The 72,089-nt window shown below is 37.3% G+C and overlaps 1 protein-coding gene across 1 annotated transcript; it reads left to right on the top strand.

Moving 5' to 3' along the window:
- The first annotated feature begins 16,810 nt into the window (after window positions 1–16,810).
- On the top strand, window positions 16,811–60,641 carry LOC118491535 (NAC domain-containing protein 82-like). The gene is made up of 2 exons (XM_035989387.1): window positions 16,811–17,012; window positions 59,995–60,641. Exons 1-2 carry the CDS (start codon window positions 16,811–16,813, stop codon window positions 60,639–60,641), a joined length of 849 nt encoding a protein of 282 aa, XP_035845280.1.
- Window positions 60,642–72,089: the final 11,448 nt, after the last annotated feature.

The following is a 72,089-nucleotide window of genomic DNA, read 5'->3' as shown; positions in this document are numbered from 1 at the left end:
AAAAATCCAAAAAAATCTAAAAACTAAAAAAAATCATAAAAATAAAAAAATTCTAAAAATCATAAAAATTCTAAAAAATCAAAAAAGTTTCTAAAAAATTCTAAAAACTCAAAAAATCATAAAAATTCTAAAAAATCAAAAAAAAATATAAAAAATCAAAAAAAATTCTAAAAAAAACAAAAAAAATTATAAAAAATCAAAAAAATTCTAAAAAATAAAAAAACTCTTAAAAATAAAAAAAAATTCTATAAAATCAAAAAAATTCTAAAAAATAAAAAAAATATAAAAACTCAAACAAACATATTTTAAAGTTTCAAATTCAAAAAATGACGATATATTCCTCGTCCAAACGAATATATTTTCAAGTTTTATCTATTTTGTTGAGTGAATGAGTGGTCATGATGAGATAGAACCATTTATCCATTTAAAAAAACAAATCTCATTTTAAGTTGACAACTTTCACAAACATTCGTATATCTCCACATTAATTATCACCCTTTTAGCCTTTTTATATATGTTTTCATAGCAAAACTATCTATTACAATAATATTTTCATCTTTAGTTTAGTATCAATTAATATAATTTACTAAATATAAATATCATGAAATATAAATTTTATAAACTAAAACATAACATGTATGTTTGTTAGTTAGTGGTTCTTTCTCATTATGACCACTCATTCACTGAATAAAATAGATAAAACTTGAAAATATATTCGTCTGGACGACGAATATATCGTCATTTTTTGAATTTGAAACTTTAAAATATGTTTGTTTGAGTTTTTAGTTTTTTTGATTTTTTTAGAATTTTTTTGATTTTTTAGAATTTTTTGGATTTTTTAGATTTTTTTGATTTTTTTTGAATTTTTAGAATTTTTTTTTGTTTTTTTAGATTTTTTTTGATTTTTTTAGAATTTTTATGATTTTTTAGAATTTTTTGATTTTTTAGAGATTTTTTTATTTTTATGATTTTTTAGAATTATTATGATTTTTAGATTTTTTTATTTTTATGATTTTTTTTATTTTTTAGATTTTTTTTTTGACTTTTTAGATTTTTTTGGATTTTTTATAATTTTTTGGAATCTTTTGGATTTTTTTTTTATTTTTTAGAGTTGGTTCAAAATGGGAATCCAAAAGATTTAAAATGAAAATCCCTAAAAGGCCCCTGGTTAAAAATGAAGATTTTGGATGGAGTTAGGATCTGTGATCAAAATGGCAACAAAAGGGAAAAGTCAGGGATCCAGAGGCGAAAAAAAAACTATTTGGACTAAAATGGTAAATTTGGACAAAACTCAGGGACTAAAATGGCAATTTACGTAAAATTAAGATTTTGCTCCCAGGATAAAATTATAGTCATGCGATCTTTTTAGTTTTTTTTTTTTTAAATAACTATGACAGTGTTTTGTTTTAATTGTTAACTCTGTGTAAGTTTTATTCGTGTCAGGCGATTGCCTAGCACACGCGTATTTGTTCCGAACAATTACAAATTTGCCCCCAATATAAAATTATAGTTTTTCCATCATTTTAGTTTTTTTTAGCAAAAGTATTGTAGTGCTTTGATTTAGAGTAAATTGCTATTTTTGTCCCTGAGTTTTGTCCAAATTTGTCATTTTAGTCCAAATAGTTTTTTTTTCCCTCTGGGTCCCTGACGTTTTCCTTTTGTTGCCATTTTGATCACATACACTAACTCCATCCAAAAACTCCATCTTTAACCAGGGGTATTTTGGAGATTTTCTTTTTAAATGTTTTCAATTGCCATTTTGATCCAATTCCAAAAAATCAAAAAAAAATCCAAAAAATAAAAATAATCCAAAAAATCAAAAAAATTCCAAAAAAATTCTAAAAATACAAAAAATCCGTTTCGTTGCGAACCGTTTCGAACCCGAACCGTTTCAACGCGAACCTTTTCGACCCGTACCGTTTCGACCCGAACCGTTTCAAGCTGAGCCGTTTCGACGCGAACCGTTTCGACTCGTACCGTTTCAACCCGTACCGTTTCGACCCGAACCGTTTCGAGCTGAACCATTTCGAGCCGAACCGTTTCGAGCTGAACCGTTTCGAACCGAACCGTTTCTAGCTGAACCGTTTCGAGCTGAACCGTTTCGACGCGAACCGTTTCGACCCGTACCGTTTCGAACCGAACCGTTTCGAGCTGAACCGTTTCGACCCGTACCGTTTCAAGCTGAACCGTTTCGAGGCACGGTTCGCGTCCAAACGATTCAGCTCGAAACGGTACGGGTCGAAACGGATTGCGTCGAAACGGTTCGGCTCGAAATGGTTCGACTCGAAACGGCTCGGCTCGAAACGGTACGGGTCGAAACGGTTCGGGTCGAAACGGTTCGGGTCGAAACGGTACAGGTCGAAACGGTTCGCGTCGAAACGATTCAGCTCGAAACGGTACGGGTCGAAACGGTTCGGGTCGAAACGGTACGGGTCGAAACGGTTCGGGTCGAAACGGTACGGGTCGAAACGGTTCGCGTCGAAACGGCTCAGCTCGAAACGGTTTGGGTCGAAACGGTACGGGTCGAAACGGTTCGCGTCGAAACGGTTCGGGTTCGAAACGGTTCGGGCTCGAAACGGATTTTTTGGAATTTTTAGAATTTTTATGATTTTTTAGAATTTTTTGTAATTTTTTTTATTTTTTGGAATTGGATCAAAATGGCAATTGAAAACATTTAAAATGAAAATCCCCAAAATACCCCTGGTTAAAGATGGAGTTTTTGGATGGAGTTAGTGTATGTGATCAAAATGGCAACAAAAGGGAAAAGTCAGGGACCCAGAGGCAAAAAAAAAGCTATTTGGACTAAAATGGCAAATTTGGACAAAACTCAGGGACTAAAATGGCAATTTACTCTTTGATTTAATTGGTTGACTCGATGTAATTTTTTTAGATCGTGTTATGAGTAGTATGTACAAGTAACCCAAACACAAACCTATATAAGAGAGAAATATTTGACTTAGTGCCCCGCAACACGGGCGTGAGAAAAGCTAGGAGTAAATTGCCACTATATAAGAGAGAAATATTTGACTTAGTGCCCCGTAACACGGGCGTGAGAAAAGCTAGGAGTAAATTGACATTTTAGTCCCTGAGTTTTGTCCAAATTTTCCATTTTAGTCCAAATAGTTTTTTTCGCCTTCGGGTCCCTGACTTTTCCCTTTTGTTGCCATTTTGATCAGAGACCCTAACTCTATCCAAAATCTTCATTTTTTACCAGGGGCATTTTGAGAATTTTCATTTTAAATCTTTTCAATTGCCATTTTGAACAAATTCTAAAAAATCAAAAAATCTAAAAAATCCAAAACAATATAAAAAATAAAAAAAATCAAAAAAATAAAAAAATCATAAAAATAAAAAATATAAAAATCATAAAAATTCAAAAAAATCAAAAAAATCAAAAAATTCTAAAAAATAAAAAAATCATAAAAATTCTAAAAAATTATAAAAAATTCTAAAAAATCAAAAAAAATCTAAAAATTCAAAAAAAATCTAAAAATTCTAAAAAATCAAAAAAATTCTAAAAAATCAAAAAAATTCTAAAAAACTAAACAAAACTAAAAACTCAAACAAACATATTTTAAAGTTTCAAATTCAAAAAATGACGATATATTTCTCGTCCAGATGAATATATTTTCAAGTTTTATCTATTTTGTTGAGTGAATGAGTGGTCATAATGACATAGATCCACTAACTAATGAACATACATATTATGTTTTAGTTTTTAAAATTTATATTTCATGATATTTATATTTAGTAAATTATATTAATTGATACTAAACTAAAGATGAAAATATTATTGTAATAAATAGTTTTGCTATGAAAACATATATAAAAAGGCTAAAAGGGTGATAATTAATGTGGAAATATAAGAATGTTTGTGAAAGTTGTCAACTTAAAATGAGATTTGTTTTTTTAAATGGATAAATGGTTCTATCTCATCATAACCACTCATTCACTCAACAAAATAGATAAAACTTGAAAATATATTCGTTTGGCCGAGGAATATATCGTCATTTTTTGAATTTGAAACTTTAAAATATGTTTGTTTGAGTTTTTATATTTTTTTTTTATTTTTTAGAATTTTTTTGATTTTTTAAATTTTTTTATTTTTAAGAATTTTTTTAATTTTTTAGATTTTTTTTTATTTTTATTATTTGTTTTGATTTTTTTAGAGTTTTTTTTTGATTTTTTAGATTTTTTTGATTTTTTAGAATTTTTTTTATTTTTTAGAATTTTTATGATTTTTTGAGTTTTTAGAATTTTTTAGAAACTTTTTTGATTTTTTATAATTTTTATGATTTTTAGAATTTTTTTTATTTTTATGATTTTTTTTTAGTTTTTAGAATTTTTTAGTTTTTAGATTTTTTGGATTTTTTAGAATTTTTTAGAATTTTTATATTTTTTAGAATTGGATCAAAATAACAATTGAAAAGATTTAAAATGAAAATCCACAAAATGCCCCTAGTTAAAAATGAGGTTTTTGGATGGAGTTAGGGTCTGTGATCAAAATGGCAACAAAAAGGAAAAGTCAGGGACCCAGAGGCGAAAAAAATCTATTTAGACTAAAATGGCAAATTTAGACAAAACTCAGGGACTAAAATGACAATTTACTCGAAAAGCTAGTTTCAAACCATTAATCAATACTATATAGCTAATCTTCATATAAAGTGTTGTGTTTTTATCAATTCAAACATGGAATCCAATGTAAAACTATATTCAACTCAATTTTTTTTGTGAGGTTTTCAAGAAAATAAATCTCTATAAAACAACTCAATTTTTTTATTAAAATTGCTTTTGTTTTTTTTTTCCCCTAAAATATCCAGTAAGTATAGCATTTTTTGTAATTTTAGTTAAGGTTTTAGTGAGCTTTTAATATATCTAAATTTGTATTATTTGTACTTTTATTGTTAATATATAATAGAATAGAATATAGAAGAACTCATGTCTTGTTTTTTATGTATATGTTAAAATTTCCATATTAAGAATCACTTGATTCTTAGAATCTTAGCATCAATCAAATGTGGTAACAGAATACTCTTAGTATATATTCCTGACTGTGTTAAAAAAATCCTCATTATTGTAAGATATTATCTTGGTTCGGCTACAAAGTTCATTTTTCCTACAAAGTGTACAAAGTCATAAAACACTACAATTGCAGCCATAAAACGCACTCAAAACATACAAATAACAGAGTGAAGATCAATAAAACACAATATCCAAACCCTAACAGTCCATAAAGCCTTCAAACACACCATCGTAGAACTATGAATATAAAACACAACATGATAATCAACATAAAACAAATTAATGTTAGTCATTCGATAATCAAAGCCTTATCATCCAAAACATAACACAAAACCCACAAATATGACACTTTAGTAATCTTTACTTTATTATTTGTAGGTTTTGAGTGTGTTAAATGCATAAAAAAACACAAATGCTCATTGTGAACTGGTTATTTTTATAATGACCCATAAATTATTTTTAAATAATAGCATGATATTATATATAACATGCTTGGTTGTGGTTGAGACATTTGTGGTTTCTATAACGTGGTTCCAATACTTCAGCCCTTAAAATACTTATTTTATTATGTGTATTTTATTTGGTTGATGTCACATGTATGTGTGGTTGAAAGTAAATAAATTATATTATATTATTTCATTAACAAACAATGACAAACACTAGAATTTTTGTTATTAAAGTTGAAAGCATGTAAGGTTGAAATGAACGAATAAAAATAATTTCTGCTTAAAAATCTAATGTTAGAAATGAGGTTTTGACAAACTAATAAAAATCTATATTATAAATTATATAATAATAAACTTTTTACACTAATATTATAAATTTGGTGTGTCTCCTTACAACCTCAAGAACGATATAGTTCCACCATATAACCAACTGCCCTAAAGATTATATTCTCATTATAACTTTCATAAAAATATGATTATTCATATTATTTGTCAGATGTTCTATTTTTTCTTCGGTTTAGAATAGTAGAGCTACATTTCAATAAGGTAAATGGGAAAACGCCTTTTGATTAAGAAAAAAAAAAAGCAGAGTTAATTTGAGTAACATAAGAAAATATTATTACTAGCTGGATCATACTTCTTTTTGAATGGCGGCAGGAAAAATTGTTAATAACAAACGACCATGAGTAACAATAGACTAGTTGGATCATGCTTATCACGCGTCTCTCATCTCCAAGTTGTTTAAAATGATAGACGGCTAATGACACGATGCATTATGGCATGTATCATTGTTTGGAGTATGTTGATACATTGCGTAAGAGTCTTTACATCAACACAATGGGTCGCCTAACCCATCCACGTTTACGTATAAATACAACCTTGTGTAATGTGTTTGACATTATATGTATACCTATAAATATACAAAAATACACGCATGATGGTCTTGAATACGCTAATGAACAAACTATGGGTAAAATTTATTAAAAGTTATTAATCCATATGGATTTAATATTACTATAATGTATATAATATTCTCCACCTAAAATAAGACAATTTAAGATTATTAAAAGTTATTAGTCCATATGGATTTAATATTAATATAATGTATATAATATTCTCAACCTAAAATAAGACAATTTAAGAAAAAGATTTGGTATCATTTGACGATTTGTATGTGTGCACGTGTTAGAATTTATGTTGAGCACGACATTGGCAGACATTTGGGAAAAAAGAAGATTTCTTAATATATAAAATGATATAAAAATAGGAAATAATATAAGCCAAGAGTGAGTCGGTCGTTGACTAATTCCAAAACTACCTACGTGTCAAATATATGGTAATTTATAATCTGATATCAATTTTAAATTATATTTAATGTAATCTGGACTATATGACTCATGTTAAAAGATCAGAGAAATAATATAATATTTTAACAAGATATTGAACACTGAAAAAAAAATTACCTTGGAGCTTGAAATACTTTGAGTTTATGATTTTATATTAACCCTAATCTACATGCTGCTTATCAAGTGTCTTTAGTTTCTAGAAGGGTGTTTATAACTAATTAAATTGTAACTAAAAGTACTTTTATGGGTGAATTTAGAGATCCAGAAACAATAAATATTCAAGTGACAAACAGCATTGATTCACAAGACATTCAAAGAGTTTAAGGTGTTTGGTTTTTTTATTTTGAAACATAGAGCCATATTATTAGGTTTGGATCGGTTAATATAGTGTAAAATTCAATTTCGGGAGGCATAAGGTAATGGCTGATTTTGTACTTGACCGTTCCTAGCTTCTTGTTGGACATGTTTTTAATTAAAGGAAGTTTCCGTTGTTAAAAGAAACTAGAAATACTTTTGATGTACTAACAAATATTTGGATCATTTCACTATCTCAGGCTATAGGGTGTGGTCATGACCCTTATAACTATCATAACCCTTCATATAAGTGTCATAACACTCACCTCTAATCTACAATCCAAAATCACTACCCTAAGGGTATGGTCATGACTCAAACCACTATCCCCTTATTTATTTTAATTTACTTTTATTAAAAAAGAAAATGATTACTTGAAAAATGGAAATGAGGATCATGGTTGTCATAGTTTAATCCATGCAAACCATGGTGGATTATGGAAGGGGGTGGTATAGCCTTCCATTTATGTTCGTACGTGACGAATCATGTCCCAACTATGACCCCCACATCCTTTAGACTTAGGCTATAGGGTGTGGTCAAGACCACCAAGACCCTCCACGTTATTGTTCATGTCACTCATATCTAATCCACAATCCAAAACCATTACCCTAAGGGTGTGGTTATGGCTCAAACCACAATCCCCTTACTTATTTTAATTTATCTTTAGAAAGAAAAAGGAAATGATTATTTCAAAAATAGAAAGGAGAACCATAGTTGTCATGGTTTAATCCATGCAAACCATGATGGATTAGGGAAGGAGGTGGTATAACTTTCCTTTCATGTTCATATGTGACGAATCATGTCGTAACCATAACTCCCACACCCTTTAGCCTCATAGGTGAATTGTTTTACTTCATAACTAAACACTAATTAAACAACCATATGCATGAAAAACATGTGATGGTTGTGTTCGACTTGCGATGTACGATGAGAATAAAAGTTATAGTAGCTTTATTAAAAACAACGGAGGGTAAGGGTATGTTACTATATTTGCCACCGCCACACATTCTAAATTGCAGTTCTTTTTTTTACCAACGGTAATCACTTTATAACATAAATATAAAGAACCCAACAAGAATTAGAAAAACAAAAAAAGACAACCAAAAAACAAACTACAAAAGTTTAACGACATCCAAATCTATCCATTTATCTCATGCAGGGGTAGGGATATTTGGCCTGTGACTCAACCAAACATAGACATCTTTTATCAAATCCGTCGTTCTTGAAACCGGACTAAATTGTCCCTAGAAGGCTTTAATATTGCGTGCATGCCATATTCTCCAAGTCGTTGCCATAGCTACCGAATAAACAATCTTCCTCCAACGTTATAACCTAGGTACGTCGAGCAAAGTTCCGATTATATCTTGCAGACATTCAACATTGTGTGGAAACGACACTCCAAATTGCAGTTCGTTAGTGTATATTGAGTCTCCTGTGGATTTCGGTTCCTAAGAGAGAAGACGGCAAGGGCTTCAAGTGAGAGAGTAACAACCAATATGTTAACCCAATGGCGTGCTTACTTTTAGAAAAAATAGTGTCTTGTTCACCAAGATAAATTTCGAAAATAATTGAATGGGTCAAGATCGTTGAGTGTAAAAGTAGATCCAAGAAGTGACATAAGCATGTGAATTATTCCCCTTTACAATAATACCCCTTTACAATAATACCATCTACATCAACATTAGTTATCATAGATTAGACCACAAGACTATCAATATTGTGTTATAATACATAAAGAAGGAAGAATATTTTAAGATACCAAATAAATAAGAACTTTTTCCCTTTTAATTTATAAATACACTTTTAAAATAAGGATAAATTAGTCATTTAAACAATAATTATATTTTAGTCCCCATCTTATTACACTTAAATTCTTGAGTTTTAACATAATTATTGTTAATTAGTTACATGTTCCCCCTTAACAACAAGCTTATAATTTTTTTACGTATTCTTGTGGTATCTTATAAGCTATAAGGTTTTAAAAAAAATCCAAAAGTATCGTGACGACCTACTCATTTTTGTCGACGTTTCAATAGTTGTCTTGGTCAATATTGACGTGTGGATTAAAAGGTACAAGTAGATGATGTCTTAGTGTACAAGTGATTAAAGCCCAACGTACTTAGTCATTATCCTAAAATGTTTAAAAACTATAGAATGTCAAGTGATTAAATACCGTCAATTTAATCCCCTCATCTATATTACACTTTTATCTCTCATTTTAACAAAATAATATATAATTAGTTAGTAATCACACTTTACCCTCTTATAAAAAAACTAACTCATCCCACATTTTTAAACAGTCATAACTTTTTAGTACGTTAATATATTATTTTTAAAAATAACACGATATAAACAAGTAATATTATTCTCTTTACTTTGAGTATAGTATTGGTATAGTTTTTAATTAAAATTATTGATATGTTACGTGATTAATAGTGTTTAAGGGTGAGTAATAATTGATTCGTTAACTGGAACGAATAAACCAAAAACTGATTAATCGAAACCCAATTAACCAAAAACGATTATCGATTTGTTAGAACCCTCATTTAACCAAAATTAACTGAACCAAACTATTCATATTTCATATATTTCTAGCTTTTATACCTTTAGTTCATGTATTTCATATCTATACCTCCGTTTCATGAACCTATACATCTATTCCATGTATTTCTAAACAAAAGTTTTATCCCAAGTTTGGTTTTGGCTATTAACTGAAATCAAATGAATCAAAACAAAAACCGTCAATCTAATTGAATAAACCAATCCGATTAACTGAAAACGGATTGGTTAATAAAATAGACTAATCAATGACCTCGATTTCGGTAGAGGATAATAATCTAACCAATCGAAGAATGCACATTGTGGCATTGTCTGCGTTTCTCGCCGCATGGCGCACACACCTATCGGTTATTTATCAAAACAGGTTGTCGGTGAGCAACAACTAAATCGTTAACTTAAACCAAATAAAAAACAGACGAAACCGAAATCAACCAAAAATTGAATTGACTGAAAACTGAATTAGGCAAAAACCGTTTATCAATTTTTTGTACTCTCGTTTAACAAAAATTAGCTGAACCAAACCATTCATATTTTCATATATTTCTTGCTTTTATACATGCATTTCATATATTCCGTATTTTATATCTACATTTCATATATTTATACTTTCATTTCATATATTTATACCTCAATTTCATATATTTCTAAACAAAAGTTTTAGCCCGTGATTGGTTTTTACTATTAACTGAAATTAAATGAACCAAAACAAAAACCGTCGATCTAACCGAAGTGATTAACCGAAAACGAATTGGCTAGTAAAATAGACTAACTAACTTACTTATGACTTTGGTTTCTAACTCAGTTAAGGATAATAATCGAACCGATCGAACCATGCACAATACAATGAAATGGATTACCCGATTACTTCATTTTTATGTATATCTATCACAATGATGCTACAATAAAAATCACATGAACAAGAAAACTACAAAAAAAACAAGTATCGCAATGTGATGTGTTGTTTCCGCCGCATCGCGCGTGCATCCTGCTAGTATAAGTAATGAAATAGGATCATATTATTTGTACGTCTAAAATTCTTATTTTCACACCTTGAATACGAGTCGTATAGCTCTATAAAATTCGTATAGAGTAATTCCAATTTCTAAAGTCAAAGAAAGCCTACCACATTTGTCACATGTTAACCACATACGAGTCGTCTAGAGCTTTACGACTCGTATTAAGTACGACGTCTTTCAGCAACGACCGAAAGTTGATGGGTGTGATGAATACGTCAGCCCTACACGACTTATATAGAGCTATACGAGTCGTATAGAGATATGGAAAATGATTGCCTTCAAAATGCATTCTGCCTATATAAACGGCGAAGAAAGGAAGCTTGTATCATCCTTTCATTCTTTCGACAAACAATTAGCGATGTCTTGGTTCGACCTCAACTATGTTTTTTGGTGAATCATCATACAATACGAGCAAGTTTGTTCCGGAACGCAGTCGGATATACTATTTCTTAACTTAGTTGGCTTGTTTTGTTTATGAAATACATACAACACTGTTGTTTTAGGAGGGGTCTGTGATCCCTGATTCTTATGAGGGAAAAGTGAATTATGAGTTATTGTCAGACCTGACGAGGTAAGCATTTATTTAGTTATTTGAATTAAGAGTTAGATTTAGCGTCACCTTTTACCCATTGACGTTTTTCAATATGTTGTGCCTGACGGTGAATACGATTATGGGTATCCGGGTTATGAACACGGGTATGAAGCCTCATATGGACAACAAAACTATGGCAACAAAGAAGATGGTGGTGAACCTTCTTACACCTAGGAGTCATTGTTTGACGAGTAACCCGCTTACCCGCATGTTTTGTGTCACACCCTGGCTTTGCGGAAACGTGGTTTAATTTGGTGTGACTTCTTAATACCATAGCTTAATCACAACAAAGCTATATGAAAGTAAAACCATGCAGAATCATCCATTAATTAAAGTCTTAAAAACAGAATACCACAACATTGTTTGAAATGCTGACACATGCATCGAGTTTACAACATTACCAACTAAAAACAATGTTCTTAAGACGCAACCACAAACATAAAATAAACACCGTTTTAGACTTGCGACTCGTCCAGGTAAAAGTCGCAATCCCTAAACGTGGATGATCCCATAACTCTAACGCAGCGTGAAAACGTAGCATACCGTGCCAGATCCTTAGTTCCCTGAAATACATGTAAGTTGGAAAAATCAACAAAAATGTTGAGCGAGTTCATGTGTAGTGAGTATGTAAAACCTTTGTAGTATAAAAATCCTGGTATGTAGCAAATAAGGAAATAAAGATATCACCAATGGTTTGCAAGGCCATTGATATGTGTGAAGTGCAGTAGGAAGACTCAAACCTAGCAGATTTTTGCGTCGAGCTCAAAGTCACCCCAAGGTCCGTTCTGTTGGACCTAGGGCTGGGCTTGCTACACCCAGATAGATCTACCGCTATTGTCCCTCGGTCCTACACTAAGGATTAATGGCCTTCAGTTCCCGCCTACTCACTCACATGATCTAAGTAGTAACCCTCCTTACGCTAACCATACCATGTAAAAGTATTCGTAATCATAGTAACATGTATTTCACCCCCGCAGTTTAAAAACTGAAAACAGTTAAGAGAAAAGGGGGACATGAACTCACCGAAGTGCGTCTCTACAAAGTATCTCCCAGTCACCTGCTGTGCGACAACCTACACGTACTAACTTCTATTAGACGGACGGCCGTGCCTCAGCTTAAGGTTTAATGTCTTTGGGAAATAGTTAGGCAACTATCTCGTAATTACACTTCGTAATTATTTGGTAAATATATTCCTTCCCAAGGATGGGGGTTTTTAATACATGTGCGTTCGTATAACTTCGAAATATATTATTAAGTCTCACTTAATAAAATATATTTTATTTCATTTGTCTAAAATACTCTACTTCCAAAATATAAATATTTTTCCCAAAAATATTATATTTTATTACATAACATTTTCCAAAATAATGTCAAAATACGCATTTAAGAGTACTTTTCCAAAAATACGTAAGTTACATTGTAAAGTTCGGGTGGTAATAATAATACCGGTGTAACTTAAATATTTATTGTGAAGGCGTTAGTATTTCTTTGGAGCTGTTAATATTCAGTGTATTCTAGTAGTATTATTTTTACCCTAAAAATAATATTCATGTGGTTCACAAAATAATCATAAAATTTCACAAGTGTTGTTATGAAAAATATATATTCTAAATATATATTTAGCAAGTTTAATTTGTGAAAATCCCACCTCCGACACTTGGAAGTTTTGTAATAAAAATCGTGGCGAAATTTATTTGGGAAAACAAGTTAAAAATATATACTCATAACACTTGTCGTAAAAATATTTCCAAGTGTTATATTCCTGGAAAAATTTCGCCAGAGTTTCCTCTGTAACTGGAGGTGGCCACGCTTTCTAGCGTATCATTTTCTTTTAAAAGTCCAATCAACAATTTTCTCAACATCAACAAACAATATTTCAACATCAACTAGTCAAAAATATACATAGATTGCAAACACATGAACTTGTAGTTCGTGTAAAATATGTAGTAACTTTCCCAATATTTTTAGTAGATCTTTCTACCTTTATAAATAAAGTCGGTTCCTTGAAAACTTTATTTTTAAAGAAAATACAAGTTTACAACTTCTAGGTCAAAATTTACAAAAATATTCCTTTGTTAAATCCTTTCGTTACACGAGTGTCTACACACTTGTTTTGTGACAACTCTAACTTTCAAGGTCAGTATCTATATGGCACGTTATCTTATTCCTCGTATTTCTCTTTTATATGTTCCCATGCCCTCGTGTTCGTGTTATAGCAACTATTTTAATTGGGCCGCACCCAAAACCCTCGTGGTCCAATAGGAGCATATTGGGCTGAAATCGGCCCATCATATGGCAACCAAGTGAATTAAATAATGGCAACCAAGTGAATGGGTTTGTAAACATTGGGCTTGAGCCCATTATCGGCCGGCCAAGTAGGGAATCGGCCCATAAAATATTACTCGGTCATCCTGTTCATTTAGTTAGAATTAGACTAATTAGATTAATGTGTTTAGTAAGGTGGGCTTAGGCCCAGGTCGGTTGTAACAAACAAACCGTATCATCCTGTTCAATCCGTATATGAATCTCATTAGGATGGTTTCATCATAAAAAGCAAACTCTATCTCTCAAATCTACACACGCCAACACCTAGAGTTTCATCGCAAAAGTCTTTCTCCTTCTTGATCGTTCGACGGCAGTAGATACTTGTGCACTTACTATTCCGGTCAGTATGATCTTTGTATTATATGTTGTGTCTTTTCATGCCAATCGTTTAGTATATTAAAGTTCATGATGAATGTGGAATAACGATAGATGATTAGCATGAACTGAAATTGATCGTATGATTCTGATTAATTGCATGATTCTGATTAATTGCATGATTCTGATTAATTGCATGGGTTACGCATGCTGACACGATTCATGGAATTCACAGAATATATATATATATTTGTTGACTTGAATTAAACATAGAAATTGGTGTGGTTGTTTGTGAGTTGACTTGCATGCATTCTGAAAGCCCCTGGTATGTCGGCCGCCCTTCACAAATTAATTTCTAAACCAAGCTCCATGTCCACCACTTGTGTTGGCGGTCCAATCAAGTCCCACTTGTGTGCAATTCATAAATGATAAGTTAACTTGCACGTGATGTGTATCAGTTTGCATCAAGATTAAACAAAAGTAATTGATAAAGGATATGGGGCATGTGTTGCTTGTTTAGTGGGCCGAGCAAAGGTCCTATAAGGGGGGAGCCATGTGTAGTCTTGTTTAAATAAAACTTTGAGGTGGTGATTTGATAATTTAGGATGAATTATATGCAATGTTGTCGGCTAATAAGGAAGAATATAAAACATTGATGTGATAGTGGGTTGGGTCGCATAAAAGGGTAGTGGTACACGGATGTGGTTTGGGCCGCATGTATTACTTCGCTATATATGGAAATTGAAACAACTGATTGGAGGATGATAGTTGCTTTAAGTTAATTTAAGATGTTTATGTGTTGAATTAAGTGAGCATATAGCTAAAGTATTAGACTATTACAAATATGTACGTTAGACAGTTAATGATTTGATGAATTATTTGATGTAATACAAGTTGGTTGTGAGCCTATTGTCTCGAGCATCAAGTGAGAATAAATAACTGTGTGTTGTGTGCTACTGTTTGTCAAAAAGTATTACATTAGACATCGGATTGTTTGGACATTAAGGTGTTGTAAAACCCTACTCGTGTACTCATTACTATGATATTATACCTTAGGTCGCGAGTAACGGACCTAGCATTTATTTAACGTTAGAAGTACATTATCAAACCGAGCAAACCAAAGGTGAGTTCACTGCACTTTTCTCAAGCATGCGTCCCGGTGGTTTGGGACAACTGGTAAACATTCGGGAGGGAAACATTGGGTAAACAACTTAATCGGTTTTGGTTATTGCCTGGAGGGCAATGGGGGTGATTAGTTGATAGCGCTATTAGGTGGGAAACCTCACACCGGGCCGTAAGGACGGGCGTGAACTAATTATCTGGGTATGGCTATGGTTGTTAGAGGCACACTCCTCGGATACATATGGGCACTCTCCCTAGGGTATCTAACGAAGGCAACATAGCAAACGGTCGTTAAGGGGTATCCACTCCCCGGATACACATGGGCACACTCCCTAGGGTATCTAACCTGAGCAACATCAAAACATCGAACATCAAACATCTTAACAACAAACAACATATTGTTTTGTAAACTATTTTACTCACATGACTGGTAACGCAACTTGGTAAACAAACATAAACCTTGAACTCACCAGCGTAGTCTGACACACTTGTTTACATGCTTGTAGGTGATTACTGAAGGAACTTGGGAGCTTGCTGTCTGATGCTGCTGGAGTGGTTGTGGTCATAATAAACCGTTATCTTAATTTGCTTTTGATACATCACCCATTGATACTTTATGCTTCCGCTCAGTACTTTGGTTTTGGTTTAACTTTCAAACAATACATTTCTATTGATTTGGTATTTATTCATAACTTGTGTTTGATATGATTGGTGGCTCTTTGTTGGATCGTTACACCTCCATTAGGGACACGCCCTAGGTGGTAATTTGGGGGTGTGACAGTTTGGTATCAGAGCCACTGGTTATAGAGAACTCGGTTTTAAAAATGTTTTCATAAAACCAGACTATAACCGAATTGATCCAAACGATGACCATGACACTCAGCTTCAGACTGCAAGGTTCATTCCTCCTTAGCTTATGCTTTATATGCCTAGTAAACGTAACTACATATATAGCATGCACGAAACGACATGGTAGGTATCATGACACATTGTTAGTGCAACATAACCCTTGTATCTAGTAAATTTTAATCTTGTTGGTAGTACTTATATTGCATTGATTGGAGTGGGAGAAACTTCAAACATAAGTTAAGAAGCATCGAGAGGAGCATGCAAACCGCCTTATTATCATGGGTGCACACATAATAATAACGCGTGGTGCATGCAAATCCCAATGAGGCTTAACGAGTGTGAGAGGGGTTCTTCCCTGTTTGTGTATGAATATGATAAGTAATTGTTCTTAACGTGATAAACCTGAACACTTTCCCTCGTTTTCGACCCTTAAATTAGTTCAGTTCCATGTATAGAAACATGAGTGGATGAGGAAACGGACGTAGCAACCATTGATTGAAACCTTGAGTGCTTACTCTTTCTGTCATATTTTCCTTTCTGCGTTAATACCCTCTTTTGGAACGTTGTGAGTGTGCATTCTTTCGTTTAACTTGCGTTACGTCATCAACTCGACAGGTATGTCTACATCGTCCGCATCTTCCGACCAATCCCGGGCGCCAGGGAAGGCACCCGCTGATACTCACTCACCCCCGCGTCAGATGGAGACGCGTGCTGCTTATAGGAAGAGACTCGCACAGGGCGGGGAGTCGTCCTCCCGACCTACGCATGCCCTACCAGTTAATTCCCTCAGCGCTCAGGCCGAGGCGGCTGTGAGTAAGGCTCTCCGAGATTATAACCAGATTCTAATAGAACAAAACCAAGTCTTAATGGAGCAGAATCAGAAATTACAAAGAAAGGTTGATACCCAAGGAGGGCGATTGGAAGCTCAAGAGAAGCAGATACAGGAACTTATTAGGAGGACGGATGACTTGAAGGCAGAAGCCCTAAGAGGGCGTGAGGTGCAGGGTCTGATACTGAGAGACGCTCGATTGGATCATGAAAGGCTTAACTCGCAGGCCCATCTGATAGGTATGATAGATTGGAGGGTCCATCACTTGGAGGAAGCTCGCTTCGTACCTGAACCCGAGCCAGCCCCAGTCCCGGCACCTCCCGAACCAGAGGCGGAAGGGTCTGATGAAGAACCCGAAGAGGAGGAAGAAGATCCGGAAGAGGAGGAAGAAGAGCCAGAGGAGGTCTCGGATAGTGACGGAGACGATGATGATGGTAGTGACCTCGGGGATGGTGACGTGGATGACTGACTCGCCTTTCAATCGTTTATCTAGTTATTTTTCTTTCTTTTCTTTCAGTTGTTTTCGTAAAAACAATCGTGGTGATTAAAAACTTTTACAAATGTTCAATGTAGTGACTTATATGGTTTGGTTTGAATGGATTTCTTATTTTATCGTTTAAGGGATATTTCTTGTGCTAAGTCGTCACCTTACCTCTTTTTACCCTCGCACCACAATAGTCACACCTTTAACTCTAAAACAGTTACCTTAATTATGGTAAATCTCTCGCTGGCCTTTGAACTATCCGGTGTCTATTGGTTGATGCAATGCCTCTATCGGTTGATGCGACACTCTTGTAATCCTTATCGGTTTAAGATCATCGTAATAATACACTCGCGCAACCGCAATGTAATGAACCTCCCTGTCGTGCCATGCCGCCATGCATCACTACCGGGAATTACTTCTTGACAACAAATTTGCTGACCAAATCCTTCGGATGTTTGATGGACTCCTGTTTCGCTCGATCCTTTGTACGAACCTCATTAATCCCCTGTTTCTTTGATCGGCAACTGATATAACAAAACGCTAACCACCATACCATGATTTCCACTGATCACAAGATTAGCCCCCAGGTGTTGTAAAGTATCTATAGATCGAGTTCGTCGGAGCTCACTTCAAGCCATTGTTTTAGATCAATTTTCGGGACGAAAATTCTTTCAAGTTGGGGATGATGTGACACCCCGCGAAAACGCTTAACAAAACTAGCTTCCTTAGTGACCGTTTTCAAATTTCGGGACGAAATTTCTTTCAAGTTGGGGATGATGTGACAACTCTAACTTTCAAGGTCAGTATCTATATGGCACGTTATCTTATTCCTCGTATTTCTCTTTTATATGTTCCCATGCCCTCGTGTTCGTGTTATAGCAACTATTTTAATTGGGCCGCACCCAAAACCCTCGTGGTCCAATAGGAGCATATTGGGCTGAAATCGGCCCATCATATGGCAACCAAGTGAATTAAATAATGGCAACCAAGTGAATGGGTTTGTAAACATTGGGCTTGAGCCCATTATCGGCCGGCCAAGTAGGGAATCGGCCCATAAAATATTACTCGGTCATCCTGTTCATTTAGTTAGAATTAGACTAATTAGATTAATGTGTTTAGTAAGGTGGGCTTAGGCCCAGGTCGGTTGTAACAAACAAACCGTATCATCCTGTTCAATCCGTATATGAATCTCATTAGGATGGTTTCATCATAAAAAGCAAACTCTATCTCTCAAATCTACACACGCCAACACCTAGAGTTTCATCGCAAAAGTCTTTCTCCTTCTTGATCGTTCGACGGCAGTAGATACTTGTGCACTTACTATTCCGGTCAGTATGATCTTTGTATTATATGTTGTGTCTTTTCATGCCAATCGTTTAGTATATTAAAGTTCATGATGAATGTGGAATAACGATAGATGATTAGCATGAACTGAAATTGATCGTATGATTCTGATTAATTGCATGATTCTGATTAATTGCATGATTCTGATTAATTGCATGGGTTACGCATGCTGACACGATTCATGGAATTCACAGAATATATATATATTTGTTGACTTGAATTAAACATAGAAATTGGTGTGGTTGTTTGTGAGTTGACTTGCATGCATTCTGAAAGCCCCTGGTATGTCGGCCGCCCTTCACAAATTAATTTCTAAACCAAGCTCCATGTCCACCACTTGTGTTGGCGGTCCAATCAAGTCCCACTTGTGTGCAATTCATAAATGATAAGTTAACTTGCACGTGATGTGTATCAGTTTGCATCAAGATTAAACAAAAGTAATTGATAAAGGATATGGGGCATGTGTTGCTTGTTTAGTGGGCCGAGCAAAGGTCCTATAAGGGGGGAGCCATGTGTAGTCTTGTTTAAATAAAACTTTGAGGTGGTGATTTGATAATTTAGGATGAATTATATGCAATGTTGTCGGCTAATAAGGAAGAATATAAAACATTGATGTGATAGTGGGTTGGGTCGCATAAAAGGGTAGTGGTACACGGATGTGGTTTGGGCCGCATGTATTACTTCGCTATATATGGAAATTGAAACAACTGATTGGAGGATGATAGTTGCTTTAAGTTAATTTAAGATGTTTATGTGTTGAATTAAGTGAGCATATAGCTAAAGTATTAGACTATTACAAATATGTACGTTAGACAGTTAATGATTTGATGAATTATTTGATGTAATACAAGTTGGTTGTGAGCCTATTGTCTCGAGCATCAAGTGAGAATAAATAACTGTGTGTTGTGTGCTACTGTTTGTCAAAAAGTATTACATTAGACATCGGATTGTTTGGACATTAAGGTGTTGTAAAACCCTACTCGTGTACTCATTACTATGATATTATACCTTAGGTCGCGAGTAACGGACCTAGCATTTATTTAACGTTAGAAGTACATTATCAAACCGAGCAAACCAAAGGTGAGTTCACTGCACTTTTCTCAAGCATGCGTCCCGGTGGTTTGGGACAACTGGTAAACATTCGGGAGGGAAACATTGGGTAAACAACTTAATCGGTTTTGGTTATTGCCTGGAGGGCAATGGGGGTGATTAGTTGATAGCGCTATTAGGTGGGAAACCTCACACCGGGCCGTAAGGACGGGCGTGAACTAATTATCTGGGTATGGCTATGGTTGTTAGAGGCACACTCCTCGGATACATATGGGCACTCTCCCTAGGGTATCTAACGAAGGCAACATAGCAAACGGTCGTTAAGGGGTATCCACTCCCCGGATACACATGGGCACACTCCCTAGGGTATCTAACCTGAGCAACATCAAAACATCGAACATCAAACATCTTAACAACAAACAACATATTGTTTTGTAAACTATTTTACTCACATGACTGGTAACGCAACTTGGTAAACAAACATAAACCTTGAACTCACCAGCGTAGTCTGACACACTTGTTTACATGCTTGTAGGTGATTACTGAAGGAACTTGGGAGCTTGCTGTCTGATGCTGCTGGAGTGGTTGTGGTCATAATAAACCGTTATCTTAATTTGCTTTTGATACATCACCCATTGATACTTTATGCTTCCGCTCAGTACTTTGGTTTTGGTTTAACTTTCAAACAATACATTTCTATTGATTTGGTATTTATTCATAACTTGTGTTTGATATGATTGGTGGCTCTTTGTTGGATCGTTACACCTCCATTAGGGACACGCCCTAGGTGGTAATTTGGGGGTGTGACATGTTTGTTCACAAAAACACCTTTGTTTCAAGAAAGATCCGGCTTCTAAACATGATTTCATTTTACACTTGGTTCTTTGAAAATACCACTTGTAGATCTTTAGATCTACTAGTTTAGAACTTCATTTTATAAGAAAAATCACTTTTACACAAGTTCATGTTCATAGGTAGTAGTGTTCATCATCTAATCACTTTCATACTTTAACATACACTAGTTCATGTTCCATGAACATGACCTAGCCGGGTTAGATGACGATCTGAACTACTACTAGCATCAAACAACATAAAAGAATCATAATAAAATAAGATCCAAGAGTTTTACACTAATATTTACTCATTAACCACCATGTTCATCCTTTTTAGTAGACTTTAAACTTTGATCTTATATGTTCATGATTTTTATCCGACAAATCTCTTATTAACCACTTTAGACAAGATCAATAGGGCGTTTAGAGTCACTTACTACTAGCTTGAGGCTAGGGAAGAAACTAGACGAAAAACAGGTGGTTAATAGCGTTGTGGTGAGGTCCTTGGCAATCCGTAAGCACCGAGCCTCTTTGTATGAACTCTAGCACCTTGGTATGTATATGGTATGATTGATTAAGACTTGAAAATGGATTGTGTAGTGGGGATGGGGTTCGGCCGAAAGTAGCCAAGAGAGGAAAAAGAAATACAATTTTTTTTGTTAAGTGTTGGTGAATGTGAAGGTCTTATCCTTTAAGCCTTTCTTATAACCATCATTTACTAAAACCTATTGGATATTATGTATGGAAGATATTAGACCACTTGGAATAAAATATTCAAATGGGTGGATGGTGTCCCCTAGTGGAAACCGAATCGGTTGTAAGGGGTGGGGTAATTGGTTTGGTTTGAACTAATGGTTAAGTGTAAGTGAGTTTAGTTAGGAAGTTTAAATAAGGTATTAGGTGTGTTGTAATTTATAACGGGTGTTAGGGTATTCGGGGAGCCTAACTAGCTCAGAAAAAAAAAAAAAACAATGTCATGTCAATATTTTTATGTTCCGGGTAAAGTCCGGTTGTTCGGTTGGATATTGATCCGTTAAAGTGCTTAATAAGCATTTAAAGTGTCGTTAATATTTGTTTTAGTGACACCATTTATTCCCGACACTTTGGAAAGTGTCTAGTATTATTTTCCCATATTTTTGCACTTTACTAGTTAGCTAAAATGCTGAATTTTATATTAAAGTGCAGAATTTTGTGTTTAAAACTTATTTTAGGCACACCCGGTCACTATAACTATCACCTAGTGACGCAGTTCTACAATCCTCACCTCCCTACACTTCCTACTAGTGTAGTAAACTATTCCCGGCTCGTACAGGCCTTAGAGGCAGTGTCTGCCTGGTGCTGGCTATGTCAGCACGTTTACTGGGTTATCCATTCATTGTGCTACTGTGCTTTTGTGCATCAAGTTTGTCACTAAAGTTCCGTATGTAAATAATGGAGTGACAGTTAATAAAGTATGATGCAAGTATGTGTATGTATCAGTATTCAAGTAGCAGTTTATCACAATTGCAAGCAAGCACAGTAATTAAGCAGTAATTAAATATTAATTAAGTCGTACGGATACCTGATTTGGTGAGGGTTGTCACATTTTGTGACAACTGGCAAAAATAATGGTAATTTCGTATAACTTAAACACTTGATTTACGTTTAATTACGTTCATTACGATTTAATAATTGCATGATTAGGTCATATAAAGTCTAGCAATCGTAGGACATGGTTATATATGTTAAACAACATTAATACAATCGCCACGCCGCGAGAAAACTGCAGACTATGTCTTAATATGTTGGCAAAATGCTGAAAACATTATTCACCTAAACACACTATTCATGCCAGCAAGTTCCAAAAACTGTCGGAACGAGCGACGAAGGGCATGAACGCACTTGGTAGATGAAACACGAATAAAAATCCCCAACTAGGGACCCTAATCACAAAAACACCTTCACTTTCCGGTAAACGCCGATAAATGCACTTTGTTCGTCTTGCGCCAAAATATAACCTAAACAAAATGTCTGCGACACTAGAATCTATCATTTTAGTGTCTGTAAGACTTATAACTAATGTATACACCTTAAATAGCTTAGGGATACCAACAGAATATTCAAATCACAAGTTTCCGGTACTACATCGTAACGATCACAACTTCGGCAATTTTGCGTCAACGAACTAGTTAGCGATATTTTCGCCACCTAAACACCTAAACTAACATCTTAGTGAACTAGTTAATCACATTTTGGGCGTCAAAAATATTGCTGGAACATTTATGGTACAAAAACTTGTCTAATTCCCTAAATCCCTAAACCGTTACATAAATTACAACTTTTATTATATAACTTTTATAAAAAAAAAAATATAAAAATCTAGAATCCCCCCCCCCATTTCGTCCATGGTGGACCCCACCATACAAACCTACATGTTGGAAAATTTATTAGAAGTATGGAAGTGAAGATGTGTTGAAAGATTTGGAAGTCTTTTGCAAGATTATGATTTAGAACCTACCATACTTCTATCACTTCTTATCATCACTTTCCATCATTCATTTTATACAAATTTTTGCAACTAAAACTTCCCTCTATCCCTCTCTAAATCTCAAAGAGATTGTGGCACGACATTGAGTGCCCATTTCTATTATATCAGACCGAGATGGTCAGTTCATGTCAAGGATATGGCAATCATTTCAAAAGGCCTTTGGATCCCCACCGAATCTTAGTACGACCTTTCACCCACAAACGGACGGCCAAAGTGAACGAACGATACAAACTTTGGAGGACATGTTACGTGTTTGTGTTATGTATTTGGGAGGAAATTGGGATACTCACTTGCCCTTAGTGGAGTTCTCATACAGTAAACAATCATAACTTTTTAGTACGTTAATATATTTTTTTAAATTACACCATATAAACAAGTATTTTATTCTCTTTACTTTGAGTATAGTATTGGTATCGTTTTTAATTAAAATTATTGATATGTTACGTGATTAATGGTGTCTAAGGGTAAATAGTAATTGAATCGTTATACCTTTAGTTCATGTATTTCATATTTATACCTCCATTTCATGAACCTATAAATCTATTTCATGTATTTCTAAACAAAAGTTTTATCCCAAGTTTGGTTTTGGCTATTAACTGAAATTAAATTAATCAAACCAAAAATCGTCAATCTAATTGAATAAACTAAACCGATAAACCAAAAATCGTCAATCTAATTGAATAAACCAAACCGATTAACTGAAAACGGATTGGTTAATAAAAAGGACTAATCAATGACCTCGATTTCGGTTGAGGATAATGTCACGGCCCCCGACCCGGTTTGACCCGTTTGAGGAGCCGCGAGACAGAAACCTGCGGTATTTAATCTAGGCGACAGCGAAAGTCTTTTTAAAACATGATCTTTAGTATTAAAACTGCTCGTTTACATAATTTAGGGATAAATCCCATAATTTACAATAAGGCGATTTAACTGGGAAATCTTTATTTCTCAAAACATGTTTCGTTATTTATTTACATTGAGCCACTTTTCTAAGCTTGTAGTGCTTCACGGCACTTTTCTTTGCTCACAACAGATCACCTGAAACATGTTTGAAAAAGGTTTTGTCAGCGGAAATACTGAGTGAGTTCATTCAGGTTTTATAAAATGACCCTTAGTTATAAATTACAGCATAAGAGCGATTACAATGGTTCATATCTTATTTTTATCTGGCGCTATGTCACAATGGTGACATGTCACAATGGTGACGATGGTCAGACCACTATTAGGTCAATGAACCCAAATAGTGATGATTATCCCTAGTAGGTCAATGAACCTAACTGGGAGAAGATTAGTAATGTGCACTATACCCCACTAGCCAGTGATTCAAGATATCCACGACTTAGTCCCTTTAATTATAACTTTTGAAAAATAATTTGGAGTATTGTAAAACAGTTGATAAAAAATGAATGACTCACATTGCAGATTTTACGAGCAGAGTATAAGCCTACTGAATAGCCCTGATTAACCTAATTTAAATAACAATGTACACACAAACGGGTTAGTAACCAATACAGCAGTTACGACAATTCACGAGATTAAACCCTCACAACGATTTACAAGTGCAATACTTAACAATTCAGCGGATTCACAACGAATGACAGAGTATAGTCCGAATTCGAACATCACTCAAACATTCAAGTCCAAATCACGATGAATAACAAAGTATAAACTCAATTTGAGCGGCACTCGAATAATCGTTGGATAGTTACAATCGATCGGACGTTGAATCGTAATTGCGATCGAGTTAATACCCTGATTGCGGCAGCATTTCGTGAATTGTGTGTGTTATTGAACTGATTGTGCTATAACTCTTCGTACACAATGAATTTCTTCGTCGAAACAAGAACAGAATGCAAGTCCCGATGTCTGCTATTTATACTAATTTTTGGGCCTTGCTTACGGACCGTATGCTATTTCCCTTACGGTCCGTAAGGGAAGCAGTCTAAATATAGGCTGCCTAGGTTCGGGACTAGGCTTGCTGACTTATAAATTTTGTCCAATTAAAATTTAACAACGAGTTTATGTTGATAATTTTCAACTAGGGTTTACCCCCTTGAGTTTTTAGGGGCCCTGATCCTGATTCCGATTGTTCTGGAAATTTTAGGGTTTATGCAGAATTTACTTGGGTGTCTTAATTAGGGTTTCCTTTTTGGACTAATTATCATCCCAAGTATTAATTTTAGTGAGAGGTGTTACATCCTCCCCACCTTAAGAAAAATCTCGTCCTCGAGATTTACTGAAATAGATAAGGGTATTTTCGCTTCATTTCGGATTCTAATTCCCAAGTGTATTCTGGTCCTCTCTTGGATTCCCATTTAACCTTCACCAGTACTAGTCGCTTGTGTTTGAGAAACTTGACTTTCCGGTCTTCAATTTGTAGGGGTTTCTCTACAAATTTCAGCTTTTCATTTACCTCTACATCTTGAAGAGGTATTACTAGGGATTCGTCGGATAAACATTTCTTGAGATTGGATACATGAAACACATCATGTACTCCGGTTAATTCTTCTGGTAGTTGTAGACGGTAGGCTACTGGTCCTATTCGTTGGATCACTGGAATGGTTCTACGTACCTTTGGACTTAACTTTCCTTTCTTACCGAATCTAACAATTCCTTTCCAAGGAGATACTTTTAATAGCATTTTGTCTCCAACTTGAAACTTCCAACGGCTTTCGTTTATTATCTGTATAACTCTTCTGGCGACCCCTAGCCGTCTTCAGCCTTTCCTTCGTGATACTGAATATCACAGTGGTAATCACTTAGGATCTCCTTTTCCTCATGTTTAATTCTTTTTGCTCAAATATATATCTTAAATTCTTATGACCCGTATAGACAGTAAACTTACTTCTATACAGATAATGTCTCTAAATCTTAAGGGCAAACTTAGGCTTCTAATTCGAAGTTATGAGTGGTATAGCTTTCTTCGAGCTTGTTCAATTGCCTTGATGCATACGCAATTACCTTTTGACGTTGCATTAACACATATCTAAATCCTAGTTTTGAAGCATCACCATATATTTTTTAAAATCCTCTATTCCTTCTGGTAAGGCTAGGATTGGAACCTTTGTTAATTTATGCTGTAAGTTCCTAAAGGCTTCTTCTGGTTTAGGTCCTCATTCAAACTTAACTGTTTTATAGGTTAGCTTAGTTAATGATATGGTTTTTTGGAAAAATCCTTAATAAATCGTCTATAGTATCCGGCTAAACTTACAAAACTCCTAATTTCCATTGCGGATTTCGGAACCTTCTATTTGGTAATTGCCTTTATCTTATCAGGATCTACGTGAATACCTTCATGATTCACCATATGACCTTTAAATTGTACTTCTGGCAGCCAAAATTCACACTTCGAAAATTTGGCGAAAAGTTTCTTCTTTAACAAAGTTAAGAGTGCCTGCAAGTGCTGATAATGTTTTTCCTGACTTTTGGCATAAATAAGTATATCGTCAATGAAAACGATCACAAATTTATCCAAATATGGTTTACAGATTCGATTCATCATGTCCATAAATGCTGCTGGGGCATTTGTTAGTCCAAAGGGCATGACTGTAAACTCATAATGACCATACCTAGTTCTGAAAGCAGTTTTAGGTATGTCTTCTTCTTGTACCTTTAATTGATGATATCCGGAGCGTAAGTCGATCTTAGAAAAATACCTAGCGCCTTGCAATTGATTAAAAAGATCATCAATCCTAGGTGATGGGTATCGATTCTTAATTGTAACCTTATTCCATTCTCTATAATTAATACACATTCTCATCGAACCACCCTTTTTCTTAGCAAACACACTGATATTCTCCAAGGGAATGAACTAGTTTGTATAAATCCTTTGCTTAGTAATTCATCTAACTGCTTTTCCAATTTGAGCATTCAGGTGGGTGCTAATCGATAAGGTGTCGTGGCTATCGGTATAGTTCCTGGAGTTAGATGAATCCTAAATTCTACCTCCCTATCTTGTGGTAACCTGGTCATTCTTCTGAGAATACATCTGGGTATTCTGAAACTACAGGAATTTCCTTAAGTTCTTTTACTTTTAGTACTTATGATTACTGAAATCATATATACTATTCCTTGCTTTTGTTCATAACTAGCAACTTTTATTACTGATATGAACTTCGTAACCTTACGTGGTTTATTTCCTGTAATCATAAATACTTCTCCGGCGGGTGCCTGAATTCTTATAAAGTTCTAATATCAGAGAATTCGAGCATGGTTGGCTACTAACCAATTCATTCCTAACACATCATCAAATTCAGCTAATTTCATAGGAATTAGGTTTGCAAAGAATTTATGACCGGAGAGTTCTATATTTTCCTTTTGCCGTTTCGACTGTAAAGATCTGCCTAAGTTTGGTTAATGATAAGGTAAGAGCTTTGACAGAATGAAGTATTTATAAAACTTTGGGTTGCATCAGAGTCCAATAATACTTTTGTGTAAATGTTGTAAACTAAGAACGTACCAACTATCACATCTGGAATGAGCTCTGCTTCCTGAGCTGTTAGTTGGAAGGCTCTTACATTCCTTTTTGCTTCTTCTGCAGGTTTGGCTTTATCGTTAGATAGTTTGTTCAGTTTTGGACAATCTGGCCTAAGATGTCCAGCTTCTCCACCGTTGTAGCAGACTGGAAATCTCTTCCTCCTGCAGTCTTCTTCTTGATGCCCCGGAATTTTGCAAAAATTGCAATATCCCTTGCATCTTTCAAAATGCTTTCTTTTGCAAGAATTACAAAATGGACTAGTGGAAGATTGCCCATTCCCTCCTTTCTTGAAATTGTTATGGTTACCCGGACGGAATACTTGGGTAATCTTTTGGGCTACTTCCTTCCTTCTATTTTCTTCTCTGTCCGTACTAGTTCGTCAGTCAGAGTATTGGCTAGATCCACCGCATCATCAATCATGCGAGGTTTCGCAGCCTTGACGATATTACGGATTTCAGCAATCAATCCCCAAATATAACGGGAAATAAGCACCGGCTCTGGCGAAGCCAGGGTTGGTACTACTCAGCATACTCGAAGAATGTCGAAGTATACTTTCGGCAATCTACATCTATCATCCGGTGGGTTAAAAACTTATTTGTCATTTGTTCCTTTTCATATTCGGGACAGAATTTTCTTTCTACCAAGCTCTTAAATTCTTCCCAGTTCATAGCATACGCCATCCTTCTTCCTTTTGCTTGTAACACCGTATTCCACCATTCTAGCGCCCCTTCTTTGAAAAGGTTTGACGCGTACATGACCTGATCATCCTGAGCACATTTACTTATGGCAGTTACTGCCTTAGTTTTCTCTAACCAACGTAGTGCAGTAGTCGCTCCTTCATTGCCTGCAAACTCGGTGGGTTTTACAAGCAAGAAATTCTTTGTAAGTGCAACCAGGCGTTGCAGCTTTCATTTTCTTAGGGAGCGGAGCTTGTCGTGGTTCATTATCATGGTTAACATGATTATTGCCTCCGTTTACGCTATTACTGAAGTTATCTTCAGAAATACGTTTGCTAGGAACGATTTGTTGTGGTTCTATTGGATGTTTAACTGCAGCAACGATTGCTGGAATAGCGTTGGCTATCCCTTGAGCAATCATTGTTGGAATAGTGTTGGCTATCCCTTGAGCAACGATATTTTCTATATCCTGCCTAGTCATATATTGATCCCCCGGTTGTTGCTTAGAATCATTAACGGGTTCGTTATTCGCGTTTTCCATCTGATAATTAATATATATATATATATATATATATATATATATATATATATATATAAATATATAATTTATTAGTATCAACAATTATACCTAAAATCATCATACAAATTTCACAATGTACATATAACCAAACTATCGATTTCTCGATTCCCATTTTTATATTTTATAGTAGACATCAATACATACTTTTACCTTGTAATTATTTTACAGACTGATTTTTTTTACTATTACTATTACATAAGCACAGTTCCATAATTCCCCTATCCTTTGTCAGATGATATTCTAGTAATGGGGTTCCCTCTCATCGTATATTCCAGGAGATCTGTTCCCCACTCTCTTGGATCCTATTCCCAGTATCCATTAGTTCTTCACCAAGGCGAAGTTCAGCCGTATTCTCGTTACTTATTGGTGGATTTGGTAAAGGTTCTGAATTGAACTGAGGAAAAAGCTTATAGGGATGGTTTTGTAACTGTATTTCATTAATCAACCATTCGTCTATTTGCGAGTGGATTGAAGAATTCGGAATAGTTGGTTCTAAGTTCATTGGTAGTTGTGTTTCAAGAGAGTGAATAAAAACATTTTCATTAACAGGCTTAATAGTATTATAGCTTGCCAATATAAAATCTAGCTCTTCCTGAGATGGTAACTTTTCAATTTGCCTAGAACTTTCCCCAATTTCCATTTTCTTAGGCTTGGGTTTCTCGAGAGGTAAAGCGTTGAATTCAATAGGTTCTTCTATGTCTGGTATATACCTATTGAAATCTCTGGAAACCTCTATTCTTACTGGATAGGAATTTAAATTCTGAAGGGCGTCAGACAAGTCACTCATGCTGTTTAGCAACATACACACCATTACTAAGTTAAAATTTATAGCAAAATTTTATAGAAAAACTTTATTTCATACTGGGTAACTACAAAAACAACTAGAATTTAAAACACATTAGGTTTTATTTGTAAATTTATTTATTTACTGAATAAGGTTTCTAGATAACAAAGGTACTAAAACTTAGGTCAAATTATTTAATAATTTGCATTAATTGCTACATTGACTAGCATATACAGATCTGTCCATACTGTACACGATTAGTCAGATAGTAAGCAGATAATCACAGAGTAGCAATTGGAAATTACTAAGTATTTCTCAATTACTTTAATAGGCTAAAATCAATAATAAGCTTAAATCAGTGGCTTGAGAAGTGGCTCTGATACCACCTTTTTCTGTCACGGCCCCCGACCCGGTTTGACCCGTTTCAGGAGCCGCGGGACAGAAACATGCGGTATTTAATTTAGGCGACAACGGAAGTCTTTTTAAAACATGATCTTTAGTATTAAAACTGCTCGTTTACATAATTTAGGGATAAATCCCATAATTTACAATAAGGCGATTTCACTGGGAAATCTTTATTTCTCAAAACATGTTTCGTTATTTATTTACATTGAGCCACTTTTCTAAGCTTGTAGTGCTTCACGGCACTTTTCTTTGCTCACAACAGATCACCTGAAACATGTTTGAAAAAGGTTTTGTCAGCGGGAAATACTGAGTGAGTTCATTCAGGTTTTATAAAATGATCCTTAGTTATAAATTACAGCATAAGAGCGATTACAATGGTTCATATCTTATTTTTATCTGGCGCTATGTCACAATGGTGACATGTCACAAGGTGACGATGGTCAGACCACTATTAGGTCAATGAACCCAAATAGTGATGATTATCCCTAGTAGGTCAATGAACCTAACTGGGAGAAGATTAGTAATGTGCACAATACCCCACTAGCCAGTGATTCAAGATATCCACGACTTAGTCCCTGTAATTATAACTTTTGAAAAATAATTTGGAGTATTGTAAAACAGTTGATAAAAAGAGAATGACTCACATTGCAGATTATACGAGCAGAGTATAAGCCTACTGAATAGCCCTGATTAACCTAATTTAAATAACAATGTACACACAAACAGGTTAGTAACCAATACAGCAGTTACGACAATTCACGAGATTAAACCCTCACAACGATTTACAAGTGCAATACCTAACAATTCAGCGGATTCACAACGAATGACAGAGTATAGTCCGAATTCGAACAGCACTCAAACATTCAAGTCGAAATCACGATGAATAACAAAGTATAAACTCAATTTGAGCGGCACTCAAACAATCGTTGGATAGTTACAATCGATCGGACGTTGAATCGTAATAGCGATCGAGTTAATACCCTGATTGCGGCAGCATTTCGTGAATTGTGTGTGTTATTGAACTGATTGTGCTATAACTCTTCGTACACAACGAATTTCTTCGTCGAAACAAGAACAGAATGCAAGTCCCGATGTCTGCTATTTATACTAATTTTTGGGCCTTGCTTACGGACCGTATGCCATTTCCCTTACGGTTCGTAAGGGAAGCAGTCTAAATATAGGCTGCCTAGGTTCGGGACTAGGCTTGCTGATTTATAAATTTTGTCCAATTAAAATTTAACAACGAGTTTATGTTGATAATTATCAACTAGGGTTTACCCCCCTTGAGTTTTTAGGGGCCCTGATCCTGATTCCGATTGTTCTGGAAATTTAGGGTTTATGCAGAATTTACTTGGGTGTCTTAATTAGGGTTTCCTTTTTGGACTAATTATCATCCCAAGTATTAATTTTAGTGAGAGTTGTTACAGATAATAATCGAACCAATCGAAGAATGAATATTGTGGCAATGTCTGTGTTTCTCGCTGCATCGCGCACACACCTATTGGTTATTAACCAAAACAGGTTGTCGGTGAGCAACAACTAAATCGTTAACTTAAACCAAATAAAAAACAGATGAAACTGAAATCAATAAAAAATTGAATTGACTAAAAACTGAATTAGCCAAAAACCGATTGTCGGTTTTTTTATACTCTCGTTTAACCAAAATTAGTTGAACCAAACCATTCATATTTTCATATATTTCTAGTTTTTATACATGCATTTCATATATTTCGTATTTTATATCTACATTATATATATGTATACTTTCATTTCATGTATTTATACCTCAATTTCATATATTTCTAAGCAAAAGTTTTAGCCCGTGATTGGTTTTTACTATTAACTGAAATTAAATGAACCAAATCAAAAACCATCAACCTAACCGAAGTGATTAACCAAAAACGGGTTGGTTAATAAAATTGACTAATTAAACGATGACTTTCGTTTCTAACTCAGTTAAGGATAATAATCAAACCGACCGAACTATGCACAATACAACAAAATGGAATACCCGATTACTTCGTTTTTATGTATATCTATCACAATGATGCTACAATAAAAATCACATGAACAAGAAAACTACAAAAAAAAGTATCGCAATGTGATGTGTTATTCCCGCCGCATCGCGCGGGCATCCTGCTAGTATACGTAATGAAATAGAATCATATTATTTGTATGTCTAAAATTTTTATTTTCACACCTTGAATACGAGTCGTATAGCTCTATACAATTCGTATAGAGTAATTCCAATTTCCAAAGTCAAACAAAGCCTACCACATTTGTCACATCTTAACCACATACGAGTCGTCTAGAGCTATACGCCTCGTATTAAGTACGACGTCTTTCAGCAATGACCGAAAGTTGATGGGTGTGATGAATACGTCAACCCTACACGAATCATATTGAGCTACACGAGTCGTATAGAGGTATGGAAAATGATTGCCTTCAAAATGCATTTTGCCTATATAAACGACGAAGAAAGGAAGCTTGTATCATCCTTTCATTCTTTCGACAAACAATTAGCAATGTCTTGGTTCGACCTCAACTATGTTTTTTGGTGAATCATCATGCAATATGAGCAAGTTTGTTCTAGAACATAGTCGGATATACTATTTCTTAACCTAGTTGGTTTGTTTTGTTTATGAAATACTTACAACACTGTTGTTTTAGGAGGGGTCTGTGATTCCTGATTCTTATGAGGGAGAAGTGAATTATGAGTTATTGTAAGACCTAATGAGGTAAGCATTTATTTAATTATTTGAATTAAGAGTTAGATTTAGCGTCACCTTTTACCCATTGACATTTTCAATATGTTGTGCCTGACGGTGAATACGATTATGGGTATCCGGGTTATGAACACGGGTATGAAGCCTCGTACGAACAACAAAACTACGGCAACAAAGAAGACGGTGGAGAAACTTCTTACGCCTGGGAGTCATTGTTTGACGAGCAACCCGCTTACCCGCATGTTTTGTGAGAACTGGCAAAAATAATGGCAATTCCGTACCACTTAAACACTTGATTTAACGTTTAATTACGTTCATTACAATTTAGTTATTGGATGATTAGGTCGTATAAAGTCTAGCAATCATAAGACATGGTTATATATGTCAAACAACATTAATATAATCGCCATATCGCGAGAAAACTACAAACTATGTCTTAATATGTTGGCAAAAGGCTGAAAACACTATTTACCTGAACACACTATTCATGCCAGCAAGTTTCGAAAACTGTCGGAATGAGCGACGAAGGGCATGAATGCACTTGGTAGATGAAACATGAATAAAAATCCCCAACTAGGGACCCTAATCCCTTAAACACCTTCACTTTTGGTAAACGCCTATAAATGCACTTTGTCCGTCCTGCGCCAAAATATAACCAAAACAAAATGTCTGCGACACTAGAATATATCATTTTAGTGTCCGTAAGACTTATAACTAATGTATACACCTTAAATATGCTTAGGGATACCAATGGAATTTTCAAATCACAAGTCTCCGGTACTACATCGTAACAATCACAACTTCGTCAATTTTGCGTCAACAGACTAGTTAGCGATATTTTCGCCACCCAAACAACTAAATAACATCTTAGTGAACTAGTTAACGACATTTTGGGCGTCAAAAATATTGCCGGAACATTTATGGTATGAAAACTTGTCTAATTCCCTAAATCCCTAAACCTTTACATAAATTACAACTTTTATTATATAACTTTTATAAAAAAAACATATATAAATCTAGAACACCCCCTCTAATTTCGTCCATGGTAGACCCCACCATACTAACCTACATGTTGGAAAATTTTTTAGAAGTATGGAAGTGAAGATGTGTTGAAAGATTTGGAAGACTTTTGCAAGATTATGATTAGAACCTACCATACTTCTACCACTTCTTATCATCACTTTCCATCATTCATTTTATACAAATTTTTGCAACCAAAACTTCCCTCTGTCCCTCTCTAAATCTCGGCCAAGAAAACCAAGGAAACACCACCCTTTTTACTTCAAATTCACTATATTTTCACCATTATCACACCTTTTTATACACCATCTAAGCATCACTAGCACATGGAGCATACTTAGGGCTTTGTGGGGAGCATAATCACTTCTTTATCATCATCTTAAAGCACTTGCAAAGTTGTAAGCCACTTTCTTACCATTTTTAAGCTTGTTATTATGTGTAGATCATGAAAGTACTAGTTGATCATCTTGAAAATCAAGAAAGTTCTAACTTAAAACCCTAAACATAACTTAACAACTTACTAATCATGAAGTATTATGTGATTATTATGTGTTTTAGGGTTGCACAAGTTGTATGATCTTGTTGATTTTGGTTAAAATAGGCTGTTTAATTTAGGATTTAAGTTGATCATGCTGTATGTTTGGTGTAGTAAACTTGATTAGTGATGATCTTGTTAGATTAGTCTTAAAAATGTGATTTAAACACTTAGAGGTTTAAATTTAGAAAGATCATCACCCTTAAATCAATGAGCTTTATATATATAAGTTTTTAAACTTGAAAGATTAAGGATTTAATGGACTAAACTTGATGATTAGAGACTAATAAGTGTGATTTTTTTTAATAAAACAAGTGATTTACTAAGGGGCTGTTTGTTTACCTCTTAATGAGGCTCTTAATGGTTCAGACCTCTTACTGGTTCAGCACTTAATAGTTCAGACTGTTTGTTTAACGAGCAGATATCTGAATGGTTAAGACATTTACCTCTAAATGATTAAGATTTATACAGAGTCTGAATGGTTAAGACCTCTAATCTGAATTGGTCAGACATTTGTCTCTGAACGGTTAGCTTTATATAGGCTCTTAATGGTTTAGATCTCTTACTGGTTCAGCACTTAATGATTCAGACCTCTTACTAGTTTAGCACTTAACCATTCGGATGTTGCCAAATGGCCCCTAAATGGTTATGAAAATTACACTTAACAAGTCTTGAATTTCAAAACATAAAATTCTTGAAATGTTTAAGAAATTTAATATATGTAAGAGCTCATGAATTAAGGAAATAAGTGATAGAATTTGTTTACTTGAAAGTGGTGTTTTAATGAGATTAGTAGGTTGATGATCTTGGTAAATTGAAAATGGTTTTAAATGCGTTTTGAAAACGTGGGAAAACGCCATAGTTTAGGGGAAGCTATGGCGAAATTTTCTAAAAACCTAATCGCGACTAAAAAGAGATTAACGGGGTGATTAGCTTGGTTAATCGCGATTAGTGACCTTAATTATGATTAACAACCTTAATCGTGATTAGACCAAACCCTAATGACAAGGGTTAAGTCTTAACCATCCAAGAGTTTATTTAAACACGAAAAGTTGTGTTTATTAAATAAGAGTAAACTGTTATTTTGGTCCCTGAGGTTTGGTCACTTTTGCCATTTTAGTCCAAAATTCAAACCTTTTAAATCTGGGTCCCTGTGGTTTCACTTTTATTTCCATTTTTGTCCAAAAATCAAATCACCTATTATTTGGCTAATAAAATCTGATTATTTTGTCTTTTTCTTTAGCGGCAAAATGGTCCATCTGAATTTATTATAACATATTATTAATTTAGTTAATTATATTAAATCGATTTACCCTCATAAATGGTCAGATATAAAAGTTCATCTTCCCCAAATTATCTCCTCCCCACACCAAACCCTAATCCCTAATTCATCTTCTTCATCCTCCCTTGAAACTGTCTGAATGACAATGGTGGTTTCACCTTTTCCGCTATTCTTTTTTTACAATTCTTTTGTCGCTTCTTATTCATCTCTGCAACATCTCCGACAATAACTCCGGCAACCTTCACCGGAACACTCCTCTTAAAACTTCATCCTCACACACCTCTTCAAACAACTGATCCGTTAAATCCACCATTACATTCTTTCGATTCAACAACTGATGGTAATAATGAATTACTAATCATCTCGTTCAGTTTCAGGTACTAAACTATATCTAATTTCATTTTCTCTGTCACCGTTACTGAATGCTTATATCGTTGTTCGAATTACTACTCTTTTCAGGTGTTTTTGTTACTCGTTTCACGGTTAATTTTCATACATAGCTTGTTGTTAATTGATTACTCTTATTCTGTTTCCGTTTGCTCTGTTTTCGTTATCGATATTGTTGTTGTGATTATCATGTAATTCTGATTTTTTGTTTCTACGGTTAATTTTCATACTTAATTTGTTGTTAATTGATATTTTGTTTGACTTTTTGGAGATTATTATTAGTGAAATTTGTACCGTTCAGATGGTTGTTGCAGGGGAGAACATGAAGAAGGTGAATTAGGAATTAGGGTTTGATGTGGAGAGAAGGTAATTTATGAGGGTAAAGAGATTTAATACAATTAATTTAATTAATAATATGTTATAATAAATTTAGATGACCATTTTGCCCTTGAAGAAAAAGATAAAATAACTAGATTTTATTAGTCAAATAACATGTGATTTGATTTTTGGACCAAAATGGCAATAAAAGTGAAACCACAGGGACCCAGATTTAAAAGGTTTGAGTTTTGGACTAAAATGGCAAAAGTAACCAAACCTCAGGGACCAAAATGGCAGTTTACTCATTAAATAATATACTTCAAATACCCTACTTAGTGTATAATATGTGTATAACTATTTATATGTAGTAGTACTAGGAATATGTACTAAAATAATACATACAATACCTACAAAAATATACACTTACACTACGACCGAAACCTCACAAATATTTGCCAATATAACGACGGTCGCGAACCTTCGCACATGTTCAAAATGCACACTTGTGTGATTCCATAACTCGAGGCGCGAACATCGGATGATAGACATCGGACGACAACTTTTGCTTCATCGACGAAACGGACGTGTCGACACCTCGAAAGTGTTGGTGCATACGTCTGTCGACTTCGTCTTTTATCGAGTCTTGGATTAGAGTTGAAAGATCAAGGCACGAAGTTCGAGAAAACATGTGTAAATGTCATTTCGCACGAAATGAGGAATAGTCATTTCGTACGAAATACACATTGGTCATTTCGTACGAAATGACACATACTCATTTCGTACGAAATCAGGAGTCTATAAATAGGTGCTTGGTCATTTCGTTTGTATGTTTTCTTGTTTCTGACGCCGAAGTGCTGTTGAAGTGTCTCTGGCCTGTAAACGTTGTGAAATCAATAAACAAGATAGATTAATGATAATCTAGTGCAATACAAGCTGAACGAAGACTGAATCAATGAATTCCGCCTCTGATTCAGACTAAAAACTCTTCTGATCGACTCATGAAGGTTGCACGACGATCCTAAATGTGGTATCAGAGCTCAGGAGGAAGAGTTCTTACCATTTAGCTTGTTTTCGCTGGAAAATTCTGATTTCTACACCTTCTTTTCAAAATCAATCAAGTTTTCACGGTTAAAATGGACTGATTTTCACATATAACGTGCAAAACACTGTTTTGACAAATCCTTGAAAGAATCAGACCTAAAATCGACCTATAACTTGATCAATTTTGTCAAAAACCGATCGAACGGGTGACATCAGTAGTATTTCGTACGAAATCAAGTATTTCGTACGAAATCAACCATTTCGTATGAATCAGATCCTTTATTTCGCACGAATTGAAAGGATTGTACTCTATTTCGCACGAAATCATTCTGTTTAGGTTCATTTCGTACGGAATAGTTCTGATTTGGTTTTATTCCACACGAAATCACTCATTTAGTACGAAATCACCTTATTTCGCACGAAATCAGACGTAAAATTAGCACAGATCCGTGTCTTCAGTGATGTACCCGAACACAACTTAACATCATTCTCCATTAGCACAGATCCGTGTGTTCAGTGATGTACCATACCGCCAGCTAGCTACCAATGTAGGTGGCGGTGGGTATAGTTCCCGTACAACATCTTCATCATCTTCTCCATTTTCATCATCCTCTCCATTCTTCTTCGGTAACATCTCCATTCGTCTTCGGGTACACAAATGTCGTTTGACACCTCATGCGCACACGAGTGGCTAATTTTCCAAGCACACTTGATGAACCGGGGAAAATTGGGGAGCTCTGGGTGGATATTTTTTCGCCATTGGACCATATATTGATTAGGAAATTCGTTTTGTTCGTTAGCTATTAGTTATTTACACAAGATTATTATCGGTTTTAATAAAATATCGATTGTTGGGCATTTGATTAGTTTTTCATGGCAAGATTAACCCTCGCTCCGGGATTTCGCTTTAAACCTACAGATGAAATTTTGGCCGTGTACTACCTCAAGAGGAAGATATTGGGGAAAAGAATCGCTTCCAATGCTGTTGTAGAGGTCAACATATATGATTTCTGTCCATGGGATCTTCCAGATAAATCCTCTTTGAAAAGTGGAGACTTAGAGTGGTACTTTTTCTGCCCTAAATCAAAAAAAGGATTCAGGTGGTGTTAGGGCCAATCGTGCCACTGAAACTGGGTTCTGGAAAGGTACTGGGAAAGACAGATACGTTGAATATAGAGGAAGAACCGTTGCAGCAATCAAGACATTAGTTTTTTATTTAGGTCGTGCTAAAGATGGCAAAAGAACAGATTAGGTACTTCACGAGTATAGAATGGATGATAATGTCACACCCCCAAAAATCCACACGCGGAGTATCACCGCTTGGGAGCATGACTGACCAGGATCAAGCCACCAATCATATTGAACACAGCATATAATAATTAAAGTAGTTCATAAAAATCCAACTCAATACAATTGATGTTCAAACCAAAAGTAATATTAGTAGCGGAAGCATAATATGAAAACCCAATGTATGTAATAAGTTCAAGTGTTATAAAGTTTAACATTGCATCCACGATCCATGCTCCACAACGACCTGCTCCTCCCCGTGCAAGCTCCATATGTACCTAAGGTCCTGCAAGGCATGCAGCAGAGAGTCAACAACTAGTTGAGCGAGTTCACAGAAAGTAAGTACGTAATGGTAATTCGTATGTTCATTAATGGGGGCTTCCCATGTATGTATGTACTACTAGTGGGGGCTTCCCGTGGTTACAGTTATCACTAATGGGGGCTTCCCATATTTATCCTTACTAGACTATTTGCAACCATGAGTGTTCTTCTTAACCCGAGAACAGGAATACGTAGAAGGTCACGTAGGTTTTACGTGAGTGCCCTTCCCCGAGGACAGTGGTATGCGTGGGGTTTACATAGGTTTTACGTAAGTGTCCTTCCGACCCGGAAGACAGTAGTAGGTATGAGTTTACGTAGGTTTTACGTAAGTGTCCTCCCGACCCGGGAGACAGTGGTAGATACTAGTTTACGTTAGTTTTACGTAAGTGTCCTGACTAACCTGAGGACGATGGTATATAGTCTAGCAATAGCGTAAGTACGAGTAATTATCCAATTCAAATCTTCCAACCCAATTCCCAACCCGGGAATCCCATGCCTTGGCTGTGTGAACTCACCTTGCTTTGCTCGGTATGCTAAGTTATGTGCTCGTAAACAATCAGTCAATCAATCAAGGCCTAAGGTAATGCATTGACACACAGTCAGTTCAGCATCGCATTGATTCGCATGCAATATATATCACGAGGTGTGTTTAAGCAGTCATCGTCAAGTAACACATAACAGTTATCTCGCGTTCATCCAATAACTTACGGTATCATTCAATCATATACAAGTCATATACAACAACATACAGTAGCATGTTGTTCTTCATACAAGACCGTAAAACATTCCATCAAAACTCAGATAACAGATTATTCATGAAACTCAGACAAGGTATCATGTTGAGCATGTAAAAGTCGGATTAGTATCATCTTCACACATTCGGACTACATTCTTTGTGTATCAAAAATCGGACAATCATGCATCATAAACAAAAGTCGGAACATCACCAAGTTACATATTCGGACAAGGCACCTCAAAGTAAATCGGACAAGGGGCATCCCACAACAAAACTCGGACATCAATCCCCCATTTAAAACTTGGACCCCCCTTGCCTTATGTAAAACTCGGACACACACTACCTTGGCAAAAAGTCGGACAAGGCTCTCTCTCTCTCCTTGTCAAAAGGTCGGACATCACCAACCCCTAAAAGAACTCGGACTCCTTGTGATGTATAAAAGAATTCGGACTTTGTTACACCATATAAAAGTTCAGACCCTCTATCTTATTAAAAGTCGGACTCCTTTAAGTCTTTCAAAAAGTCGGATTCCTTGCTTTATTAATAAAATTCGGACAAAGTTACATCACAAAAAGTCAGACAAGATTTCATGGATTAAAACTCGGAGCTACATGTTACATGATCAAAGTTCGGACTATATTCAAGCAACAAGATCGGACCATATGCAAGCCATATAAAAGTTCGGACAAACAACAATCAAATCATGCGAGCATTCAACTTTCATTGTAACAATTACGTTTTTGTTTTCACGATCAGATAACCCTAATTCATTCATATGCAATCCAATCATCATTCAGCGATTCTAACATATTATGTATCTTAACATCAGGCAATTGTTACACACTAATCAACATCATCTCACAGCAATCAGAATTTAATCAGTAAATACAGAACTAGTATGTGAAGAGCTAGGGTTTACATGAATCATATAATCAAGAATTGATAACAACAAACAATCATTAAACAATTACCTTGGATTGATTCTAGATGGATTGGAAAATCAAACTTGATGCAAAAGAACTTGTGAAGCCAAGAATGATGAGAAGATTGTTGTAGGAGAGGAGAATGTGAAAGTACGTGTGGTGATTCTTGTGAATGATTAGTGAAAGGGATTAGGGTTAAGAATGATTAGAATTTCACTAATGACTCTATACATCCCTAAGTATCATCTTTTACATAAAACACCCATCACAATATAATTTTACAGTTTCATCACCAAGTTCATGTATTTGTCACACTTAACACATAACCATGCACAATTACAATACACTTTATTAAATCAAAACGTGAATAGTTACAAAGCAACAAATTGTGCAAGTAAACAACTAAACAAACGGTGAACGTGCAATAAATGCGAAAGTAGAATCTCGGAAATTCGAGTTGTCACATTATCCCCAACTTGAAAGAAATTTCGTCCCGAAATTTAGCATGCGGTTACTGAGGAAGCTATGTAGTATCGTTTACTGGTTTTCCTGGGTTGTCACATCATCCCCCCATTGATTTGGAATTTCGTCCCGAAATTCTGCAGTAGTAGCTTCAGCCTCAGTAGTGGTTGCACGGTTTTCGAATAACCGGGGATACTTGAGTTTCATTTGATCTTCACGCTCCCAGGTGAACTCTGGGACGCGATGGGAGTTCCAACGAACTCGAACAAGAGGGATTCTCGTGTTCTTGAGGACCTTAACATCCTGGTCCGTGATTTCAACAGGTTCCTCGACGAACTGCAACCGCTCGTCGATAGTGAGCTCCTTCAAGGGAACTATGAGGGTCTCATCTGAAAGGCACTTCTTCAGATTCGACACGTGAAAAACATTGTGAACTGCACCGAGTTCAGCTGGTAAGTTCAGTCAGTAGGCCACTTTGCCTATTCTTTCTGCGATTTCGAACGGTCCGACATACCGCGGATTGAGTTTGCCTCGTTTGCCAAAACGAACCACACCCTTCCAGGGTGAGACTTTGAGTAAAACCCGGCCTCCGACCTGAAATTCCAATGGCTTCCTACGCTTATCCGCGTAGCTTTTCTGACGGTCGCGTGCTGCCGCCATGCGTTGTCCTATTTGTGCAATCTTTTCCGTGGTGTCCACTACAAGTTCTGGACCCGTGATTTGACTATCCCCCACCTCTGCCCAACAGAGAGGTGACCGGCATTTACGCCCGTACAATGCCTCGAATGGAGCGGCTTGAATGCTGGTGTGATAACTGTTATTGTATGAAAACTCCACTAAAGGGAGGTTCTTTTCCCAGCTGTTGCCAAAATCGATGACACATGCCCGAAGCATGTCTTCTAGAGTTTGAATCGTGCGCTCAGACTGCCCATCCATCTGAGGGAGATATGCTGTGCTCATGTCTAGCCGCGAGCCAAATGCCTTGTGTATTGCTTGCCATAGTTCTGATGTGAATCGTGTGACAACTCGAATTTCCAAGATTCCTATTTCGCATTTATTGCGCGTTCATTTATTGTTTAGTTGTTTATTTGCACAATTAGTTGCCATGGAATTATATACGTTTTGATGCAATGAATCGTATTGTGTGATTGTGCATGGTTGTTTGTTAATTGTGAAAGACTTGGTAAATATATGAACTTGGTGGTGAAACTATGAAATTGTTATGAGATGGTGTACATGTGTAAAATATGATACTTAGGGAGGTAGAGGGTAATTAGTGAAATCCTAGAGATACTTAACCCTAATCCCTTTTCACTAATCATTTGCACACAAAACAAAGCACGTAGTTTCATTCTCTTTGGTTCTCTCTGGAAATCAATCATCATCATCACAAGTTCTTAATCACGCTTGATTATCCTCTTTCTGTATAGAATCAATCCAAGGTAATTATTAATGATTTGTTGTTGTTCTTGATTCTTGATTATGTGTTCATGAAAACCCTAGCTTTCATATGATGGTTCTGTGCTTTGATTGATTCTGATTATTGTGATAATGGTGTGATTAGTCGTACAATCGATTGCTTGATAATTTAGAATCATGATATGTAAGAATTGTTAACTGTTGATTTGATTACTACTTTACAGGTATGTAATTAGGGTTCTTAGTTGTGATATGAGAGAACGCAACTGTTGAATGTTGTACGTAACTGTTACAATCACAAATTGAACTTGAACATTCGTATGTTTGATTATCTGTCAGAGTTTTATGACCTGTTACATGTCTGACCTTTATGATATAGTATATGTTGTCTGAGTTTTATAATAGAGATGTGGTCCGAGCTTTTGAAAAGCTTTGAGGGTCCGAATTTCATGTTGTTTTGAGTATGTCCGAACTTTAAAACAAATAAAAGGGGTCCGAGTTTAATGCCACACCTCATGTCCGACCTTTAGTGATCTTTAGAGTGGCCCGAGTTTCTCTTCATCATGTGTTGTCCGAGTTCTTTAACAACACAAGGTCCGAGTTCTTTAACAACACAAGGTCCGAGTTTTGGCAAAGTTAAAAGGTCCGATGTTTGATTTAAGTGTGGTCCGACATTTAAACTTGGAGTGTTGTCTGAGTTTCTTAGGGGTGTGAGTTGGTCCAAGTTTCAAAGGGGCATGGCCCATGTCCGAGTTTAAACCCCCATGCCATGTCCGACCTTTGAATCCCCACCCCTTTGGTCCGAATTTTGAACCCCAAACCCCCCCCCCTCACATGGTCCGACTTTTAAACAGGGGAAACCCCCCCCCCCCCCCAACACTTGTCCGAGCTTCTAAGAAGGCAAGGCCCTGTCTATTTTGTGTATGATTAATATGAAGCCATGTATTTTATGTTAATTTATGATTGGATCTGTTAGATGTGTATGCTACTGTGTTTAGCCACAAACTCTGATTAAGCTTGATAACGATGTTAATATGTTAAGTATGTTAACGGTGGCAATTAGGTTAACATCCACGTTAGATTAAACGGCGTAATCAAAGACACGACGCATGAATTATGTGAATACGATTAACCGATTACATGATGTATGATTCTATATGTGTATAATCGTATGATACTGAATGCAACTATATGATTCTGCATGCGTGAACATTCTATGTGATATCATCATGTACACAATAAACACACAAGACACAGCTGCTTGAATGTCAATGATTTGCAAACCCTAATTTGATGCAAACACTTACATCGTATCATGTGCAACATATCCTAGGTCGTGTGTAACGGACTTAGACATTTGATAAACCCTAGAGCATAGCATACCGAGCAAACCAAGGTGAGTTCACACAGCCAAGGCATGGGGTTCCCAGGGTGGGAATGGGATTGATTTATTCATTTGTACTTCTCTAGATAATGGAACGTAGTGATATGATCCTCGGGTGAGGAAGGTGATTGGTTAAGATACTGCTAGACTAGTGATGCTTATAGAACTGATCTTCGCACACACACCAGGGTTGGCTGCGATAATATGACTGATCTTCGCACACATGCCAGGGTTGGCTGCGATAATATGACTAATCTTCGCACACATGCCTAGGAAGGCTGCGAGCTATACACTAAAACTTGGCACAGGTGTCGGGTGGCCGCGATACAAACATACCTAGTCTAGAATACTTGAGAACTTTCCCTAATCTTCGCATACATGCCTGGAGGGCTGCGATACAAACTAATACGATACATGACATAACGAACGAACACAAGGCTTACTATACTATTACAATTACTGAACTATAAACTGTGAACTTGCTCAACTAGTTGTTGATCCTCTGTTACATGCCTTGCAGGTCCTTAGATACATGGAGCTTGCACAGGGAGGAGCAGGTCGTTGTGGAGCATGGATCGTGGATGCCATGTTAAAACATTTAAACATTTGAACTTATGTTATACATTGGGTTTTCATACTTATGCTTCCGCTACACTTTGAAACTATAATCATGTTTTGAACACCTATCGTATTGAAGGATTGGTTTACATTTATTTTACTTGATATTAATTACATGTTCAATATGATTGGTGGCTTGATCCTGGTCAGTCACGCTCCCAAGCGGTGATACTCCGTGTGTGGATTTTGGGGGTGTGACAGATTGGTATCAGAGCCATTGGTTATAGAGAACTTGGTTTTAATATGGGGAAAACATTTTTATTAAAACCGGACTATAACCAGAACATTGCTCTCAACGATCCACAACGACGCTTCGCTCCACGTGCAAGACTCAACATCCTAGGTAATAAGGTTTATGTTTATTACCTGCTTGCTAGAACTGCATTGAACTTTGCTCGTAGTATGCTTAGATTTCAATGCTCGTTACTTGTTATTGTTTGAGAACGCCTATGTGCTTACACTCATCTGTCAACGCAATATCCGTGAACTCCTCTAACTTATGATATTTTTTCTATGAAGATCATGGTCGGACGTATTAACATGACACAAGCCCAGTTGACGGCTTTCGTTAATGAACAAGTTGCTGCGGCACTTGCAGCTGCTCAAGAAGGTAGTATACCCTGCAGATTAAACTTACACTAGGATCTTTAGATCCTACATTAACTCTTGTGTTTAACCCTGTCCTATTCGTACACAATAGGTCAACACGTTCAGCAGCCCGTCTGCACTTTCAAGAACTTCATGGACTGTCGTCCAGGCACATTCAGTGGCACCGAGGGGGCAGTGGGACTCCTCCATTGGTTTGAGAAGCTAGAATCTGTGTTCGAAATGAGTGAATGCCCTGAGGCTCGCAGGGTCAAGTACGCCACTGCTACTTTGGAAGGAATCGCGTTAACCTGGTGGAACGCGCAAGTACAGGTCTTAGGGTTGGCAGCTGCTAACGCCACCCCTTGGAATGACTTCAAGGAACTGATTAAAAGGGAATACTGCACACGGGAAGATATTCACAAGTTGGAAGATGAGTTTTACCATTTGAAAATGACTGGGTCAGAAATTGAAGCCTATACTAAACGGTCGAACGAGCTGGCCGTGCTATGTCCAACTATGGTGGACCCTCCAGTCAAGCGCATTGAGTTGTATCTCAAGGGGTTAGCGCCAGAAATCCCGAGCCATGTGACATCGGCTAATCTTGATAATATCCAAGCTATTCAGCGCCTTGCGCATCGTATTACGGATCAGGCAGTGGAACAGAACAAACTGCCAAAACGCATCAGGGCTACCACTACTGCTGTTACTACTTATGCTACTCCCAGTGACAAGAGAAAATGGGAGGGGGATTCCAGCAGGGGATCAGTTTCTGTTCAGTCTCAAGCACAGCAGCGTAAGACAAACGACTACCAGTATCCGGGTCAGCAGTCATCAGGCAGTCAGGGGCAGGGTGGATATCGGGGAATTCACCCACTGTGTAATAAGTGCAACAGACACCACAGCGGGCGGTGTCGTAAGGAGCGTTGTCAGAGATGTCTCAAGTTAGGGTATGAAGCTAAAGACTGCAGGAGTTCGCGACCTGCAAATCAGAATCAGCAACATCCACCACCAGCTCCACAGAACCAGAATCAGCAGCAGCAACAGCGGGGCAACAGGGGATGTTTTCAGTGTGTGGCTGAAGGTCATTTCAAGCGTGATTGTCCCCAGTTGAACCAGAACCAGAATCGCAACAATAACAACAATCAGGGAAATGGCAACAACAATAACAATGGTGGGAACAACAATGGCAACGAAGCTAGGGGACGAGTATTTGTGCTGGGGAAGGGAGAAGCGAGAAATGATCCCAACGTAGCCATGGGTAAGTTTCTTCTTGACGACTTTTACGTTACTGTTTTGTTTGATTCGGGTGTGAATACCAATTATATGTCTTTGAAAGTTAGTCGAATGTTAAAACGTACACCAACTCCCTTGAACACCCAACGTGTCGTAGTGTTAACTAGTGGTAAAGGTCTAAAGGCCGTACATAGTTCAGGGTTGTAATTTTATCCTCGCTGGTCAGACGTTCCCTATAGACCTCATTTCTATAGTTCTGGACAGCACCTATAGCTCACACACCGTACCTCATAGCTCCATCCGAATTGGAAGAACTATCGACGTAGCTACAAGAACTCTTGGATAAGGGATTCATCCGACCTATCTTTTCGCCTTGGGGAGCTCCAGTATTATTTGTGAAAAAGAAGGATGGCACTTTCAGGATGTGCATCGATTACCGCGAACTGAACAAGGTCACAGTGAAGAACCGCTATCCTCTTCCACGCATTGACGACTTATTCGACCAGTTGCAAGGGTCAAGTTACTATTCCAAGATTGATCTAAGGTCAGGGTATCATCAGCTGAGAGTCCGGGATGAGGACGTCTCCAAGACAGCATTCAGAACTCGCTGCGGTCACTACGAGTTTCTAGTCATGCCATTTGGGCTTACGAACGCGCCTGTAGTTTTCATGGATCTTATGAACAGGGTGTGCAAACCCTATCTAGACAAGTTCGTCATCGTCTTCATCGACGACATTCTGATCTACTCCAAGAGTCAGGAGGAACACGAGCAGCACTTACGTCTTATCTTGGAACTTCTTCGAAAGGAACAACTGTACGCCAAGTTTTCAAAATGCGACTTCTGGCTTCGTGAAGTCCACTTCTTAGGCCATGTGGTGAACAGGGATGGGATTCATGTCGATCCATCCAAGGTAGATTCGATCAGGAACTGGCCTGCACCGCGTACACCAACGGAAATACGCCAATTCTTGGGTTTGGCGGGGTACTACAGACGATTCATCAAAGACTTTTCCAAGATCGCACAGCCGCTTACTATGTTGACACAGAAAGGTGTTACCTATCGTTGGGGTAATACACAGGAAACTGCTTTTCAGTACCTGAAGGATAGACTATGCAGCGCACCTATTCTCTCATTGCCAGAGGGCACGGATGATTTTGTGGTCTATTGTGACGCATCGATACAGGGGCTTGGTTGTGTATTGATGCAGCGAGATAAAGTTATTGCCTACGCCTCTCGTCAACTCAAGGTTCATGAACGGAACTACACGACGCACGATTTAGAGCTGGGAGCTGTTGTTTTCGCGCTTAAGATATGGCGACACTACCTGTACGGTACCAAGTGCACAATTTACACCGATCACAGGAGTCTCGAGCATATCTTCGAGCAGAAGGAATTGAATATGCGTCAGCGAAGATGGGTTGAACTTTTAAACGATTACAAATGCGCTATTAAGTATCATCCAGGCAAAGCCAATATTGTGGCTGACGCTCTCAGTCGAAAGGACACTCTACCTAGCCGCGTACGAGCCTTGCAGCTCACGATTCAGTCCAGTCTTCCTGCACAAATACGAACTGCTCAGATGGAAGCATTAAAGCCCGAAAACGTCAAAGCTGAAGCTTTACGTGACTCAAGGCAACGATTAGAACGAAAGGAAGACGGCGCCTACTATGTAACAGGACGTATTTGGGTTCCATTATATGGTGGTTTACGAGAACTTGTGATGGATGAAGCTCATAAGTCTCGCTACTCGGTACATCCAGGTTCGGATAAAATGTATCACGACATCAGAACTACATATTGGTGGCCTAGCATGAAGGCCCACATAGCAACTTACGTTGGCAAATGTTTGACGTGTGCAAAAGTCAAAGTGGAGTATCAGAAACCAGCGGGCCTACTTCAGCAGCCCAAGATACCGCAATGGAAATGGGAAGAAATTTCCATGGATTTTGTTACAGGCCTACCCAGATCCCAGCGTAGGAATGATACTATATGGGTGATCGTAAACGGATAAGTTCTCCACTCTCACAGACGTTTATCTTAGAGAAGTTGTTTCGAGGCACGGGGTGCCCACCTCCATCATTTCGGATCGGGATGCACGATTCACGTCAGAGCTATGGCAAGCGATGCACAAATCTTTTGGCTCACGATTAGACATGAGCACAGCATATCATCCTCAGACGGATGGGCAGTCTGAGCGAACGATCCAGACTCTTGAAGACATGCTTCCGGCGTGTGTTATTGATTTCGGCAACGGCTGGGAAAAGCATCTCCCTTTGGCGGAGTTTTCGTATAATAACAGTTATCACACCAGCATACAAGCCGCTCCATTCGAGGCATTGTACGGACGTAAATGCCGGTCACCTCTCTGTTGTGCAGAGGTGGGGGATAGTCAGATCACGGGTCCAGAGATTGTAGTGGACGCCACGGAAAAGATTGCACAGATACGACAACGCATGGCGGCAGCACGCGACCGTCAGAAAGCCTACGCGGACAAGCGTAGGAAGCCTTTGGAATTTCAGGTCGGGGACCGGGTTTTACTTAAAGTCTCACCCTGGAAGGGTGTGGTTCGTTTTGGCAAACGGGGCAAACTAAATCCGCGGTATGTCGGACCGTTCGAGATCATTGAGAAAATAGGCAAAGTAGCCTACAAGCTAAACCTACCAGCTGAACTCGGTGCAGTTCACAACGTATTCCACGTGTCGAATCTGAAGAAGTGCCTGTCAGATGAGACCCTCATAGTTCCTTTTAAGGAACTCACTATCGACGAGCGGTTGCAGTTCGTCGAGGAACCAGTTGAAATCACGGACCGGGATGTTAAGGTCCTCAAACACAAGAGAATCCCTCTTGTCCGAGTTCGTTGGAACTCCAAACGTGGCCCAGAGTACACCTGGGAACGCGAAGACCAGATGACAGAAAAGTACCCCCCAGTTATTCGAAACCAATGCAACTACTGCTGAGGCTGAAGCTACTACAGCAGAATTTCGGGACGAAATTCCAAATCAACGGGGGGATGATGTGACACCCCAGGAAAACCAGTAAACGATACAACTTACCTAGCTTCCTCAGTAACCGTATGCTAAATTTCGGGACGAAATTTCTTTTAAGTTGGGGATAATGTGACAACTCGAATTTCCAAGATTCCTATTTCGCATTTATTGCACGTTCATTTATTATTTAGTTGTTTATTTGCACAATTAGTTGCCATGGAATTATATACGTTTTGATGCAATGAATCGTATTGTGTGATTGTGCATGGTTGTTTGTTAATTGTGAAAGACTTGGTAAATATATGAACTTGGTGGTGAAACTATGAAATTGTTATGAGATGGTGTACATGTGTAAAATATGATACTTAGGGAGGTAGAGGGTAATTAGTGATGTCCTAGAGATACTTAACTCTAATCCCTTTTAACTAATCATTTGCACACAAAACAAAGCACGTAGTTTCATTCTCTTTGGTTCTCTCTGGAAATCAATCATCATCATCACAAGTTCTTAATCACGCTTGATTATCCTCTTTCTGTCTAGAATCAATCCAAGGTAATTATTAATGATTTGTTGTTGTTCTTGATTCTTGATTATATGTTCATGAAAACCCTAGCTTTCATATGATGGTTCTGTGCTTTGATTGATTCTGATTATTGTGATAATGGTGTGATTAGTCGTACAATCGATTGCTTGATAATTTAGAATCATGATATGTAAGAATTGTTAACTGTTGATTTGATTACTACTATACAGGTATGTAATTAGGGTTCTTAGTTGTGATATGAGAGAACGCAACTGTTGAATGTTGTACGTAACTGTTACAGTCACAAATTGAACTTGAACATTCGTATGTTTGATTATCTGTCAGAGTTTTATGACCTGTTACATGTCCGACCTTTATGATATAGTATATGTTGTCTGAGTTTTATAATAGAGATGTGGTCCGAGCTTTTGAAAAGCTTTGAGGGTCCGAATTTCATGTTGTTTTGAGTATGTCCGAACTTTAAAACAAATAAAATGGGTCCGAGTTTAATGCCACACCTCATGTCCGACCTTTAGTGATCTTTAGAGTGGCCCGAGTTTCTCTTCATCATGTGTTGTCCGAGTTCTTTAACAACACAAGGTCCGAGTTCTTTAACAACACAAGGTCCGAGTTTTGGAAAAGTTAAAAGGTCCGATGTTTGATTTAAGTGTGGTCCGACATTTAAACTTGGAGTGTTGTCCGAGTTTCTTAGGGGTGTGAGTTGGTCCGAGTTTCAAAGGGGCATGGCCCATGTCCGAGTTTAAACCCCCATGCCATGTCCGACCTTTGAATCCCCACCCCCTTTGGTCCGAATTTTGAACCCCAAAACCCCCCCTCACATGGTCCGACTTTTAAACAGGGGAAACCCCCCCCCCCCAACACTTGTCCGAGCTTTTAAGAAGGGCAAGGCCCTGTCTATTTTGTGTATGATTAATATGAAGCCATGTATTTTATGTTAATTTATGATTGGATCTGTTAGATGTGTATGCTACTGTGTTTAGCCACAAACTCTGATTAAGCTTGATAACGATGTTAATATGTTAAGTATGTTAATGGTGGCAATTAGGTTAACATCCACGTTAGATTAAACGGCGTAATCAAAGACACGACGCATTACGATTAACCGATTACATGATGTATGATTCTATATGTGTATAATTGTATGATACTGAATGCAACTGTATGATTCTGCATGCGTGAACATTCTATGTGATATCATCATGTACACAATAAACACACAAGACACAGCTGCTTGAATGTCAATGATTTGCAAACCCTAATTTGATGCAAACACTTACATCGTATCATGTGCAACATATCCTAGGTCGTGTGTAACGGACTTAGACATTTGATAAACCCTAGAGCATAGCATACCGAGCAAACCAAGGTGAGTTCACACAGCCAAGGCATGGGGTTCCCAGGGTGGGAACTCTGGAAATCAATCATCATCATCACAAGTTCTTAATCACGCTTGATTATCCTCTTTCTGTCTAGAATCAATCCAAGGTAATTATTAATGATTTGTTGTTGTTCTTGATTCTTGATTATGTGTTCATGAAAACCCTAGCTTTCATATGATGGTTCTGTGCTTTGATTGATTCTGATTATTGTGATAATGGTGTGATTAGTCGTACAATCGATTGCTTGATAATTTAGAATCATGATATGTAAGAATTGTTAACTGTTGATTTGATTACTACTATACAGGTATGTAATTAGGGTTCTTAGTTGTGATATGAGAGAACGCAACTGTTGAATGTTGTACGTAACTGTTACAGTCACAAATTGAACTTGAACATTCGTATGTTTGATTATCTGTCAGAGTTTTATGACCTGTTACATGTCCGACCTTTATGATATAGTATATGTTGTCTGAGTTTTATAATAGAGATGTGGTCCGAGCTTTTGAAAAGCTTTGAGGGTCCGAATTTCATGTTGTTTTGAGTATGTCCGAACTTTAAAACAAATAAAATGGGTCCGAGTTTAATGCCACACCTCATGTCCGACCTTTAGTGATCTTTAGAGTGGCCCGAGTTTCTCTTCATCATGTGTTGTCCGAGTTCTTTAACAACACAAGGTCCGAGTTCTTTAACAACACAAGGTCCGAGTTTTGGCAAAGTTAAAAGGTCCGATGTTTGATTTAAGTGTGGTCCGACATTTAAACTTGGAGTGTTGTCCGAGTTTCTTAGGGGTGTGAGTTGGTCCGAGTTTCAAAGGGGCATGGCCCATGTCCGAGTTTAAACCCCCATGCCATGTCCGACCTTTGAATCCCCACCCCCTTTGGTCCGAATTTTGAACCCCAAACCCCCCCCCCCCTCACATGGTCCGACTTTTAAACAGGGGAAACCCCCCCCCCCCCCCCCCCCCAACACTTGTCCGAGCTTTTAAGAAGGGCAAGGCCCTGTCTATTTTGTGTATGATTAATATGAAGCCATGTATTTTATGTTAATTTATGATTGGATCTGTTAGATGTGTATGCTACTGTGTTTAGCCACAAACTCTGATTAAGCTTGATAACGATGTTAATATGTTAAGTATGTTAACGGTGGCAATTAGGTTAACATCCACGTTAGATTAAACGGCGTAATCAAAGACACGACGCATTACGATTAACCGATTACATGATGTATGATTCTATATGTGTATAATCGTATGATACTGAATGCAACTGTATGATTCTGCATGCGTGAACATTCTATGTGATATCATCATGTACACAATAAACACACAAGACACAGCTGCTTGAATGTCAATGATTTGCAAACCCTAATTTGATGCAAACACTTACATCGTATCATGTGCAACATATCCTAGGTCGTGTGTAACGGACTTAGACATTTGATAAACCCTAGAGCATAGCATACCGAGCAAACCAAGGTGAGTTCACACAGCCAAGGCATGGGGTTCCCAGGGTGGGAATGGGATTGATTTATTCATTTGTACTTCTCTAGATAATGGAACGTAGTGATATGATCCTCGGGTGAGGAAGGTGATTGGTTAAGATACTGCTAGACTAGTGATGCTTATAGAACTGATCTTCGCACACACGCCAGGGTTGGCTGCGATAATATGACTGATCTTCGCATACATGCCTAGGAAGGCTGCGAACTATACACTAAAACTTCGCACAGGTGCCGGGTGGCCGCGATACCAACATACCTAGTCTAGAATACTTGAGAACTTTCCCTAATCTTCGCATACATGCCTGGAGGGTTGCGATACAAACTAATACGATACATGACATAACGAACGAACACAAGGCTTACTATACTATTACAATTACTGAACTATAAACTGTGAACTCGCTCAACTAGTTGTTGATCCTCTGTTACATGCCTTGCAGGTCGTTAGATACATGGAGCTTGCATAGGGAGGAGCAGGTCGTTGTGGAGCATGGATCGTGGATGCCATGTTAAAACATTTAAACATTTGAACTTATGTTATACATTGGGTTTTCATACTTATGCTTCCGCTACACTTTGAAACTATAATCATGTTTTGAACACCTATCGTATTGAAGGATTGGTTTACATTTATTTTACTTGATATTAATTACATGTTCAATATGATTGGTGGCTTGATCCTGGTCAGTCACGCTCCCAAGCGGTGATACTCCGCGTGTGGATTTTGGGGGTGTGACAAATCGTGCATCGCGATCCGAAATGATAGAGGTGGGCACCCCGTGCCTCGAGACCACTTCTTTCAAGTAAATGTCTGCTAATGTGGAAAACTTGTCTGTTTCTTTAATTGCCAAGAAGTGTGCAGACTTGGTGAGTCGATCCACGATTAGCCAAATAGTATCGTTCCCACGCTGGGATCTAGGTAGGCCTGTAACAAAATCCATGGAAATTTCCTCCCATTTCCATTGTGGTATCTTTGGTTGTTGGAGTAGGCCCGCTGGTTTCTGATACTCTGCGTTGACTCTTGCACAGGTCAAGCATTTGCTGACGTAGGTAGCAATGTGGGCCTTCATGCTAGGCCACCAATAAGTAGTTCTGATGTCATGGTACATTTTATCCGACCCTGGATGTACTGAGTAGCGAGACTTGTGCGCTTCGTCCATCACAAGTTCGCGTAGACCGCCATAAAGTGGGACCCAAATACGCCCTGTTACATAGTAGGCACCATCTTCCTTCTGTACTAATCGTTGCCTTGAGCCGCGTAAGGCTTCAACCTTGACATTTTCTGGTTTCAATGCTTCTACCTGAGCAGCTCGTATCTGTGCAGGAAGACTAGACTGAATAGTAAGCTGCAAGGCTCGTACACGCCTAGGTGTAGTGTCTTTCCGACTGAGGGCGTCAGCCACAACATTGGCTTTGCCTGGATGGTACTTGATGGCGCATTCATAATCCTTCAAAAGTTCGACCCATCTTCGTTGACGCATGTTCAAATCCTTTTGCTTAAGGATATGCTCGAGACTCCTGTGATCGGTGTAAATAGTGCACTTGGTACCGTACAGGTAGTGTCGCCATATCTTAAGCACGAAAACAACAGCTCCCAGCTCTAAATCGTGCGTCGTGTAGTTCTGTTCATGAACCTTGAGTTGGCGCGAAGCATAAGCAATAACTTTATCCCGCTGCATCAATACACAACCAAGCCCCTGTATCGATGCGTCACAATAAACCACAAAATCATCCGTGCCCTCTGGCACTGAGAGAATAGGTGCGCTGCAAAGCCTATCCTTTAGGTACTGGAAAGCGGTTTCCTAGGGACCTCCCCAACGGTAGGTGACACCCTTCTGTGTCAGTAGTGTAAGCGGCTGTACGATCTACGAGAAGTCTTTGATAAACCGCCTGTAGTAACCCGCCAAACCCAAGAATTGGCGTATTTCCGTTGGTGTACGCGGTGCAGGCCAGTTCCTGATCGAATCTATCTTGGATGGATCGACATGAATCCCATCCTTGTTCACCACATGGCCTAGGAAGTGGACTTCACGAAGCCAGAAGTCGCATTTTGAAAACTTGGCGTACAGTTGTTCCTTTCGAAGAAGTTCCAATATGAGACGCAAATGCTGCTCGTGTTCCTCCTGACTCTTGGAGTAGATCAGGATGTCGTCAATGAAAACTATCACAAACTTGTCTAGGTAGGGTTTGCACACCCTGTTCATCAAATCCATGAAGACTGCAGGCGCGTTCGTTACCCCGAATGGCATGACAAGAAACTCGTAGTGACCGTAGCGAGTTCTGAATGCGGGTTTGGAGACGTCCTCATCCTAGACTCTCAGCTGATGGTAACCTAACCTCAAGTCTATCTTGGAGTAGTAGCTCGACCCTTGCAACTGGTCGAATAAGTCGTCAATACGGGGAAGAGGATAACGGTTCTTCACCGTCACCTTGTTGAGTTCCCGGTAGTCTATGCACATCCTGAAGGTACCGTCCTTCTTTTTCACGAATAACACTGGAGCTCCCCAAGGCGAAGAGCTTGGACGAATAAAGCCCTTTTCCAAGAGCTCTTGTAGCTGCTTTGACAGTTCTTCCAGTTTGGTTGGAGCTAATCGATACGGTGCGCGGGCTATAGGTGCTGCTCCTGGAGCTAGCTCGACTTGAAACTCGACCTGGTGATGAGGCGGTAGACCAGGTAGATCTTCAGGAAATACTTGAGGAAAATCGCGTACAACTGGGATATCCTCTATTCTTTTCTCTTTCGTCGATGCATCAGTAACTAGTGCCAAAATGGCAGTGTGCCTCTTTCGTAAACATTTCTGAGCCTTCAGGAATGAGATCATGCCAACCACAGCACCACTCTTGTCGCCTTGAACCTCGAGAGGTTCTATACCAGAACGAGGAATACGAATGATCTTCTCCTTACATAGGATCTCTGCTTGCTGCTTGGATAACCAATCCATACCAATGACGATGTCGCAACTACCCAGAACTATAGGAATGAGATCGATGGAGAAAGTCTGACCAGCTAAGACGATGTTACAACCCTTAACTACATGTGCGGCTTCTACACTTTTACCATTTGCTAACTCTACGACATGTTTGGTGTTTAGGGGTATTGGTGTACGTTTTAACATTTGACTAACTTTTAAAGACACATAACTGGTATCCGCACCCGAATCAAACAAAACAGTAACATAAAAGTCGTCGAGAAGAAACTTACCCATGACCACGTTAGGATCGTTCCTTGCGTCACCTCGACCCAGCACAAAAGCACGACCCCTAGCTTCATTGTCGTTATTGTTCCCACCGTTGTTGTTACCATTGCCTTTGTTGTTGTTGTTGTTGCGATTCTGGTTCTGGTTTAACTGGGGGCAATCACGTTTGAAATGACCTTCGGCCCCACACTGGAAACATCCCTTGTTGCCCCGTTGTTGCTGCTGCTGCGGGTTTTGTGGAGCTGGTAATTGCAGTTGCTGGTTGTGGTTCGCAGGCCATGGACTCCTACAGTCTTTGGCCTCGTGACCCATCTTGAGGCACCTCTGACAACGACCCTTGTTGCACTGGCCGCTGTGATGCCTGTTACAGTTGTGACACTTGGGGTGAAATCTTTGATACCTTTTCTGCCTATGACCACCAGAAGATTGCTGACTAGGACTCTGGTAGTGGTCAGTCTTCTGCTGTTGAGCCTGAGACTGAACAGTTGCTGAACCCTTGCTAGAATCCCCCTCCCACTTTCTTTTGTTGTCACTGGGGGTAGTAGGGGTAGCGGCTGATGTGGTAGCAGTAGTAGCGCTGATACGTTTGGGCAGCTTGTTCTGTTCCACCGCCTGATCTGTGAGGCGATGAGCAAGACGCTGAATGTCTTGGATATTGTCGAGATTAGCCGATGTCACATGGCTCTGAATTTCTGATGCTAGACCCTTGAGGTACAACTCAATGCGCTTGATCGGAGGGTCCACCATGGTTGGACACAAGATGGCCAGTTCGTTCGACCGTTTCGTGTAAGCTTCGATTTCCGACCCCGTCATTTTCAAATGATATAGTTCCACCTCCAACTTGTGGATGTCATCGCGTGTGCAGTATTCCCTTTTGATCAGTTCTTTGAATTCGTTCCAAGGGGTGGCGTTAGCAGCTGCCAGCCCTAAAATCTGAACTTGCGCATTCCACCAGGTTAGCGCAATCCCTTCCAACGTGCCAGTGGCGTACTTGACCCTGCGAGCCTCAGGGCATTCACACATCTCGAATACCGACTCGAGCTTTTCGAACCAATGGAGGAGTCCCACTGCTCCTTCTGTGCCACTGAATGTGCTTCGACGACAGTCCATGAAGTTCTTGAATGTGCAGACAGGTTGTGGGGCGTGTTGACCTATTGTGTACAAATAGGACAAAGTTAAACACAAGAGTTAATGTAGGATCTAAAGATCCTAGTGTGAATCACATCCGCAGGGTATACTACCTGCTTGTGCAGCTGCAAGTGCCGCAGCTACTTGTTCATTGATAAGAGCCGTCAACTGGGCTTGAGTCATGTTCACACGTCCAGACATGATCTTCATAGTAAAAGTAGAATAAGTGAGAATGGTTCGCGAGTAGTGCGATGACAGAAGAGTGTAAGCACATAGGTGTTCTCAAGTAATAACGAATAGTAAGCAATGTAATCTAAGCATACTACGAGCAAAGTTCTATGTAATTCTAGCAAGTAGGCAATAAACACAAACCTTATTACCCAGGATGTCGAGTCTTGCACGTGGAGCGAAGCGTCGTTGTGGATCGTTGAGAGCACTGTTCTGGTTATAATCTGGTTTTAATAAAAACATTTTTCCCGTATTAAAACCAAGTTCTCTATAACCAATGGCTCTGATACCAATCTGTCACACCCCCAAAAATCCACACGCGGAGTATCACCGCTTGGGAGCATGACTGACCAGGATCAAGCCACCAATCATATTGAACATAGCATATAATAATTAAAGTAGTTCATAAAAATCCAACTCAATACAATTGATGTTCAAACCAAACGTAATATTAGTAGCGGAAGCATAATATGAAAACCCAATGTATGTAATAAGTTCAAGTGTTATAAAGTTTAACATGGCATCCACGATCCATGCTCCACAACGACCTGTTCCTCCCCGTGCAAGCTCCATATGTACCTAAGGTCCTGCAAGGCATGCAGCAGAGAGTCAACAACTAGTTGAGCGAGTTCACAGAAAGTAAGTACGTAATGGTAATTCGTATGTTCATTAATGGGGGTTTCCCATGTATGTATGTACTACTAGTGGGGGCTTCTCGTGGTTACAGTTATCACTAATGGGGGCTTCCCATATTTATCCTTACTAGACTATTTGCAACCATGAGTGTTCTTCTTAACCCGAGAACAGGAATACGTACAAGGTCACGTAGGTTTTACGTGAGTGCCCTTCCCCGAGGACAGTGGTACGCGTGGGGTTTACGTAGGTTTTACATAAGTGTCCTTCCGACCCGGAAGACAGTAGTAGGTATGAGTTTACATAGGTTTTACGTAAGTGTCCTCCCGACCCGGGAGACAGTGGTAGATACTAGTTTACGTAGGTTTTACGTAAGTGTCCTGACTAACCTGAGGACGATGGTATATAGTCTAGCAATAGCGTAAGAACGAGTTATTATCCAATTCAAATCTTCCAACCCAATTCCCAACCCGGGAATCCCATGCCTTGGCTGTGTGAACTCACCTTGGTTTGCTCGGTATGCTAAGTTATGTGCTCGTAAACAATCAATCAATCAATCAATCAATCAAGGCCTAAGGTAATGCATTGACACACAGTCAGTTCAGCATCGCATTGATTCGCATGCAATATATATCACGAGGTGTGTTTAAGCAATCATCGTCAAGTAACACATAACAGTTATCTCGCGTTCATCCAATAACTTACGGTATCATTCAATCATATACAAGTCATATACAGCAGCATACAGTAGCATGTTGTTCTTCATACAAGACCGTAAAACATTCCATCAAAACTCAGGCAGCAGATTATTCATGAAACTCAGACAAGGTATCATGTTGAGCATGTAAAAGTCGGATTAGTATCATCTTCACACATTAGGACTACATTCTTTGTATATAAAAAATCGGACAATCATGCATCATAAACAAAAGTCGGAACATCACCAAGTTACATATTCGGACAAGGCACCTCAAAGTAAATCGGACAAGGGGCATCCCACAACAAAACTCGGACATCAATCCCCCATTTAAAACTCGGACCCCCCTTGCCTTATGTAAAACTCGGACACACACTACCTTGGCAAAAAGTCAGACCAAGGGGGCTTCCCCTTCACAAAAGTCGGACAAGGCTCTCTCTCTCTCCTTGTCAAAAGGTCGGACATCACCAACCCCTAAAAGAACTCGGACTCCTTGTGATGTATAAAAGAATTCGGACCTTGTTACACCATATAAAAGTTCGGACCCTCTATCTTATTAAAAGTCGGACTCCTTTAAGTCTTTCAAAAAGTCGGATTCCTTGCTTTATTAATAAAATTCGGACAAAGTTACATCACAAAAAGTCAGACAAGATTTCATGGATTAAAACTCGGAGCTACATGTTACATGATCAAAGTTCGGACTATATTCAAGCAACAAGATCGGACCATATGCAAGCCATATAAAAGTTCGGACAAACAACAATCAAATCATGCGAGCATTCAACTTTCATTGTAACAGTTACGTTTTTGTTTTCACGATCAGATAACCCTAATTCATTCATATGCAATCCAATCATCATTCAGCGATTCTAACATATTATGTATCTTAACATCAGGCAATTGTTACACACTAATCAACATCATCTCACAGCAATCAGAATTTAATCAGTAAATACAGAACTAGTATGTGAAGAGCTAGGGTTTACATGAATCATATAATCAAGAATTGATAACAACAAACAATCATTAAACAATTACCTTGGATTGATTCTAGATGGATTGGAAAATCAAACTTGATGCAAAAGAACTTGTGAAGCCAAGAATGATGAGAAGATTCTTGTAGGAGAGGAGAGGAGAATGTGAAAGTACGTGTGGTGATTCTTGTGAATGATTAGTGAAAGGGATTAGGGTTAAGAATGATTAGAATTTCACTAATGACTCTATACATCCCTAAGTATCATCTTTTACATAAAACACCCATCACAATATAATTTTACAGTTTCATCACCAAGTACATGTATTTGTCACACTTAACACATAACCATGCACAATTACAATACACTTTATTAAATCAAAATGTGTATAGTTACAAAGCAACAAATTATGCAAGTAAACAACTAAACAAACGGTGAACGTGCAATAAATGCGAAAGTAGAATCTCGGAAATTCGAGTTGTTACAGATAAGCAATTGGCTAATGCAGGGGTCATTCAGGATACATATGTGCTTTGTAGGTTATTTAAGAAAAGCGGCGCAGAGTATGGTGCACCGTTCAATGAAGATGAGTGGGATGATGATCTGGTCAGTAGCATTGATTCTCAAGCCGTTGTTGGTCTAGTTGGTGTTTCCATCACAACAGATCGTAAACAGACTGAACCAGGGTCATCTATTGTCACAATTTCTGCAACGGAGCCTACAAGCACACTAAACTACAAGCAGGAAGGTTTAGCTACAACAAACATTGCGGAACCATGTACATCTGGTGTCACACTTTCTGCAACCGAACCCACAAACATTGCTGAACCAGGTACATCTGGTGTCACACTTCCTAACGCTCAAATTTTGAAGTCTTTATCTGTGGAGTCCATAACAGAGGACCCTGAGACTCCAATTTTGATGGAGTCCATACCAGAGGTCCCTATGTTTCCAATTTTGAAGATGATACATGTGTATGCTAATGATCCCTGTTTCCTACCTCCAAGTTTTGGAATCCTAGACTTGGATTATATAAGTCTAAACCTAATCCGTGATCCATATCTTTTTCTAACCATTGAATCCTCGGATTCTACTTCTACAACGGATCCCGATTTGGAAGACTTAAATTATCCAATGAAACCTTCAGTGTTGTAACTCTCTGATCGCGTAATACAACAAACCGTGACGGAAACATCAGGGAGTCACGTTATAGAAAATTTGTCCCAAAAAAAAATATTGTTGGGTCAAAATGGTGAATGATGTTATCAATTACACCGACATTATTTAGTATCTTTATTGTTTTGTATAGGATGACGTTTTTATTTGTGATAGTCGGATGTTTTAGTGAGTTCAGTAGGTTCTCCAAGCAAGAGGCGGCTTGCTTGGAGGACAAAGCTCAAGGGGCTATAAATAGAATACTAATCACCACTTGTAGGGTGTGCATTTTGTGAGCCACCACCCCGGGGGAGCTCACTCGGGGTGATGATTATCTTGTAATCTTTTATGACTATCAAATGAAAATATCTTTGTCCCAATCATTAAAGTTTCTATCTTTCTTGTCGATTATCATTTGTTCTTGGCTCAAAATCACCCGTCTCACTATTTTTCACCGAACGGATACTGAAACCGGATCGTTTCAGACCTATCATTTGGTATCAGAGCCTCGGTGGCTCGTTTCAGTTCTCGGTTTGGTCGGATTTTCACCGGAAAACCGCCGAAGACGTAAAATTAGCACAGATCCGTGTGTTCAGTGATGTTTCAAACCCATCGACTTTGTCTATCAGCATTTCTGTTGAATCTATGAACTTTGTTCATCACTATTTAGAGGGAGAAGATCGGACAAGAGGCAGGCGATAATGGTGCTGGCCGTTCAGCTCTGATGGTAATGGCTAGATGTTTTCAGTAGCAGAAAATGGTCACCGGAGGTTGGTTAGATAGTTTATTTAGGTGGTTAACGGCGAATAGTGCAAGGGAATCGTAAAACGTGAAAATGGTGGATGTTCATGGTTCCGGGTGGTTGTTCTCAGTGATTTGGGGTGTCGAATAGTCGGAGAGTATGGTGGTTTGAGTTGGATATAGGCAGTTTCAAGGGCTGTGCAGTGGTTGATGACATGTATGCGATAATTTCCGGTGATGTTTTCTAACTTCAGGGGATTATCGGAGTACAGTGACTGACGGCGACGGTTCGGTTATCAAATCACATGTTGTTTCACGGTGGAAGTTGGTTGATCGTATACGTTCCCGGTGAGTTAAGGCGGCTGGAAAAGGGTGGTTGTCGGCTAGGGTTTCCAGGTACACATGAAATGATTGGGCCATGATTAATTTCTTGGGCTTTGTGCTTTATTTGTTATATTCAAGTTAATACAATATGGTGGAGCCCAAAATTGATTAATGGAATGAATGCTAAGCTGTAATGTCTCATGATCATTCTTGGCCATGCACATGTTTTATGGGCCCCACTCATGATTATTCCTAATTCATCGCATGATCTGTACATGCTAGGAATTTGGTATGATTGAAATGTTTTATCTTTTCTGGGCCCACATGAAAGTACCAGCCACCAGGTATATGGCATTTCTTTTGATTGGGTTTTTATCATGGGGTTAAGGTATGATTGGACCATTAGTTTGTATTGGTTTTTGTCTGTTGCATCTGGATGGGCACATAGGAAGAATGATTGCTGTTGAGGCTTGGGTGAATGAAACTAATTGGACTCGTTTCTTTGGGCCACATTTGGTGAATAAAGAAGTGGTTCGATTGGGCTATTATTGTTGCAGAATGGAGTTTTTGTTGGCTGGGATTTATTATATTTTTTTAGGCCGTGAACAAGACTGGGACAGGGATTTTATGATATATTTTGGGCCGTTGAATTTTATGATATTGAGTGACTTTAGCGGTGGATCAGGAACTCAATGCAATTTGACAAAGTTGAAGATTCTCACAATGAAGCTAATTATTTAATTTTTATCATTGGAGTTCGAACCCTATCATATGCCTATTACAATTGTATCTTCAAAGGTAAGATAAGGAGCTTTGATCGACAAAATATAGGAGGGTCTACATTTGCGGGGGGAAACAACAATGAAGATTTTGGGTATTTAGCCGATTTATGAAGATTCGAAGACGACGTCAGATTCATTCTTGAAGATCATTTGAAGAATTGATAGCATCATTCTCGGGGGAATATTGTTGGGTCAAAATGGAGAATGATGTTATCAATTACACCGACGTTATTTAGCATCTTTATTGTTTTGTATAGGATGACGTTTTTATTTGTGATAGTCGGATGTTTTAGTGAGTTTAGTAGGTTCTCCAAGCAAGAGGCGGCTTGCTTGCAGGACAAAGCTCAAGGGGCTATAAATAGAATACTAATCACCACTTGTAGGGTGTGCATTTTGTGAGCCACCACCCCGGGGGAGCTCACCCGGGGTGGATGATTATCTTGTACTCTTTTATGACTATCAAATGAAAATATCTTTGTCCCAATCATTAAAGTTTCTATCTTTCTTGTCGATTATCATTTGTTCTTGGCTCAAAATCACCCGTCTCACTATTTTTCACCGAACCGATACTAAACCGGATCGTTTCGGACCTATCAACATCAAAGGGTATTTCGTGTGAAGCTGTAATTCCGTACCAAAGTGCATTTTGTTTGAACTATTCATTTTGTTTGAAAGGTGCCATTTCGCACCAAAGGATATTTCGTTTCAAGCTATCATTCCGCATCAAAAGTTCATTCCGTTTGAACTTTAATTTCACTTGAAAGTTGTGAATTTGTGAAATTTTTGAAACCAAAACATGGATACTGAAGAGGAAATTGCATATTATTACGAATCTCAACAATATAGTCCTATAAAAATCAAAGAAGAACCAGTTACAAAAGAATCAGTGTTAAAAGAAAAGGAATCAAAAGTTGTTTCAGAAAAAGTTGAAAAAGATTCAGAAGTTGTTTCAGAAAAAGCTCCGGTTTTCGATCATTCATCAGATGAAGAGAGTGATGATGACAGTGGAGAAATTGAAAAACTTAAAAATATTATAAAAGTTTATTTTCACCTTATTTGTACAATATGTTTTTTGCAGCAACAAAAGGCAGCAAATGTTGAAGAAAATGTTAAATCCGAGAAGGAACAGGTTGACATTATTCACCAAGAAAAATCCAAACAAGACAAGACAACTGAGTTGTCAAAGAACTGTGAAGTCAAACCTAAAGAAAAAGTTCAAGTGGTAAAGGAACAGGATGAAGAAATTCCAGCTTTCAAAATTGAGAGCTGATGTTGAAAAATTGTCGGAAAAATGTTCAAAATGTGATGAATACAAAACTGACAATGTCAAACTCTTGAAAGAAGATGTTGGTGCATACATCTGTCGACTTCGTCTTGTATCGAGTCTTAGATTAGATTGTTTAGTTCAGGGCATGATTTACAAGAAAATAGGAAGTTTTATGTGTTTAAAGTCTGATTTCGCTCCAAAGGGTAATTCCGCTCGAAATGACATGTTGTCACTTTCGAGCGGAATCATATTGTTCTAATTTCGCTCCAAGTGCTCATGTGTTATTACGAGCGAAATCAAGACCCTATATATAGGTAACAGTTCACGGATTTCCATACCGAAGTGCTGCCGGTGTGAAGACTGAGTGTATTTGCATTTGAATCAATACAATTAGTAGTTAAAATGAAGATTTAACTGATTCTACGTCAGTTACTTGTTCTCCGCACCTGTAACTGATCAAAACTCCTCTGAACGACTCATTCGGATCAGTCGAACGATCCTACAAGTGGTATCAGAGCACAGGAAGAGGAGTTCTGCAGAGATTAGCTGGATTTCATCAAGATTTCTTACTTCTACACCTTCATTCATCATCAGAACAAGATTTAACGGTCAAAATCTGATCAATTTTTGTAACAACTCTCACCAAAACTATTATTTCTTATTATACTTTGTCCAATAGGAAACCCTAATTGAGACCCCCAAGTGATACTGCATGACCCCTAAAATTTTTAGAACAATCGGAATCAGGATCAGGGCCCCTAAAACTCAGGGGGGGGTAATTCCTAGTTAGTATTATCTAAACAGTTTTCGATAGAAATCGAATTTTCTCGAACCGTCGACTCACCCAAGCTACTGAGACGCGTGGCTACCTCATATCAAAAGTGACCTCTCGCGCCACGCGCCAGGACCAGGTTTCCCTGTCGTGACACGCGAGGGAGACTATTTTTCAGCTATAAATAGGAGAGGTTGGGACTTGAAATTCTGCGGTTGAACGACGAAGAAATTCGTCTGAGGCACGGAGTTGTGCTCTATCTACCACAATTAACACACACAAACCTCGAATCGCTGCCGCAATCAGGGTAATTACTCAATCGCTATTACGATTCAGTTTCCGGGATCAATATATCCAAGGAATGCCTAAGTGCCGCCCACATTGGGCTATGCTTTATCGTTTGTCGGTAATCCGATAAATGAGCCGAAGCATTGTACTTTGTCGTTGTCGATAATTCGATATACGAGTTGAAGTACTATACTTTGTCGTTTGTCATTTTGATAAATGAGTTGAAGTATTGCACTTGGTCATTCATTGGGAGAATTTGATCTCGTAAATTATCGTAACTGTTGTATTGATCATTTACCCAGAATTGTGTGCTTGTTATTAAACTTAGGATAAAAAGGCTAATCAATAGACTAGACTCTGCTTAAATTGAATCAGCAATACATCAAGGCTTATCTGTAGACTAAACTTTGCCCGTAGAAATCTGCACTGTGAGTTCATTTCTCTTTTCTCACCGTTTGTGAGTCCATACTCTTTTATCACAGTTTTATCACCTTTTCGTAAAACAATTATATTGAAAATTGCTTTCTTAAATCCTAAATGGTTACCAGTTATACTTACAGTGATTAAGTTATTATATTTTATAATAACTACTGGTATGGGAGGTATTATACATTATTTGATTCTCATTGCTATGACCCAGAAAGTTAGCATAACCATAATTATTATATATAAATCTAAATGGCAGATACCATAACAAAGTCAAGTATACTGTATTCTATTTGTAGTCAAGTTATTATATCATATTATTACAATTAGTGAATTAACATGTTTTGATAAGTTATATAAAATGTCATTATTTTGGATTGCATGATTTGGTGCTAGAAATAATATATTTGACCAAGTAATAAGACATCATTATGTCTAAAGTCACTAGCTGAAAGAATGATCAGCAGTGATATGTCCAAAGACACTAGTTGAAAGAATGATCAACAGTGTTATAATTAGAATCACTAGTTGAAAGAATGATCAACAGTGATAATGTCCAGGAACACTAGTTGAAAGAATGATCAACAGTGTTATAATTAGAGTCACTAGTTGAAAGAATGATCAACAGTGATAATGACCAGAAGCACTAGTTGAAAGAATGATCAACAGTGCCATGAATAGAATCGCTAGTTGAAAGAATGATCAACATCGATATGACCAAAGACCTTATTTGAAAGAATGATCAACAGTGTTATGAACAAGTGATATGGTCAGAGTCACTAGTTGAAAGAATGATCAACAGTGATATGACCCAGTCATAGGAATTGCCTAATGATAGATAAATTGAATAACAGTAAAGTATAGTTATTTGATTAATTCACTATTAGATGAAAGTAAACCAATGAGTGATATTATTGCTGTTATATTGGAATTGTTGTTATGTGACAAAATACTGATTGAGCAAGGTAAATGCAAATAAATATAAAACCTTAATACTGTAAGGTATAACCATATATTTGTATAAAAATGGAATGAATTCACTCAGCATTCCCGCTGACAAAACCTTTTTCAAACATGTTTCAGGTAATTACCATAGATTGGAATAAAGGCTGGATACGGCACTAAAAGGCATCAAGAAATGGCTTATTAAAGAAATATTGTTTTATAAAATAAAATTTATCTTTATTAAAGCTACCATTTTAAAATAGGGAATTATCCCATCTATTTAAATCAAATCCGGTGTTTTCTAAACTCTGATATTTTTCCTAACTCACGGTCCTGATGAAAATTCCGCTGCAATGTTTTTCAAAAATAATCACCGGTATCACGGGACTGCTCACGGCACCCGATTCCGTCCAGGGTGGGTCGGGGGTCGTGACAGAAGGTGGTATCAGAGCTAAGCCACTACTTTGATCCTATAAGTGTTGTGATAATAATATTTAAACTTAAATAAAAGAGTTAGGAGATTGCTATTAACTGGTAGCACATCTGATAATATTCAAAGGTTGAATAAGAAAAGATGCCTTAGTATAAGTTAAACCACTTGTTTAAGCTAATTAGGTGTTCTTTAATACCTAAACAATAAAGTTAGAAAATTTATACAAATTAACTTATGTGTTATACATGAATATGTATATGTCAATATAAACATATAATATCCTGGAGGTATTATTTTGTTTTAATTATTTTGTGATATTAATAAGTGAAAATATTTGCAATCCAGATGTCGAATGAAGTATCACATAATCCAGAAATTCATGCTAATAATGAAAATCCTTTGGATAAAAATGCTATAGAAAATCTAATAGCTCAAGGAATAGCTAATGCTTTACCTTTAATAATTAAAGCTATTAAAAATCCCGTAGAACCCACCAAAGCTATGAGCAGTAAGCATACCCGTGACGATAGTTTTAACCATAGTGTCAATAATGATAATAATGATATTACCAAAACCCCATTTCCCAAGAAGAAGAAGACGATGACTCTCGGGTGTACCTACAAAGAATTTCTAGCCTGTAAACCAACCGAGTTCGCAGGCAGTGAAGGTGCCACGGCTGCTCTGCGATGGTTGGAAAAGACAGAGGCTGTTCTTACGATCAGCAAATGTGCTAAAGAAGATAAGGTGATGTATGCATCTAATCTCTTTAAGGAAGAAGCCTTAGAATGGTGGAATACTATTCTTCAGGCAAAAGGAAGGACCATGGCTTATGCCATAAACTGGGAAGAATTCAAGGAAGTAGTAGAAAGAAAATTTTGTCCTCCTTATGAAAAGGAAACAATAACTAACAAGTTCCTAAATCATAAAATGATAGATGTGAATTGTCGTGAATATACGACAACATTCTTCGAATATGCAAGAATGGTACCAACTCTGGCTTCGCCAGAATCTGTACTAATTTCTCGTTATATTTGGGGATTAGTTAGCGAAATCCGAGACATAGTCAAAGCTGTTAGACCACAGACTATTGAGGAAGCAGTTGAACTAGCTAACATGCTGACAGATGGACTAATCCGCACAAGAGAAGAAAACAAGAAGAAAGAATTAGCCCAGAAAATTTCCCAAGAACTCAAGAAGAAAGAAACTGAACCGTCATTGGAGCAACCTAACTGCAGAAACAGTAACAAAACGCATTCAGGACGATGTCGTTTTAGGAACACACCCTACTGTGACTTCTGCAAGATGACCGGGCACATAGAGGAAGAGTGCAGAAGAAAAACTAACATCTGTTACAATTGCGGGGAAACCGGACATATCAAACCATATTGCCCGAAACTAACCAAAGCATCTGACAACAAGGCTAGAATAACAGACGGAGCTAAGAAGAACACGCTAGTATACGCACTTACTACACAAGAAGTAGAGATGATTCCAGACGTAGTCACTGATATATATCTAAGTTAAGTTATTATTTGACCCTAGTACAAATACAAGTTCATAAATAAATACATTCCGTCAAATATTTCCTCTATTTCAGATTCATAACAAACTTGTTTAGTTTTCACTTTCGTTGAATCATTTATTTGGTCACGATCACCTTGTGGTGACGTTTTCACAAATTTGAAGCTTGTGCTAATCTCATTGCACCTCTTACATACAGGTTTAATTATTCATTTATGTTGAATCCGCTTTGATTTATTCTATTAAATCAATCTTAACACAATCGTGTGCTGAGATAATAATACACAAATTCATTTCATATTTCCGTGTATCTATCGAGCGTTTCGTAATCCTTATTGCCTTATCATCTTCGATCGAAAAACTTTCTTCAATTATTTCAATTTCAATCCAAAATAATTTATTGAAGCATTCGGATTTACTTCATTTTGATTTACATCATGGTGAAACTCGTATCATTCACCGCTACTATTTCAATCACTATGACACCTTGTGGCGACATAATAAATTTGTAGCTTAAGCTATTTTCAAATTCACTCCTAATATACGAATTTTAATTTTCTTAACCAGTCTTAATACAACTATGTGTTAAGATAAAAGTACACAAATTCGTATTATATTCCGATGTACTTCTTAAACATTTCTTTCATTATTTATCGAAAATTTTAGAGTAATTCAATTGGTCTTTTTCATTATAAATTGAAACTCCCATTTTTGAATATCCAAGTTTTCTTCATTTAAACTTTCAGTTGATTATACGGTGAAATTGTTCGAGAACCGTAAATTATTAAAATTATACCAATCATTACGACACCTTGCAGAGTCGTTATAAACTTGTAGCTTGGGCTAATCCTAATCATACGAATCATTCAAACCCCACGTATATCTTTCGTTTGACTCATCATTTGAAAATAGTCTTAATACAATTATATATTAAGACAATGATACACTAAAATATTCCAAGGTATCCTTGCAATTTAATGTCACCACAGTTTCCCTTTTGGATCGATAGTTGACAATCATTTTTATACTTCTATTTTGAGCATATCGATTCTGAGTCTTCTTCAGTTGCCGATCAAAGTAAGTTTACTTTTGACCATGAATTCTATTCTAAAAAGTCATTTCACTAACTATAAACAGATATCTATTTGATCATATATCTGTTGACTTGAACCTAGTCCCATTCAAAACTATATCATTTCATCTCATTCAGTTGTCATCGATTTCTTGAACTATTTTTAAAACAACTAGTATTCGCAAAATTTGACTCTGTGTCATTTACCTTAAGAATCTAGTGACTAAATTATGACATAAATCTAACAGAAATATCATAACCCAAATCTCGAGGACGAGATTTTTATTAAGATGGGGAGAATGTAACAACTCTCACCAAAACTATTATTTCTTATTATATTTTGTCCAATAGGAAACCCTAATTGAGACCCCCAAGTGATACTGCATGACCCCTAAAATTTTCAGAACAATCGGAATCAGGATCAGGGCCCCTAAAACTCAGGGGGGGGGGGGTAATTCCTAGTTAGTATTATCTAAACAGTTTTCGATAGAAATCGAATTTTCTCGAACCGTCGACTCACCCAAGCTACTGAGACGCGTGGCTACCTCATATCAAAAGTGACCTCTCGCGCCACGCGCCAGGACCAGGTTTCCCTGTCGTGACACGCGAGGGAGACTATTTTTCAGCTATAAATAGGAGAGGTTGGGACTTGAAATTCTGCGGTTGAACGACGAAGAAATTCGTCTGAGGCACGGAGTTGTGCTCTGTTTACCACAATTAACACACACAAACCTCGAATCGCTGCCGCAATCAGGGTAATTACTCAATCGCTATTACGATTCAGTTTCCGGGATCAATATATCCAAGGAATGCCTAAGTGCCGCCCACATTGGGCTATGCTTTATCGTTTGTCGGTAATCCGATAAATGAGCCGAAGCATTGTACTTTGTCGTTGTCGATAATTCGATATACGAGTTGAAGTACTATACTTTGTCGTTTGTCATTTTGATAAATGAGTTGAAGTATTGCACTTGGTCATTCATTGGGAGAATTTGATCTCGTAAATTATCGTAACTGTTGTATTGATCATTAACCCAGAATTGTGTGCTTGTTATTAAACTTAGGATAAAAAGGCTAATCAATAGACTAGACTCTGCTTAAATTGAATCAGCAATACATCAAGGCTTATCTGTAGACTAAACTTTGCCCGTAGAAATCTGCACTGTGAGTTCATTTCTCTTTTCTCACCGTTTGTGAGTCCATACTCTTTTATCACAGTTTTATCACCTTTTCGTAAAACAATTATATTGAAAATTGCTTTCTTAAATCCTAAATGGTTACCAGTTATACTTACAGTGATTAAGTTATTATATTTTATAATAACTACTGATATGGGAGGTATTATACATTATTTGATTCTCATTGCTATGACCCAGAAAGTTAGCATAACCATAATTATTATATATAAATCTAAATGGCAGATACCATAACAAAGTCAAGTATACTGTATTCTATTTGTAGTCAAGTTATTATATCATATTATTACAATTAGTGAATTAACATGTTTTGATAAGTTATATAAAATGTCATTATTTTGGATTGCATGATTTGGTGCTAGAAATAATATATTTGACCAAGTAATAAGACATCATTATGTCCAAAGTCACTAGCTGAAAGAATGATCAGCAGTGATATGTCCAAAGACACTAGTTGAAAGAATGATCAACAGTGTTATAATTAGAATCACTAGTTGAAAGAATGATCAACAGTGATAATGTCCAGGAACACTAGTTGAAAGAATGATCAACAGTGTTATAATTAGAGTCACTAGTTGAAAGAATGATCAACAGTGATAATGACCAGAAGCACTAGTTGAAAGAATGATCAACAGTGCCATGAATAGAATCGCTAGTTGAAAGAATGATCAACATCGATATGACCAAAGACCTTATTTGAAAGAATGATCAACAGTGTTATGAACAAGTGATATGGTCAGAGTCACTAGTTGAAAGAATGATTAACAGTGATATGACCCAGTCATAGGAATTGCCTAATGATAGATAAATTGAATAACAGTAAAGTATAGTTATTTGATTAATTCACTATTAGATGAAAGTAAACCAATGAGTGATATTATTGCTGTTATATTGGAATTGTTGTTATGTGACAAAATACTGATTGAGCAAGGTAAATGCAAATAAATATAAAACCTTAATACTGTAAGGTATAACCATATATTTGTATAAAAATGGAATGAATTCACTCAGCATTCCCGCTGACAAAACCTTTTTCAAACATGTTTCAGGTAATTACCATAGATTGGAATAAAGGCTGGATACGGCACTAAAAGGCATCAAGAAATGGCTTATTAAAGAAATATTGTTTTATAAAATAAAATTTATCTTTATTAAAGCTACCATTTTAAAATAGGGAATTATCCCATCTATTTAAATCAAATCCGGTGTTTTCTAAACTCTGATATTTTTCCTAACTCACGGTCCTGATGAAAATTCCGCTGCAATGTTTTTCAAAAATAATCACCGGTACCACGGGACTGCTCACGGCACCCGATTCCGTCCAGGGTGGGTCGGGGGTCGTGACAGAAGGTGGTATCAGAGCTAAGCCACTACTTTGATCCTATAAGTGTTGTGATAATAATATTTAAACTTAAATAAAAGAGTTAGGAGATTGCTATTAACTGGTAGCACATCTGATAATATTCAAAGGTTGAATAAGAAAAGATGCCTTAGTATAAGTTAAACCACTTGTTTAAGCTAATTAGGTGTTCTTTAATACCTAAACAATAAAGTTAGAAAATTTATACAAATTAACTTATGTGTTATACATGAATATGTATATGTCAATATACACATATAATATCCTGGAGGTATTATTTTGTTTTAATTATTTTGTGATATTAATAAGTGAAAATATTTG

This window comes from Helianthus annuus, chromosome 4 (assembly GCF_002127325.2).
Source record: "Helianthus annuus cultivar XRQ/B chromosome 4, HanXRQr2.0-SUNRISE, whole genome shotgun sequence".
NCBI classification, from domain to species: domain Eukaryota; kingdom Viridiplantae; phylum Streptophyta; class Magnoliopsida; order Asterales; family Asteraceae; genus Helianthus; species Helianthus annuus.
Note: the sequence above shows the minus strand (reverse complement) of the source record. Positions and strands in the feature narration are given on the sequence as shown.

Coding starts and splice junctions, on each gene's coding strand:
- LOC118491535 (XM_035989387.1), top strand. CDS start 16,811: ATGGAGCAGAATCAGAAATTACAAAGAAAGGTTGATACCCAAGGAGGG. Junction 17,013..59,994: donor CTCGCAGGCCCATCTGATAG/GTATGATAGATT, acceptor TGGCTAATGCAG/GGGTCATTCAGGATACATAT.